This window comes from Euprymna scolopes, chromosome 31 (assembly GCF_053919585.1).
Source record: "Euprymna scolopes isolate OS-2025 chromosome 31, ASM5391958v1, whole genome shotgun sequence".
NCBI classification, from domain to species: domain Eukaryota; kingdom Metazoa; phylum Mollusca; class Cephalopoda; order Sepiida; family Sepiolidae; genus Euprymna; species Euprymna scolopes.
The window spans coordinates 92,579,754-92,640,977 of NC_136512.1; the positions used below are offsets into that span (position 1 = coordinate 92,579,754).

A 61,224-nucleotide genomic window follows, 5' to 3' on the forward strand; every position below is an offset into this window, starting at 1 on the left:
AATCAAAAGTAAGATAGAGTGATAAGTTAATAACAAATTGAATATGACAATAAGCAAGGAAAAAAAGGAGGGGGAATTAGGAGTGGGGGGAAATGAGAGAGAGAGAGAGAGAGGAAAAAGAGAAAGAAAAACAAAAAACTAAAGCCCTATCCCTATGATAAAGTAAAAAACGCTAAGCGTTTATAGACATATATATATACACACACACACACACACAAACATATACGCAGACAGACACATAAACAAACATATGTACATAAATACTTACATACATATATATATTGTAAGTAAATAATTTAAAAATATTAAATTTATAAAATTAAGTTATTAATTAATGAATTATACTTAAATTTACGATTAAAGATCTTTATAGAGTTACTAGACGACCCGTTGGGTCAGTATGTTATATTAGCTATGGAATTAATGTAGGAGCGTGACATCATCATCATCATCATCATCATGACGGGCTCCTTGCCCGGACCAATGTGACTCTTCCTCTCCAGAGTTTCCTGTCTTCCATCAGTTGCCTCAGATCTTCAGGTTCACAGTTGGCATCGTGTGCTATTTGTTGGATGTACATGGATCTAGGTCGTCCTCTGCTTGCGCGTCTGTGTCGTGGAGTCCATAGCAATACATCACTCACCAATTCATGCTTGCTCCTCAGACAATGACCGGCAAATCGTAGGCATCTTTCTCTGATGGTATTAGATATGGCAGGTAGATTGACATAAAGTTGCTGCTTCATGGGATGATTTTGCCAAGATATATTTAATATTGTTCTTAGCATATGGGTGTATGTGCCGTCTAGTTTTCTTCCCAATCTTTTGGTGAGTGTCCAGGTTGTAGCACCGTAAACAAGGACAGACTCTACCACTGCCCTGAAGAACTGCCTTTTCAGTTTGTCAGTCAGTATCAAAGTTCATATGGAATGTAGTCCATCCAATGCAGTCCATACTTTTGAGATGAGAATTCCGATATCTCTATCTGTGGAAACTATGTTGCTGCCCAGATATGTAAACTCAAATCAAACCAGAATTCCATACCGCATTGACCGCCACATGGGTAACCAAGGGTCGCTACTTGGTGTGCCGGCAATGACCACAGCTATCAACAAGTTTACTACAGCACCAAAACTTAAGCTAGCAAAATGTAGACATACCATCAAAATATCCACCTTTAATGTACAGACACTTCAACCCACATCTCAAATATCAGAACTTGTTGCTTCATCCAAAGAATACAATATCGATATTGTGTGTATTCAAGAGCACCGACTCTTCCACAATGACATGGACATAAAGTACCATGAAATTGGTAACAGTTGGACACTAGTATCAGGGTCAGCATGGGAAAATTCCCTCGAGCATTGAAATCATTGAAAAGTGCTGAGAAGATAGCACAAAGGAGTGTGACACTTGTGACGTAAAGAAAGTAGTTTTTTGACATAACAGAAACATTTTTATTAAAGTATATTAAAATGAAAAAGAATATAGATAGATTTTGAAAAAAAAAACTTACAGACATTGAATTATAAGTGGTTTGCCATACTTATAGGTAAATGAACAGATACCATAATATTTAAAGTTAAATTCAAATTTTGATATATCTTTTAATTTAAACGTGAAAAAAACAAAAACAATTGGGATGCTGAAAACGTACACAGCAAAACAATGTTTTATTGTCGCATATATTATTTATTTGTAACACAAATTAAAAAAAAACATTTTCGAGGTTATTTATTTATGTTGGTAGTGTAGAAGAAAATGTATGAATGTTTTTAAGAAAGGTGTATTAAAAAAATGAAGAATAAATTTAAAAAAAAAATGGAAGGCGGTGGGTAAATCGCTGTTGTAAAATGCTCTTCTGGTTGTAAACGGGTTAAAGTAGATTTATTTGTAAGAAAATTGCGTTAAATCACCCTGTAACGGGTGTTGTAACCCAACATTCGGTTTATGACTTCCGGTTGCACATGCGTACATAAACATAAACCCATAAGGTAATACAGAAATGAACGACGTAAAAAAAAAATGCAGAAAGTATTAACAATTGTTTATTTGGATAATTTAAACGCAAAAAAATAAACAATTGGGACGCTGAAAGCATACGCAATAAAACAATACTTTTGATTGCCGCATTGATTATTTATTTGTAAATGTTTTTTTAATTTGCATTACAAATAAATAATCAACGCAACAATAAAACATATTGGTTTACTGTGTACATTTTCAGCGTCGCAATTTTTTTCGCGTTTAAATTATCCAAATAAACAATTGTTAATACTTTCTGCTTTTTTTTTTTTTTTTACATCATTCATTTCCGTATTATGTTATGGGTTTATGTTTATGTACACATGGGCAACCGGAAGTTGTAAACCGGATGTTGGGTTACAACACCCGTTACAAGATCATATGAGTTTTATAATTATATAGATTATGAAAATTTAAAATTTAATTGGGGTACATATAAACACACACGCACATATGCGGATATATAAATGCATACAGGTACACAGTTTATTATTCCTATTATTTTTTAAATTATTAAAGCAATTAACAATATTATCACATTATTATATACGTTATATAAGGTGTTAATTATACTTGTTATTAATTGAGCTAATAGTGATTAAAATTACATTACTTTAGCGGAGTTAGGTAACAAGTGTTTGCTCTCCTAAGGATATTCCAATTTACAATTGGTGATGATCCCTGTTCAATTAATCCATTAAAGTATTTAGATAGTGATGTTCTGTCTGTATAGTTTGGATTTTCAAAGGAACATTTGTGTCCTGTATATTTTTCCTTGAATATGTTACTTGCCATGCCAATATAATATTTTTTGTTATCCGGGTTTTCTTTAGTAGAAATGGTAGCTTTGTAAACTTTCCTTTAAGGGGGAATTCAGATTTTCTCCTACAATTGCATGATTTAGTTACTTTAGGTGTATTTCTATTAATACCATTATTTATTTTATGTCTTTTGATTATTTTTTCTAAATTATCACTATAACTATAGCTTAATTTGATAGAATTTTTATTAAAGATTTTGTGTAGAATGTTTTTGGGAGGGAAATGCCTTTTGATAAGGTTTAAAAATTTATTGCCTAGGTTAGTTTTAAGCATCATGTTAAAAGGTGGTGTAAACAAGATTATTTTCCTTTTTATGTTTATTTTAGGTATACTATTTATGTGTATTAGTTCAATATATTCTAGTCGTGTATTTTTGTAGCCATTGTCTTTAAGGGCTTTATTCTAGAACTTTGTGTCGGAGTTGGTTGGAGGAGTTACAAATCCTTTTGCTAATTGACTTAGGTATGTGCTTGATAATAGATTTAGGGTGGTTAGATAGTGGGCTAAAATAAATGGAATTAGTGTTATCCTTCTTATATGGTTAATAACAACCCTTCTTTAAATCTAAGATTGTATACAAAAAATTAACTATTTTAATATTAGAAACAATATCAACTTTTAGCTTGATTCTCTGAAATTCTTTGAGGATGATTTTATTAATTCTTTCACATTTAGGACTGCTAGTCTTTTATGATCATAAGTCCATTGTCTCTATATAGATCAATGTTTTCAACCTCAATGGTCCTAGTTAGGTTATATAGAATATGCAAACCCACTAGGTCTGACATTTCAGCTGAATCCAAAGAGCCCATTGACACTTCAAATTGGCCTATTTGGTCCTTCTTGGTCCATTGTTCATATCTGCTTAGTAGTGCAGTATTTCTGCACTTTCTGAGGATTTCAATTTCATTTTCAGAAATATCAGAAAAAAGCTTTGCGAATTCAATCACCTCCTCGAAAAGTTCTTTTGTGATAAAGGGGTAGTAGTTTTCAATGTCAAATTGTAAGAAGGAAAAATTTTGTTTATTATTTATGTATGAGAACCACTTAATCCTATCAGTTGTATCAAAAGAACAGTCGGCAGTTCATGTGGAGAGAGGTGTTAAATAATAGTAGTGGGAGAAGGGAATCAAAACAACAGTAGGTAGCTAGGGTGGAGAGAGGTGCTAAAAAAAAAAGAAAACTGTTAGTAGGCAGCCAGGCTCGAACCCTTGACACAAAGGTGGAAAAGAAAGTGAAAGAAAATCTGATGTCTTACCGATGCTCCATGACCAACTGGAAGTTCGGAACATTGAAATTAACTGAAGTCAATCCAACCGATACGATGACTTGCAGAAATGGTGACGCAAAAAAACAAAAAACCAAAAAAAAACCAAAAAAAAACCCGTTCTTGTAGAAAACTGCTTGGTTTAGGGTGAAGGAATTAATGTCTTTGGCCAATTTTTCAATATTTGTTGTCAAAGGATCGAGCTTTAAAATGATACTGATCTCGTCAGGACTCCTCACCTCTGTCAAAAGTTTTTGCGAGACATACAAACATACACACACACTTTGCTCTTTATATATAGAGAAGATGTGTTTGTTTATATATGCGTGTATATATATATATATATATATATATATATATATATATATACATACATACACACACACATATTTTTGTGTGTGTGTGTGTGTGTGTGTGTATATATGCATATTTATGAGTGTGTATATAAAAGAAAAGGTGAGAAAAGTATATTGTTTTCTTTCTTTGAAGGGTGAGAGTGTGACATTCATCTCTTGGGCGATGCTTAATGACCAAACAATCAGGCAATAATCGGGTATTTTTTAGAATTTCAGCATGGCAATGAAACATGATCCAATCAAATAACCCTTTTCCTATTGTATGCATAAGCACATATGTGTAGGCTGGGGCTACATGCGAAAGATTGAAGAAATTAAAAATCAGTTTTAAGTCAACCTTTTACAAGCTTCGACTGCATCAATTTCAACTGACCACTGATAGACATAAAAAATAAAGATGAGAATTTTTATTTCTAATATAACATTCTCTCTGGTGAAGGGAGAAAAGCAATTCACTGTTCTTATTGTCTCAATGAGAAATGAAAGGAATCATTTTATCATAACAGATTAAAACAATGACTCAAAATCTGAAATTATTTTATCCCTAAAAGATATGAGCGGAACACTTCCACACCTTTGTTGGAGTGTACATGTCTCCACATTAGGACAGAATTCAACATAAGATTATCAGTGGAGGATAGCTGATTAAAGTTATTATTCGAGTATCTAGCAGATTAAAGAAAGTTATCGTGTGGTTATGAATTTAAGAATCGAACATCATCTGGATATACAATCTGGTTGCTGAAGAAATAATCTTCTTGTTTTAATCAGAATATCTTTATCAGTTGTTTGAAGAACTTTTTGGACTGTTCATTTCTTTTCAAATTGTAATTTCAACTTTGAATAGCTTTATAAGTGGTGAGCATCTGGCCACATGGTGACTCACATTTCTTTTTGCAGCGAAGAAAAGTTTGCATCTCCACATTGCGTCTTGCAACTAGGAACTTTGAGCGACTCATTTCTCCTCATCATTATTGATTATTTCTTCTTTCTTTTACCTTCTTCAAAAATGTAATATGATGCTGCAAAATCTTTTTCGTAGCCATGAGAACTTTGCACCTCAACATTGTGTCCCATAATCAAGAACTTTGAGTGACTCATTTCTCCTCATCATTATCATTTCTATTATTCATTTTTTTCCTTTCCTTTGTTACTTGGTTTATTTTGATATAAAAATAAAAAAGAATATGTATAAAAATATATTTTTGTCTTTGAATTTGTGTTCTTCTTTCCATTTTCCTTTGCCATTGATATGCATGCTTTTATTAATCTGTCACTAACATTTCCAGTCAATACTCAGGGAATATAAAGGTTCTACAGCCTATATCCAGCTTGGTATCACATGGAGATTTTCCCCAAAATGTTTTCATTTGACGGGAAAGAGGTGTGTGGTGCATTTTCACTGGTGGACTCCCCTACCTATGTCTGTGCAGATTTCTGAGCAAAGATGCAATAACCGAAATATGCAGTTAATGGAAACTGTTAGATCGAACAAAGCATTTTGTTTTGGCAATGAACTGGAGATAAAAGTTATTCGAACAGTTAAATTTCCTGCAATAATAAGGAGATATAAAAGGTGGCAGAGGTTATATTGAGGCTGACATCATCAAAAATTATTTACTCATTATCAAGTAATAAATCAATGAAAAACTGTAGGAATTCTACTAAATTTAAAAAGAAAAATGATAGCTATTGCATTTTGGAGAAATATATTAACTCAGTTAAAACCAAAATGGAGCAAAGAAATTATTTGCAACATATTTTTAACATGGCTATCTTATTTTGGAACTCCTAAGCGACTTTTAAGTGACAGAGGAGAGTTTAATAATTAGGGCTGTTGACAAATGAACAAAAAACTGAATATTGAAAAATGCATGACAGCTGCTGAAATGTCGTTCAGCAATGATACAACAGAATATCACAATCTAATAGCTGCTGAAGCAAGAGAACATTAGATGATGAAAAATGTGATAAATAGCTAGAGCTAGGGCTGCTAATGCCAAAAATACACTTCAGAATCATTTTGGATATAATCCAAATGAGCTTGTATTGGGGTCAAATATAAACACTCCATCAGTTTTAAATCACCATTACCTGTATTGGAAACTGCAACCAGTAATGTGGTTAGAATAAATTGAAATGCCATACATGCAGAGAGAAAAAACTTCATAGAAATCAAATCAACCAAAGGAATTCAGAAAGATTTGAGACACAATGTAAGGACTTGTGTGGGTGAAAAATGTGACAGGTGACCAAATTTATCCCAAACATCTTGTTATGTTGGTTATGCATACATTTACTGATATACTTTCTTCCAACTGCACAAACACATGCATAGCTATTATATCAATAATAAAAAAGCTGTTTTTAATATTTAACTTTTTTTATTCAAAATTAATTTTAAAAATAAAATTTAATTTCCTCAATCAAAAATGTTAAAATTTATAGGTTGCTTAATGTCAACACACAATATGTATTGTAAACAATTTGTTGTATATGACTGAACACAAGGTGTTATTTCACCAGTAGCTGGGGGGGGGGGGGTCAATCTCGTACCTTACCTAATATTAATACATGAATGATAACAGATCTGTGATAATTTGGACTTGCACATACATATATATACATATGTAGTAATTTAGACATACAATTCAAAACTAAATAAAAAAAAAACAGCTGTTTGTACAGATATAAAGAATTCAATATATTTTCTGGTAGAACTTAAATAAAAAAAAAATACAGCTGAATTTATCTCCAAACTTTACCGGTGTTTTATAATTATATGTTCATCAGAAGTGTTATTGACTCTTATTTTATTTTGTAATGAAACTATACACCTTATATTACTAATGGAAATTTTGTATCAGTTTATCACTTCTGTTATCAATGGAAATTTGTGTGAAGTTGAAACTGTTATTATTTGTATTATCTTTCTATGCTTAATTCAGAGAAAGAAAGTATCTTTTCTGCGATCATGAACCATGATCTTTTCTTTTTTGAGTCACATATATTTCCTAGTAATTTATAAATAAATAATCTATTTGAATCGATCTCACTTGAGAATTGGAAAAGCAGGAAATAGTTGTAAGATGATTGTCTATTCCACTCACATGCAGGATTTATTAGTCGGTTCCACCCACATGGAATATTTATTTGTCTATTCTACCTACACCCAGAATTTATTAATCTATTCCATGAACACAGAAGATTTATTTATCTATTCCACACACACACACACACAGAGGATAAGCAAAGAATTACGGTTTTCCTTCTTCCGATAGGTTGTTAGCCAAAACATCTCTCTGTGACCATTCATGCCAGGAACCCTGTAAGAGACAGAATAAATCAAAATTTTATTTAAATATCAGGAAACTTTAATCAACAGTTTATTTTTTAATAATTTTTTTTGTGATCAGTGTATGAATGGTAACACAAATGTGAAGAAATAAATGGATGGAAACGATTCTGCAGAAATCAATAATACGAAATAATTATGAAATGAGGACAAATTATCTCAATAAAAGATTTGTTCTTCAAATTTGAAATTTTTATTTCTCATTGTGATGAAACTTTATTCATATATTCACAATTATATTACAAACATATCTAGATATGTGTGTATTTGTTTATTTATCAGTTGACTTTGTTGGATGGATACTGCTTTGCAATAATAAACATTTCATACATAACATTGTTACAAACCCGAAACATTTATTTATTCATAAAGATAAACATTAGAATTTTTTTTTTATTTAGAAACAAATTTATCCTCAATGTGACTGTAAAGATAGGAAAAGCAATAAAACTAGTTTGTGCCATTTACTTGCAATTTAGAAATAGATCAGAAAGTTGGTTTCCGCCAAAACAAAGGAATATTTGAACACAATTCCAAAATTCATGTAAATTGATAAAATAGTTTATATATATCCTCAGAATGGATGAAAACAGGCTCCCTCGATAAACCCTGTACTTGGAGCTAGCCATAGGAAAAAGATCTATCAGCCACCCTCTACAGCAATACAAGGACCATCTCAAGTCCACCCTAAAAAACACCAGATTTGATCTTCACATCTGGGAAACAACAGCTCAGGATCTGTGCCTATGGCGCCAATCCATGATACATGGTACCAAAGGATACAAAGCAGAAAGAAGAAGATTGGAGATCAAGAGGCAGGCAAGAAAAAATCATGCTGAACAACCCCGCCCCTTGCCAAGCATTGCTAGCCTTCTCTGCCCACGCAAATTCCACGTTCAGATTGGTCTGAGAAGCCATCTGCGATTCAAACACTGACGGAAGAGGAAACTGAAATTCTCGGATACGAGAAATCGGCCACCGCTGATATATATGGGTCGATCAGTAGAACTAGTGACTGTCAACGCGATGGTTTTAGGTTCAATGCTTGGCTTGGGAGAGGCACTAGTCTAGCGGCACTGATGAGTTGTTATACAACGAAACAGGACTGTGTGTCGATGACTACAAATATATATATATATATATATATATATATAAATAATGCAATAAGAATTACACTTAAGTTTACCAAAATGATCCAAGATGGCAAAACTAAAGTATATTATAAATATTAAAGAATTAATATTTATAAAGTAATCTCAACCAGATGTAAAAGCTCGATAAAACCAAATAGGAGATAGAGCTTATAATAAGAACAAGTAGTTAATAAAACATGTTAAAAAACACTTTGAAAAAGAGTTAAAAACATATTTAATTTTAAAAAGGAAACACTAAATAAGTGGATAGTCCTTAATATATATATATATATATATATATATATATATATATATATATATGAGTAGGTAGTGGTTTGCTTGAAGCATTGTTGGTAAAGGAATATATGGAAGTTTTAAAAGCCAAAAATAATGCGAAGAAAGACTGGAATCATGAGAGTAAAGAAAAGAAAAACAAACAACAAGTAGACGGGTATGTTTGAGTAGAGAAATGTCTAACTGTTTATTCGCCTATCATTCCTCACCTCAATGTATAATTATTTTATATAATATATAATATAATTTTGCTGGTATGTCCGGTGTATATAAAGTCCGTTGGTGGTATGGAACTTGGATTAATTTCGGGAGAGAGGGACCTCCCCTTTTCAAAATAGAAAACAAAAGTATATTAAAGACGGCGGAAGAGAAGACAGGACTGCAGAAAAATGTCAGGATCACAGAAAGGTGTGATTAGTTTAGCCGTATGGAGCTGGGGGTAATTTTATTTTACTTATTTATTATTTTTTATATCTGTTATAAGCATTGGTTATATATATACATATATATATATATATAATATTGTATAATTTATTATTATTGTATTATTATTATTATTATTATGCGGACAAGGGTTTTCATTCTTTACAATAATAATATCACAGTGAAAATTCACTTGACCTATTCCGTGGGGGGAGATAACTGTGTTAGACCTTATTTTATCTCTTTTTATTATATTATTATCATATATATGTTTTATACTAGTTTGTTATAAAAATATATTTTTGTTGTTGTTGTTGACGTTTTTAGTTTTTTTTTTTTATGTATTTGTATTCTTGTGTAAGGTGGATAATTCGGGCTTATTTTTATGTATTTTTTTTGTTTTATTTTGTAGCTCTAATATTCTATCTTTGTTTACGTATATAGGCATTTATTTATATTTTCTTTTCTTTTTTTTTTAAATATAGTACCCATTAAACGCCAGGTAAATTATAGTGTAATGGAGATAATTCTGCTTAACTTTATTACTTGTATCTTTTCTTTCTTTCTTTCTTTTCTTTCTAAAGTTTAGTAAATATATATCTACTATATATACCTACTACACATGCACAAACGCATGTACATATAAATACGTATACACACATGAATACATATATACCACACATACATACTATATATATATATATATATATATATATATATATTCAGTAAATTATAGTATAAGGGAGATAATTCTGTCAAACTTAATTTCTTTTACTTTTTTTTTTCTTTAGAAAGTTTTACTGACTTGCTCTAACCATAGCATAAACCATAGCAACAACAAGATACAACATACAAAAAAATTATATAAATTAAAATTATATATAACCCCCCCCCCAAACACAGTTACTTATGCATAGACTACGAGGTATATAGATAACTAAACATCCACATGATACATGATGTAAACTTAGAGAGGAGATCATATAACGAACATACAAATAGATAATGACCAGAGAGCAAGCAATATGAATTAGAAGATAGATAAATAGATATATATATTATAATACACACGAGCAAATTGCATGGAAGCGTGCATGTGTGAGTATACGCGTATATAAATACATATATATGCGTGTGTATGTATACATGTGTGCATATGTATATAAGAAGAGTTTGTATACAGTAGAAATTAGAATACATAACTCTATGCATCAATAATACCAAACGCATTCATATGTAAGGATCAGGTGTTTAGATCACCTCATATCAAAAAAAAATAAAATAAATAAAATAAAAAATATAACAATAATAATAAAAAAAATAACAGCAACAATAGATAAACTAAAACTTAATATAATAAAAAAGGAATAATAAAAAAAAAATAAGTAAATGGGGGGAAAAAAGGTAACGACGACAAACGCAAAGGAATGTAGATTTATTGTGATATATGTGATAGACGAAATAGACGAGATCAAATTAGCACGTAACAAATACAAAATAAATAAATAAATAAAAACACGGAAAATAAAGTAAATACCCATACATAAACTGAGAAGTAATATATACAAACCAGGAAATATATATATATATATATATATATATATATATATATATATATATATATATATATTTAGAACAAGCCAGTAAAACTTTCTAAAGAGAAAAAAAAGTAAAAGAAATTAAGTTTGACAGAGTTATATCCCTTATACTATAATTCACTGAATATAGTATATAAGTTTGACAGAGTTATATCCCTTATACTATAATTCACTGAATATATATATATATATATATACTATATTCAGTGAATTATAGTATAAGGGATATAACTGTCAAACTACCTATCGAGCTTATTATATATCTAAATTACAACGAGCACTTTTTCGTTCCTGTATTTTAATTAGACTAGTAATTTCACTATTACATTAAAATACACTCTGCTCTTTAGACTATTGTTCTAATCTCCTTTAAATTATATATATATATATATATATATATATATGGTATGTATGTGTGGTATATATGTATTTATGTGTGTATATGTATTTATATGTACGTGCGTTTGTGCATGTGTAGTAGGTATATATAGTAGATATATATTTACTAAACTTTAGAAAAGAAAAAAAAAGAAAAGAGACAAGTAATAAAGTTAAGCAGAATTATCTCCCTTACACTATAATTTACCTGGCGTTTACTAGGTATTATATATTTAAAAAAAAAAAAAAAGAAAATATAAATAAATGCCTATATACGTAAACAAAGATAGACTATTATAGCTACAAAATAAAACAAAAAAATACATAAAAAATAAGCCCGAATTATCCACCTTACACAAGAATACAAATACATGAAAAAAAAACAACAAAAAAAAAACAAACTAAAAACAAAAGAACACAAAATAAAAACATCAACAACAAAAAAAAATTTTTTTTATAACAAACTAGTATAAAACATGATATAATAAAAGAGATAAAATAAGGTCTAACACAGTTATCTCCCCCCTCACACACTAGATCACATGAATTTTCACTGCGATACTATTATTGTAAAGAATGAAACCCTTATCCGCATAATAGTAATAATAATAATAATAATACAACAATAATAATAATAAATTATAAAATATTATATATATATATATATATATATATATATATAACCAATGCTTATAACAGAAATAAAAAAAAATAATAAATAAGTAAAATAAAATTACCACCAGCTCTATACGGCTAAACTAATCACACCTTTCTGCGATCCTGACATTTTTCTGCAGTTCTGTCTTCTCTTCCGCCATCTTTAATGTACTTTTGTTTTCTATTTTGAAAAGGGGAGGTCCCTCTCTCCCCAAAATTAATCAAAGTTCCATACCACCAACGGACTTTATATACACCGGACATACCAGCAACTTGGTTATAAAATAATTATACACTGAGGTGAGGAATGATAGACGAATAAACAGTTAGACATTTCTCTACTCAAACATACCCGTCTACTTTTGTTTGTTTTTGTTTTCTTTACTCTCATGATTCCAGTCTTTCTTCGCATTGTTTTTGGCTTTTAAAACTTCCATATATATATATATATATATATATATATATATATATATATATATATATGAAATATCCATGTACTTTATTTAGTTGTGACTTATGAGGCATTAAACATCCCCTTATTGGGGAGGTATGTCTAACATAGATGACCGCACAAAATAAAAATGATGCTGACAAGTAAAAGGCACCAGCAGTTGGGTTAGGATTAGTCACTGCATAAGGAAATTGCTATAATAAAACAAAATTCCGTTTAAATATAAAGAAACTCCAACAGACTATTTATTTTTCAATACTGTTTTAAATCGGGTGTGAATTCTAAGGTACAAATATGAAGAAATAAATCGATTAAAACAATTCTATGAAGATCAATAACATAAATGATTTATTTAACAACTTTACAACTGAAAGAATTACTATTTTAATAATGTGTTTGGCACAAGAGGAGTGTTGAGAAGATGCAAGTATGGATGCTACGAAAATGTCATAGTTTATGAATTTGAGAGTGAAATCAAAGCAGGATAAATAATAGGTGTAGTTCAACAAGTATGCCTAATGATAAGATATATTGTTAGTGTTAAAGTAGAAACAAAAAGGTCTCACCGTGTAGACACTAGTGTTAGTGTTTCCCAGAATCTGTGCTGCAGCAGCAATTCCACAAGCTGTGATTCCCAATTGGCAAGTACCAATTAACGGTTTTGTAAGATCCACACTCGCACTATCAAAAACTAAAAATGAAACAATCAAGAAAACATGGTAGATTAGCGGTTTTCAAATTAGTGATAAATTATTCAGAAAACACATACAGATTTAGAGGACGGATTTGTAGTGTCAAATTCAATTGAATATTCGTCCTTCAATTCCACAAATTCTGTATAGAGAACACATAAGGAGACTGGAAGCCGTCCAGCTACCCTTGCTACTATGCAACTACGATGGACCAGGTATATTGCCAGAATGGGAGACAACCAAAGATGATCTTCAACAGGGATCTGGAAAATGGAACCCGCAAGGTAGGTGGTCAGAAGCTTCACTACAAAGATGCAACAAAGTGGCAACTGAAGGCGATGAATATCAATGTTGAGAGTTGGGAGTAACAATCCAAAGAAAGGAGGTGGAACAGTCTTCACAAAAGAAAGGAAGAAGTAGAAAGAAAGTTTTGAGAAGCCTTAGAGCTGAGACACTATCGACGACACAATCCTGGCACCCACATATGCGGTGCCTGTGATCGGACATTTAACACAAAGAGGAATATGCCAACACCAGTGGATAAAGCACTGAGACCCCGACTAGTCATCTTCAAGACCAATGGACTGCATGATGCTGATGACATAATCTACAGGACAAACATTCTCTATTTATATACATCTATAATAATGGATATTTGCTGTCTGAAGGTGAAATAATATTAGTAATAATTATTATTTTTTAATGCTCAATTCTGAAAAAGGAAGTAGTGTAGGTGGTTTAGTGTACAGAAATGTTCAAAGTTGTATTAGAATTAACAGCAGATATTGTGACAGCTTTAATGTTTAAGTAGTAGTACATAATGGTTCTGCGGCAAGTCCATTGCTTTCCATTTTGCTTTTGAAACATTATCTATGGAGTTTCGTATGTATGTTAATGGCTTAGTGCATGCTTGTAAAAGAATGAAAGGTCTATATGTCGTTTTTGTTTTTACTCATGCTCAACCTTAAGAAGGCATATCGCCACTTGGACATAAGGGGCTACTATTTGGGACCATGCCTAGGATAGTTTAACAATATGTTGGTTTACATTACATTTAAACCTCTGCATATCAGTAGTCAGGGTAGCAGGTAGCAGGAAGGGAATTCTGAAGTGTCTGTTCGAGGTAAGAAACTATTAGAATAGAAAGCTTTCTGGCATTTAGGGACCTCAACAGTGAAGAGGTGAGATTTTGTTGCTAAGTGGGTTTGTCGGGTAAATGTACATCAAGGGGGCACTTTATGGAAAGTAAAGGTCTGAGAGTGAATTATTACTAAGGATAAAGTGATAATCAGTCGTTGTAGTGTATGAAAATATTTCCTGACTCAAGTTTTGGAAAGGAGTTCAGGTGCAACTCAATTTGTTAAAGGAGGAGAGTAAAGAAAATGTAAAAATAAAACAAAAATTAATGCAGCCAATTTGTTTTTTCACATAATATTTTCATCAAAATTATCATTAATATGCAAATAAATAAAATTCTTACGTTCTTTAAGTTCATTTTTTGATTTAAAAGTTCCGTCTTCTCTGAACAATTGAGAATATGGAATATTTTTTGATTTGGGAATGTGACCTGCAAGAAAATGTAAAAGGAAATAAAACAATTATCAGAATTATTAAATTAACAATGTTATCTGCTTGGAACTGACTTTTCGGATGATGACTTATGCTCCTCATCATTGTCTTTAATGTCGGTTTTGCATAATGCCATGTGTTGGACAGCTTTTAGAAACTGGCTTCAAAATTAACCTATCTTCCTGCTAACAGATCTTGCTACCTCAACTGTTCTACATCTACTAACCCAATCAATCTCATCCATTTTTTTATCATCTTATTTAGTTTAACATCTGTTTTATATGATGGCATGTGTTAGACAGCTTTCAGAAATTGACTTCCAATTTATCTACTGTATCTCTGACCAGGTTTTTATTCGTCTCTCTTTTTCTCAAATCCATTCTTATCACTACAGAAATTTTATTACTCTTAAGTAGTTTACAATTCTAAAGTTTTTGCTTTTTTTGTATAATTTGAACTTGTTTTCTTGATTTTCAAAATTCTAATTGAAAAATATAAATTTACCTTTGATAAACTCTTTTTTTCTAATAAATAAAATTGATATATTCCTTACTATTTGTCATGGATTTGTTATTAAACTTGGTTTGCCCATCAACCACTAGCTTTTGCCCCTGAGAAAAACAATTTCTAACATATTGTTTTTCTAACTCTAGCCTTTGTTGCATCACCATAATATTGTTTTTATGTTTGTATAGTATAAAATATTTGTTTGAGCCTAGTTATGGTCACAAATTGTCATGTGACATGGACAACTCACTCCAAATACAAAGTTTCTTGGTTTGATTTATGGAAAATCACTGACCCCATTTTAGGGAGCGAGTTAATTTTGATACATGATTTGTGTTTAATCAACCAATATGATAATGATGATGACTCCTCAGCAGCAGCAGAGGTCATATTGGTTAAGTAATTAACAACATGGACTGACAACTTGGGTGTGGCAAGTTTAAATCCAGCTCGTTCCACAGAAACACTTTCACTTAGAGATGTTTTCAACCTTCACGTGATCCGTCCCATAAGTACCCGGTGTCTGTCAGAAAGAATTCTACCTAGAAAGATATTCTCCAAACTACCAATTTTGTTTTCCCAGCCAATAACCAACAACAACAATAAGCAAGGGAGATCACTTTAGAAACTTATCGCATCTTATACGATACAATACAAGGGAGATAACCTTGTGAAAACTCAGTCTATAAAATACAAAACAAAAGTAAAACAAGTCATCATTGCAACAACTCTCAGGATTTCAGAAGAGACTCGCATATTCATCAAAATATCTTCAACCTGTTCTCAGCCTCTGATCTCCTCCTTCATCATCATCATTTCCTGCTTTCTGGTCACATCAACTTTCAGATGCTGGTCACTCACAAGTTTTGAAAACATTTAAGTCTCTACCAGTGATGCACTGTTTGTTTTAAAATATGTTTTAGTGTGTAAATTTCGAGGTATGTTTCATTGTTGTTTTTTGGGCAATAATAGCAGCTTATTAAAGCCATCTTGTGACGATTTACTACTTAAGTTATTTAGAGAGTTAAGTCCCTTACATGCATTGCCTGCATTACATCATCCCATTCAAACTAATGCGTGACTTTTGTGCTACCCTGTATTTAGAAACCTATTCTTAACATGGAGAGGTAAGGATGTTTTGTAACGATTCTGTTCTTTCACCTAACAATTTAATAAAAAAAAAAAAGGATATCATAAAACTTGAATTTAACTTGAAAATAGTATTACAAAAATAAAACTGTAATTTTGTTTTGTTAAAAAAATGTTTTTGTTTAATTTTAATTCAAATGGTTTCACTCGGCACCAACCTGATAATTGTCACAGCAACTTAAAGTCATTAAAATGAAACTTAATTTTGTTAATCAGTTTAATGTACCTGAAAACATTATAATTGTTATCTGTAAAATATTTCCTTTCATTTGATATACTTAAAACCATATTTTGTTAATAATTTCTTTGAATCATGCCGGTGACCATCTTGGATTTCCCAATTGCCATCTTGGATTTTTCATGATATGATAATGACAAATGATAATGTCCATCAAAATAATTCTTCATATGATGATAAAGCCTTACTTACCATTTTTCTTAGCTGTTTTTATGATGTTTCTACTTAAAGCCATTAAAATGAAACTTTAGTATGTTAATTAGTGCATAAGTTACCAAGTCAGATGGTCATAAATACAACCATTTGAACCTTTATCATGGTGTTATGATAATATGTTAAAACAATTTCATCATAATATCTTAAGAAGATCTCAATCTACAGCTTTTTAAAGATGGGTTAGTTAGTAAATTATGCAAATTTACTACCATCTTCAATTACAAGCTTATATGCATTTGAATAGGACTTATTTAAGACAAAATGTCCAGTGAACTGTACATTTTTTGATACTTAGAATAATGGACCAATTTTACAAAACTAAAGATATTTCTTTGTTTTTTATGCTCTTTTAAATAATACTTGATTTGAGTTTATTCAACGTAAATAAACAAAAAAAGATGTGGTATTGCTATGTATATAATTATTTCACAGACAGTAATTACATTCACATAGATACCTATTTATCTATAATAAAAAAAAATCATACGCTTCAGTTAAGGCTTTGTAGCACACTAGTAACATTTCAAACTACAAACAATGTGATTGTGTTTCGATTTTTGCCATAGGCAGATGTGGATAATTGAAAAATAAATATATATATTTTGAAACTTGATTTAAATGCTATTTTAAATCTTTGAATATATACATATACTAGCAGGCTGCCTGAGATTGCCCAGTTGTAAAATATGCTTAAATATGATATTTTCATTGATGCAGATTTCTTATTTATTATTATACTAGCGGGGGTACCCGGCGTTGCCCGAGTGTTTGTTTCCGGGACGGGGGGGGGGGGAGTTTTAAAAAATGTTATGGTAGGTAAGTAGGAAGGATCAAACCCGGAGTCATGAGTAAAAGTAGGAAAATAAAGTGTGAAAAAAAACAAAAACAAAAAAACATCTGCAACGTTAACAGTTCGGCCACCAAAAAAAGTCCATTCCAGTTGTTTAGGAAAAAAAAAAAAAAAAACGACTACGGTAGGTCGGCGCGAACGTGAAAATATAATGTGAATTGTCCAGCACGCTAACCACTACGCCACAGAGCACTGCAGCTTAGTTTAGTGATTTTAAATAACTTCACATGAAAGAACTACGAAGCCAAACCGGTGTTCTCTTCTCAACTGTTCCTTGTGAACGATCCCCAAACGGTGTTAAGTGGTGGCAGGGGGAGGAGGAATTTATTAGAGAGAAAATATTTTTTCACTTCCATTGATCTTAACCGATTTTGGCCGTGACTTCTCAGCAGAAAAAGTATAGAAATCTAAGATTATCGAGGAATTTGAGAAATAATAAGCCTATAACACACTTCAGATATTGTTCTGCCGTTTGTGCATATTATATTTGCATGAAATATCTTGATTTTTAATCCTATTAATGTCAAAATCAGACGGGAAAAAATGAGTTCATTTTATTTATATAGAGAAGATAATATTGGACTCAATATGTAGTAACGATTTAAAAATTTTTTTAAAAATTACTCGTTTGTTACCACCAAGAATCAAAACTAAAACGTTTAGCTTACAATTTACTTTTTCCTTTGATGTTAATGCCTGAGCTATAAAGACATGTTTGCTGCAAAGCTAAAAATTAAAACATAAACCAATAGCTATTATGTTACGCAGGTATATTTGTAATGCCGTCGTTTGGCATTCACCTGGCCAATTCCATTTTTTTTTTTTTTTAATTTTCACTGATTTTCTCTAGTTAAAACCGAAATATAAAGTTTTGCATATATCAAGTTTCATGTGTGTAAACCAAAAACTGACATAAGTTTGGTAGGCAAAATTTTAAAAACAAACATATATATATATATATGCATACATAAATATATATAAAAAGAGGTTTGTGTTTATTATAATCTTTTTCCACAAATATTACGCAAGTATAAATCATGTAGAGTATCTGCATGCAATGTAGAATATCTTGAGCAATCAGTTTTGGTTAATGTAGGGGAAACCCTTCATACCAATTGTCACTATCCAGTTCCCTCTCAGGGGAACTGGTCCCCCTCCTCTCACTCTCTACATTAAAAAACGGCCTTGTGCCTAATTTGCTCAGTGGGGAAGCAAATAAATGACTAAATAAATAGAAAAGGGGTTTTAATATGAATATCCATACACAAAAAACCCAAATTTATAGGAGTATAGATAGATTAAATGAATATGGTAACTTCACAGGCAGCTCTTTTATTAAACCATTAAGGAAAATAACACAGATCATCTGTAGCAAGGCATTAAATAAAAAGTACAAACCAAACTATTTTACCTTCAGCAAAGTATTCCTCTGGACGAGCATCTACCACCTGTTCTTCGTTGCTTTTAATATTCTTCTGCAAAGCAACATAATCCCTTGACAAAGCAGGATGAGGGACGCATTTATATTTGCATTTCTATGGAAAGCAAAGAATAAAAATAAACAGATAAGTCATGTATTGAACAAAGAAAATATTTTAAAACTGAAGTTAACATTATTTTATAGGGATATTTATTTAGGAATGAGTTAGTGTTTCTTACCAGTATTTCTCATCCTTTAAGGATAACTAAAAGAGTTGATATAAATTATGATGCTAGCAATAATGATAGTTCGTATTACAATGATGAGAATTGTGTTTGTTACAAAAGTTGGCCGATAGAATTTCAGCGAAGTTCAGAATTTGTTTATGAATGCACTTTGAGATTTCAGGTGTCATTTTGACAAATCCTGGATAAAAGTTTATGGGCAAATGCTTTTCAAACTGACATAAAACATTACTCAGTTACACACTGGTTATCTACCCTTATCGTGAATTCCAATTTGGCAGACCAGTGGCGTTCTACTTCCTGTTTTGTTCCCTACCTCTCTCTCTCTTTCATTTGAATCGTGGATGCGAAGGCACACACATTACGCACACGCCTCAACAGAGCATTTTCCTTTTCAAGGTAAGAAAGAATACCTGTGTATACCTTAAACTCTCGCATATGCCCACACATGCATACACAATGAACATTCAACGTATACCTTAATGAACCCTTGTGATCACACACACAACACCAGACACATGTATGCACAAAGAACATATATATGCAACAAACACTTTCAACTTCATACATGCTTGTTCGTAGACACATACGCGTATACACAAAACATCCTCTTAATGTTCTATAGTTAAATAAAACATCTTATTTGTATATGTAACTTGATATTAACGTTCTTCTTTTTGATGTCTCTCATTTAAATGTGTTTCTCTTAATGTTGTTGTTCTCTTTTATTCAGAGTCGTACGAACGTGTATCTGGCATATACAAGATCAGTGTCATGTCTCTCTCTTCTCAACATGCTTACTGAACAACCACAAACTGGCAAACGTCCTACGTTACAAGTTGAATTGAAAAAGTTACCATTTGTCTGTTGTGTTTGGAGAAGGAATACTGTTGCATATTAGTACACTCAGGATATTGCCGAATTATCTGAGCAAGAAGATTATTATTGTTATTGGGTAGATTGAATTAGATTTGTTTTAAAGAGAAAAATGCAATTCAAGGAAAAATATGGTTAAATGTTGTTTTAGGAATTTAACGTGACTAAATTCTATAAGCAATAACAAGAAATTTTAGATAAATAAAAACAAATATATCTTCAGAAAAAGGAATGTGTTAACAATAATAACCTAGATACGTGATAAAGATGCCGTTTAATAGAATTCTTTGTAGACATGCAAATGATGTAATTAGTTCAATATATACACAGACGTTAGTTGGTAGTTGAAAGTCAGTCAAAGAAGTAAGATGAAAAGCCGGTGTGAAGAGACCGTGGAAGTCGATGCAATCAAGATCCAAAATGCGAAGTCAAAATGTTGTAATTTTCGGTGTGTTAATTAATGTAATATGAAATATGAATTTGTGTGATAACATATTTCGAAGAAACAATGATGTGAATTCATCCTGGTTGTTACTGTCATGTTAAATGTTTCTCTCACTCTTAAATGTTTAAAGACTTTGTCTATTATATAGACTGTTGTTATTATATATACTCCTCCTCCTCTTCTTCTTCACCAAAGAACATTTGTCTAACTCGATCCCAATGGAACATTGTCTCCCTTTGTCATTTGAAACCCCTTCATGTACAAGTATTTGTTATCCCCTCAAAATAACATGTTCATATGTCCACGTCATCATTTCAGTCCAGCTCAAGCATAACATTATACAGCGATAATTTGATACCCATCTAACCAACAATACGCACGCAAATAAAGAATTTTGAAAAGTAGCGATCAAAATATTTCCAACTGAAGATTGTCACCGAGTCATAAGGACATCTTGTGTGTTCAAAAATGACTTAAAAAAAAAATTCAGTCCCATTTTAGACTATGTAATTTAAATATTAAGAATGATGTCTTTATTTTGTGTGTGTTTCCTTCAGCCTAATAGGATTAGTACTTAGTGTCTAAAACTGAAAGTTGATTTTTATTTTACCAAAAAATTTTAATGTGGCCATATAAATCCACAAGACATAAACGATGATATCAAATTGATTTTTATAGCACAATTAGTCATTAGTTACAACCATTCAAAGTTTGTTGGAAATTTACCGCTTGTTTAATCTTGGTCTAAAAACCAAAGTCTATAACTTAAAATGCTTTGAACAAATGAAGAGGATTAGTAAAAAAAAAACAATCAATATTTCTGACCATATATGTTGTTGGCTTGCTTGTGACATCAAATCCACTGGAGATCCATTTACCTATACCTCCATCCAATAGTGAGACGTTTGAATGACCAAAATACTAGAGAGAAAAATTATATAAAAAAAAAAAAATAAATAAATCTTTGAATTTCTGGGTTATTTAAAACGTTTTAGAAATTGCAATGATAAGATTAAAAACTGACATAAATTTGTCACAAAAAGGATTAGATTTGCGTAATTTATATAAAAAAGTGACAGTCATTTACCTAAACATGCATAAAAATACAAAGAAATGATAAGTACTGTCAATCATATTTATACTTTAATATATTTTTCATGCTTGTGTAGATTTAATTACTTTTTTTTACTCATCTTAACCCCTAAGGCGGCATATTACCACTTGGACATAAGGGGATACTATTTTGTACTATTTCTAGGAAAGATTAACAAGATGTTGATTTACATTACATTTAAACTTCTGCATATCAGTACAGCTAAGGGAGCAGATAGTAGGAAGGGAATTCCAAAGTCTAGTTATTCGAAGGAAGAAACTATTAGAATAGAAAGCTTTCTGGCATTTAGGGACCTCAACAGTAAAAGGGCAAGATTTTATTGCTAAGCGATTTTGTCAGAAATATGCACATCAAGGGGTACAAGTGCAACGAGTTCATCAGAGCACATTCCATTAAAATATTTGTAAAGCAGGCATAGAGATGCAACATTGCGACAATGGGATAGGTTGGTTGTTTTTGTTCTACGGCATATCAACCCTTTTCGGGTTATTTAATGCCGAGTCCAGTTATTTTGAAGAAAAATTTTTTAATAGAATATATATTTTTTTTCAAGTCGGTTTCTATTTAACCCATAGTTGGAACCCTAACAGGTACTACCACTCCGGGTCAGAGTGGACCTGGGAGCAATGGCAATTAAAGGGTGGCTCCACACTCCCCAAAGCCCACAAGCTGGGGCCTCACCACTGGATATAGTTTAAGGTCATATCCAGGACCAATGGGATAGGAGTTGGAGCTTAGTTGAGAAAGTGGAACCTATTAGATTGACAACTCTTTTTTGGACCCTATCTAAGAGGGAAAGGCTAGTGCTAGATGCACCAGCCCAGATGTGGCAACAATACTCCATGAATGGGTGAACAGTGGCTTTGTAGAGGTACAGGATATTTTCAGGTGTGAGTAGTCTTCTAGCTTGATAGAGAGAGCCCACCTTCTTTGCAGCAGCTTTCACAATGTCCTCAATGTATTTGTTCCAGTTCATATTGCCCGTAAATGTTGTACTTATAGCAGCTATCATCCCAGCTGGATGAAACCAGCTTCTTACTGAGCACGAATTGCATCTTGAACCATCCCAGTTCATTTTTGTCAATTTTAGGAAAAGTCACAGGATATGGCTAACCACTCCTGATTCCATTGACAGAGACCAACTACTTGTGGGCTCCATAATATCACCAGGTCATCCTTATTTGTTGTCGTCCAGATCTTCAGCTGCCCACCGACATGTTTGTGCCAACCAGGCAGAGAGTAGATAAAGTTGACAAGCTGCATGTCCAAACCATCAGAGACATTGTTGAAGAAGGATGGACATAAGTTTAGTCTTCAGCAGAGAGTAAAAACCAGAACAAGATCTCCACAGCGGCAACGCAGAATGCTGCGAAGACAGTCATTATTGAAGTCTTTCAGTTTGTGCAAATCCACTGCTCTCAAAGGCCATGTCTCACAGCCATAGAGAACTATTGCCTGATAGATGTCCCTTTGTGTCCAAGTGCATTGCTTGTCAGAACCACAGACTGCTTGATACAGAAAAATGCAGACCCTGCTGCTCCTATTTGCTGTTCAATCTCAGCTGCTGCCTACCTAGTCGGTGTCATAAAAGAGCCAAGATAAACAAAAGAATCCACATTATCTAGGTGAATTCCATCCAGCATGAGTGGTTGTTAGGTATCCTGGTCAATCTGTGAGGACATGACCTTTGTTTCAGAGGCATTGCTGTGCATCTCTAATCTGCAAGGGATAGTCTGCACTTAGTTCAGCACAGCTCATACTTCCTCACCAGTCGATCCAAGCAGAATGATACCTGTATAAGCAGGGTTAGACACGGTCATCTTTTGCCCAACCAACACCCTTGTGACCTTGAAAGGCATCATTGGGGATATAATCGATTGCATAGTTGAAAAAAGTGAGACAGAGTACACAGCCCTGTTAAATGCTTAACCTCACCTCAAACATCTCTTCACTGTGGGCCCATACATGGACACTTGTAGATTCATAGTGGCTTACAATAATCCTCAAAGGTTTTGTTGACATACCATTTCCCTGTATGATTTGCCAGAATGAGCCTCAATCAATGGCATTGAATGGAGTTGTAAAGTCAACGAAACAGAGGATTGGTTGCTGAAATGCCCAACAATTTTCAAGGGTGCACCAAAGGTTGAAGATCTGATCAGTACAACCTTTGCCTGGTGAGAAGGGCTGGAATTGATGCAGCAGAAAAAACACAATGTTGCAACAACATAAATGAGGCTTATTTCCTGGCAATTTGAGCACATTTTCCTGTCACTCTTTTTGAAGAATGAGAGAAGCAGTGTTTCACCCCAATCAAAGGGGAACATTTCAGTGCGCTCAAAGATTTGTAAAACAAACAGGGCAAGCACCTCAGGCACAGCATTGTAGATTTCTGCTAGTATTCCATCCTCATCAAATGTCTAAAGGTCATGATAAAAAGTGTCCTTTTCCTCTTTAGTCACGTTGTGTTGGCACATATATAGAGATGATACTAATATTCACAACAGCATCCCTAAGATAAATCTTAGCTAACCTATATTACATGTTTGCTCAGAAATCTGCACAAGTGTGGGTAGGAAAGTCTATCAGCAAAGATGTGCTACTGAGCTCTATCCCATCAAATGATAGCTTATGGGAAAAAAATCTGTGCGTGATATAGAGTTATCATTATCTTATATTCTTTCAGTAATAACTGGAAGGGTTAACAGATTAATACAAAGCATGCATATTAACTGTGGAGGTGAATGAAAGAAGAACACAGATTTAAAGACAAAAATATAGTTTATATATTCTTATTCTTTTTCCTAGTTTTTATTTTTTTCTATATAAAAATCAACCAAGTAACGAAGAGAAAAAAGAGAAGTGAATAATAGAAGCAATAATAATGATGAGAAATGAAAGTCACTCAAAGTTCTTTTGATTGCTGGATGCAACGTTGAAAATGAAAGTTCTTATGGCTGCAAAAAGAAATATAAGTCATCACATGTACCGATTTTAAATTCACTCAAAGTTCAAATTACAGTTTTGGAAAGAAATAGTTTTTCACATCACTGATCAAAATACCATAATCAAACAAAGAATAAAGATAATTTCTGTACCAACGTTTTTCCTGATTGAATATCAAGATGGATAAAGTTCTCAGATGTTAAATTCTAAAATACACAATGATATGATGCCTTCTTTGAATGTGTCAAATCAATGATACCCAAATAATATGCTGAAATCATGATGCTTGAATAATAATACCAATATGTCTTCTTTGAATATATCAAATCCACGATGCTCAAATAATAATGGCTTTATGCCTTCTCTGAATCTGTTGAATACACGATGTTTGAATATGTCGACTCTACTATCCTCAGGGGATAATCTTGTGTTGTATTTGTGGAGAGACATGCACATTAGGGCAGGTCGATTTTGGAACCCCGGTGAGGCAATGGTGATGATAGTTGGGGTTTGACATAGAAAGCAACTACACAAAATATTTTTCTCAAAATCGTTATCTTTGCTCGAGGAAATGACTTTAAAAGTTGAAAAATTGAAGCGATTAAAAGTTTTTCGGTGAATTGTCAAGAACGCCCAATCGTCAAAACAATCCGTACTGTTAAGAAAATAGAATCATTATTTAGAATAATTTTTAAACTACATTTTTAAATAAAATGAGTGAGGATAATGAATTAATAAAATAAATATTAAGTGTAAAAGCAAAATTATGTTTTTAAATAATAACGACCAAAGTTCGCTTTTTCATTTCAGGAACTTTTTTTGGGTGGAAACATTTTAGATTTCACCGTCGCAAAACACGCTCGTTATTGATATTGAAAATTAACGTTTGTTTATTATTTAATTTGAAAACATTACGATTTAGGCTTAATTATTTCGAAAGGAAAAACGAAAAAGACTTGTTTAAAATATATATTATTATATTTCAAGTGTCTGCAGTGAATTTAAACATATTTGTTTTATCTTTTTTAATTTGTTTTTCTATTAGGTTGACACAAAAACAATGTCATTTTTTGACGTTCAAATGAACATCAAAAGCATTATTTTTGCACCAACCTAATATTTCACATCAAATTCTATTTGAAATTTTTATTAAAATATGGTAATACTCCAGTTTTTTATTAAAACAACAACAAAAATATAGTTCATACAATTTTATTCTACACACTTTTTAGGAAACATAACCACGTAAATTTTCAAGTTTTTCTACTTAATAAAAATACTTTGCAGAAAATTAGTGTCAAATTTTAATTTCTTTTATTTTTAGGGAGTAATTGTTTGTAAGCAGTGTTTTGCTTCTAAAATTATAGTTTTAAAATCAGATAATCCACAAAGATTAATACAAGTAAATAAGGAAACTCCTTTAAAGGTTTTTCGTTATTTGTGCATCTATGTTATTGTGCTAAAATAGCTTTGTTATTTAGAAAGCCATTCTTAATATGGGAAGGAGGTTGTATTTGTAACTATTCTGTGCTTTCACCTAAAAATTTAATAAACAAAAATTTCATAAAAATTAAATTTAACTTGAAAATACTATTAAAAATAGCATAGTAACATAGATGCACAAGTACTGGTTTTTTAAACTCTAAACACTAAACACTCGTTTAAAATGGCACAACTACAGCAAGAATGAATCTCTTTATGGATAAATTCATGTTATCGAAGGCGGAGCTAAAATCTGCTAAAAATGTCTAAACTAAACACTATTATGCCTCTAATTTTGGTTGATCCTCTCTCTTCAATACATCTAATTCAACTTTACAAAGTTTTTCATTATTTCTTATAACTAGCACTTATTTTTTTACGCATGAAACTGGAAGATAGCCTAATACAGTTTCCTTCAGTTACAATCCATTTATTTATTTTACTTTTCTGATTAGAATGTCAGTAAAAGCACAACGTTCAGTTTTAACCCGTGGTCCACAAAATTTGCTGGTCCACCTTGTCATTTGGATGAAACAGCACTCCCAACTTCACGACAAGTCACTCAGTTTAGTTATTTCCTCGAAAACAGTTATCCCCACTTAAAAAATAGTGAGATTTCTAAGTTAATTGCCAAGGAAATAATTAGTATTCGGCAAGCAGTCAATCCACAATTGCCCTTGTTAAGGTAACATTATATAGGAGAGATGGTCAATATATTTTGCTATAAGAGGGCCAAACATATTGACAGGAAATCTCTTGCAGCAATCAAAGTGAAAAGAATGAAGGAATAGCTAGACAGACTGTTTGATATATCTTCTTGTAGCTGTAAACTTTCTGTCTTGAAATGTGATGACTTTGCAGTAAAGTGCAAGACAGAAAATTGTCAAACAAGGAACATAATCTGAACTTGTCCTCCTAACAAGGGGGTAAAATTAATTCTATGGATTAACCTGCAATTATGTTTCTTTTTTGTGGAAAATAAAATAATATATTGGTATTTATTATGTAATCTGGCTCTATTATTAAACATGCAAATTTTCCAATTTTCAAGTTCCACTAGAAGAACTGCCATTTACAGCAATTTTTAAATTAATTGATGAAACAACAAAAAGCCTAACAACATTTACTGGTCCTTTGGGGAAACTTTGTATCAATAATTATCAAGATTTGTCTCAAGTAGAATTCTAAAAAATTAGTGTCCCTCTAGATCATCATTATCTGACAGCAGAAAAAACAAATAATTTAAGTGTGAAGACCAGAGGCTACTTTTTGAGTATGCTGTTGGCATTTCTTGTGGAGAAGTTAACTTAGAAAATTGGGCCCTTGAATCAAGGAAGATGGCTAACATAAGCCACAAGATTAATGTGTTTATGGACTAGAGTCTATCCTCAAACACTATGATAAATTAAACATTTTGGTCAAATTTATCATCCAAGTGTATGCATTTAGTTAGTTTGAGATCAAAACCGACAATATTTTTTTTTAGCCAACAACAGTATATTTTGATATGATTCAGAGAACAAAACAGTTAACTGAAGTCCAAATTACTGTTTTAAACAGTTCAAAATATAGTGCTTTTGCACTACTTCTGGAAAATATAATATCGATGATAAACTCAGATGAACTAGATGTGAGAGAAGCAGGCATTCAAACGATTTTGTCCATTAGGTAAATAAATATTTATCCATTAAATTTTATTAGTTTTCTTAATTTACCCAAACAATAGTTAGTTTTATTCATATTACATCGCAAAAATATAAAAAAAATAAGTGTTTTCAAATAATTTTTGTTTTTGTGTTGTTTTTTCCAGAAATAGTGAACAATTCAAAAAAAAAAAAAAAAAAAAATGAAAAGATTACTGCTATCAATTTTTCAGCCACACACTGGTCAAATTTGATTGATTTTTCTCAAAAGTTGTATATGGGCAGGAAGCAAGACATAGACACATTATTACAAAGTCATCGTGCCAGCAAATTAGACCTTCATTTTCCTTGAAAGGAAAGTATACAAAAAAATTTAGTTCTATTATAACAGTTTATATTGTTGCATTTAATAAAAAATTAAAATACATGGTTCTGCAACTTGTATCAAGTTGTTATATTGTGTAATAAATCTCCACATATCTTTTTGAATTGTGAAATTTAAAAGACTTAGTTGCTAATTAGTTTTTTTTTTACAATTTTTGTTTAATCAATGCAGTAAAAGTTGAGATATTTTGCTAGTTGTGATTCATAATTAAAATTATAATTCATGTATATACTTTTCTTTCAATGTATTTCATATAAATATATCAATTTTAATTGAATATTTTATAAAAATAGTGAAATTTCAAAGTCAGTGTTGTGAAAAATGCCATGAAAATTAAGGATTTTTCAGCATTTTTCTACACGATTTTTAAAATTAAATGCTCAATTTTCTGTTCAAGATAGGAATCTAATTTTTGGTATCTCTTCTTATCACATCAAATCCCAACTATCATCACCAGTGCCATGTTGATTTTCTGAAAAAAGTTGCAAATCGATCTGCCCTAATGCACATTGTGACAAATGTGCACCCACTTTCCATCATATCTTTCAGAGATAAGATAGTTTCCAATTTTAATTTGGTTTTTAAACTCTTATGATGAAATAATTCATTTCATGCCTGGAAAACTGGTTGCTTTTCTTTCTCTTCTGTTTTGAAGTTGTTTTGAGGGAAATAAAACCCTCATTTTTATTTCTTTTTCCTCTTGATGACAGTCAGCCGGAGTTGATGCAATCTTTCCCTGTCAAAGGTCAATTCCAGATTGACTTTTAATTTTAATCTCTCATTCATACGTGCCATCTGCTCTTGCACATACCCCTATGCATCTCAAAGCAAAAGGGTAAATTTAATTGAACGGTGATCCGTTGCCAGGCTGAAATTCTAAAAATACTTCAGTCTCGCATGCTGCAAGTCTAGCCGCTGATAATAACGCCTGATCGTTGTATGATTTGGTGACGTTCCGGATAGGAACATCATACATATGTGAGATCAGCTCCCATTCTAGAAAAGCTGCATATGCATGTAGATCTTTTAAATCAATGCATTTCAGATAAAAAAAATTATAAAGTACTTACAAGTTTTGTTGACATTAGTATAGGAGAGGCTTTCTGAAAATAATTCCTATTATTTTTTTTAATCTGCCCAAATGGATTAGAAGGGACTGCAAAAGTCTGTTAAAAAAATAGGAGGCATTACTTTTGGAATAACTCTCGTTTGGGTCAAGATCAAAGTGAAGTATCTGTTTTGATTCTACACTTCATTTTTTTTGTTCTCAGTTAATGTAGAAATCCTTCATGACTGAGAATTCATATTTTTATTCCTTCCCCAACATTAAAAACCGACCTTGGTGTCTAACTCTGCCCTCGTGGGGAGGAAAGTAAAACGGAATTCTTGTATTACAAAGCTGTAATAGTCGACACTCGGTACAATCACAGGCAGAAGCTACTTCTCACGACTTCGAGATTTGAAATCCATTTTCTCCCTGGCTTGTCCAATCAAAAGCCAGCTCTCTATCACGTGACAGAGTATATAAAAGGTGAAATCTGAAACTGTCAGCCCTTTTTTCATCCTGACCCTGCCTGGGAACAGACTTCGCCTGGGGCCAAAGCCCCAGGCAGAACGTAATTACAACTAGCTAGCTATGGCTCTCTTCAAACTCACATTTGTTTCCACATGCGGTACCCTAACGAACATTCTTTATCATGCTAAAGAACATACACTGACACACACACACACACACCTAGCCTTTCTTACCACAAGACACTATCCTTTGCCCTGTCTTTACTATCGGACACACGATCCTACATACATAAACACACTGAAGTCTTTGCCCTTTCTTTCTCCTTTAATCGGCTTCCTTCGTACCAATGGCTACTAGCTATAAACACGTGCAAACGGAACTGAACTATTCTCTTCTTCAACCAGCCGGCATGATATTAAATCTATCTTTACACAAGAACACTTCAACCTACTAACCCATTTTTCTCTTGTACACTCTACTAACAAAGATAACAAATAAAGTTTGTTTAGTAATATAGAATGGAACTCCATTGCGTTGTCTCATTTCTATAAAGCACACTCCAGATGCTCATGCGTGCAGAGTCTGAGTTCATTGCTGACAAAAGTTCATTGAGAATGGTGGTGACAATGTAGAAAAATAAATTCTAGAGCATAAAAGGTCACTCGTTTTAATGGTACCACTCCCATTTTCATAGTTCTTCAACTTTTTGAGTTAATAAAAACAGGTTTTACTTTTTTAACAATTTTCATAAATTCAAAAAAATGATCCAGTAAAAAATAATTACAAGTAAAGATAAAATTCATTGAATTATTGAGTTTTATTCTATGTTTTAATGTGAGAGATAATCCTTTACTTAAATTGACTGAAATTAAGCGTGTGCCATTTTTAAATGCATTGTTAAAGAATGTAATTGTGAATGACCTTTTTTGTTAAAAATACATTTCGGACATTTACCAGATCATTGTTTTGGAAATTTTGGGATTTCTACAAAGTTCAACAAGACACATAAGTACGTTATATTTTAAAAGATCATTAATCTACACAAACATCATTTTTTTTATATCCCATTTTTTAAAACAATAAGATTTTTCAAAAATTTTAGAAGATTGATATTTGTCTTATTTGGATTATACAGACTACTATTTTCATCTTTTGTTTTATTTGCATGTTTCAGCCAATGTAACATCTGGCTTTCTTTACATGGACCTTTTTAAACTTGGGTATGTTTATGCTGAATTCAGAAATATAATTTTGAACTGAGTTTTTTATTTAAACTAAAGAGGTAGATTGTTTTTGTTCTGTCAGCCATTATTTTATTCTCGGTATTGCCTGTAGTGAGGATTGATCTTTCAACCTCCAGAAGACTGTCTCTTAGAACTTATTGACTCAACACCTTTATCCATTGCACCACAGATTACTTTACACCTTAATTTTATAATGGCTGATAGAATAAGAACAACTTACCCTCATAGTGTTATATATTGAGACCCTATGCCAGTAAGTAGAGATTATATTAACTAGTATGAATTCCGGCAAGGATTACATTAAGTACATGTCAGAATAACCTGTTAGAAAACGGAAATATGAGGTGCCTTAATTTCCAGACTTTTTCATATGGCCACTTTCATTGATAGTACACACATGAAACTCTAGTCCCCTTAAAGTAATCCCCTCCAGCTGCAAAGCACTTGTATCATTGCAACAACTTCTGGAAGGCCCCATTGAAGTTCTCTCATGTGACCCTCATCACAGCCTCTTTTATCTCCTCAATTGTCTCATAATAACAGCCTCTAAGGTTTTCATTGAGCTTAGGGAATAACCAAAAATCACAGGGAGTAAGGTCTGGACTATAAGGAGGGGAGGTACTGTCTTGATGCCCATCTTGGTCATGAGAGTGTCTTTCTGATCTTCTCTGAACACCCTTGGGATAAACTTTGCACAAATCTTCCATATCTTCAGTTCCTTGCAAATAATTGTGTGTACAGTCCCCACACTGACATCAAACTGCACTTATTGTCTCTATAGACACACGACGGTTCTTACCTATGAAATTCTTTATTTAACTCATCAACTCTGATGTTCTGACTTCCTTACTCCTCCCACACCTCTCATCATCCCTAACAGACTCCCTGCATTCCTAGAATCTCTTATGCCATTCAAAAACTGATGCTCGATTTATGCAAGATGGTCCAAAAGCAGTCTGAAACATTCCATACATTTTTGCGGAATCTTTTTCCAAGTTTAAAATAGAATTTTATTGCATATCGTTCTTCCTAAGTGTCCTCACATCCAGACTGCAGGAATTTCATTCTAGGTAGTCTTTTTGCCTCTTGTGAACAAACTTTCTCTCCCCAATAAAACCTCTGCAAATCTTCAGTGTTTCCATATTTAAGTAGATTCATCTTAAGATAAAACAGAAGCTCAACACTATTAGGCACCTCCAAAAGTTACCACAGAATTACCCCCCCCCATATGTAAAACGATATAACTTTATTATAAATTAATATTATCAATATGACTTTTGTACCTTTTAAAAGAAGGGCAAAATAAACCAGTAATAATTGTACGAAAATAATGAAATTGCGAGACAAAAATCGTGTTTACATAACTGGCACTTTAAAATAATGTTCCCATGTAGTAAACATTCCGAACATACAAAAATCAACTAATGGTTAGATTTTTGTGAAATTTTTTATGCTTATCCATTTTAGAATGAAATTACATATAAAATGCAGTTTCCGTAAAATATATGAGGGGAACTACATTTTTTTAGTGCGTGCCCCCCCCCATTTATTTTGTCGAAGTTTGAACAAAATATGTTTAAATCTATAGAAATTTCTATTTATTATGAAACACAAGAGTTCAAATAAGTAAAGCATATTTATTTTTTAAAAATTTAAATACACGTATTGAACAAAAACTTATCTTGAAGTTGCAATTAAAAAAATAATATAAATTTAATATTGTTTTTTTTTAATACCGTTTTTTTCTGATTAATATATACTATAATCAGTTGAATTGCCAAGAAAAAGAAACTTGCTAAAAATTAATTTTGAAAAGATTAAAACGATTAAAATTCCATTATTTCAAAATGTTCCGTTACAACATAGATTTTTAATTGATTGTGTTTAAATTTTTTTTTAAATATTAACATTTAATATAAACATGGCTCTTGTCAGCTATTTTTATCGCCAGATTAAAACCGACTTGAAAATATTATTGCACAAATATTAAGTATTTTGTAGGCCCCCATCATATTTTGTTTGTCTCTTTTTACTGAACAAAAGTATGGAAGCCTGTAGTTAACCAAATGCACATTCAGTAAAACTGTATTTCATATTTAATATACAAATTTTTATAATATTATTAATCATTAAAATGTGTAAATCTTAAAACCTAACAAAATTATAACAAAGATTAATTATTAATTGTAGTTTGAAGAAGATAAACAAAGGTTTTAAAAAATCAAATAGGTCGCTTCCGCTTTTCCATAGTTCATATAGTTAACACAAATCTGACGTCATGGAACCATGCTTTCTTTTTTTTACATTCGTTTGGCAGTGCCTACAGCCCATACATGGAAAAGCAAAAACAAAAAGAATAAAAGACTAGCGACTATGCAAAAAAAAAAAGAAAAAGAAGAATAACAGACTAGCGTCCACAAAAAATAAATAAATAAAAGACTAGTGGGCACGCAAAAAAAAAGAAGAAAAGACTAGCGACCACACGAAAAAAAAAAAAAAATTTGAAATAAAAGACTAGTGACCATGCAAAAAAAAAAATAAAAATAAAAAGATTAGCGACCGTGCAAAAAAAAAAAAAATAAAATAAAATAATAAAAGACTAGCGACCACGGAAAAGAATAAAGACTAGCGACCGTGCAAAAAATAAAATAAAATAAAAGAATAAAAGACTAGCAATTACACAAAAATAAATAAATAAATAAAAGACTAGTGACCACACAAAAAAATAAATAAAAGACCAGCGACCACGCAAAAAAATAAAAAAGAATTAAATAAAAAAAAAGAATAGCGACCACGAAAAAAAAATAAATAAAAGATTAGAGACCGCGCAAAAAAATCTAAAAAAATAAAAAGACAAACGACAAACGACAGGGCAAAATAAGATAAAATAAAAAGACTAGCGACGCAAAGAAAAAAAAAGAATAAAAGACTAGTGACCATGCAAAAGAAAACATAAAAAGAATAAGACAAGAGTCCACAAAAATAAAAGAATAAAAGACTAGCGACCACACACACTAAAAAAAAATAAAAAAGATTAGCAACCATAAAAAAAAAGAATAAAATACTAGTAGCCACGCAAAAAAATAAAGAATAAAAGACTAGCGACTATGCAAAAAAAAAAAAAAAATAGAATAAACGACTAGCGATTATGCAAAAAAAAATAAATAAATAAAGAATAAACGACTAGCGATTATGCAAAAAAAAAAAAAATAAAGAATAAACGACTAGCGATTATGCAAAAAAAAAAAAGAATAAAAGACTAGCGATTATGCAAAAAAAATAAATAAAGAATAAAAGACTAGCGATTATGCAAAAGAAAAATAAAGAATAAAATACTAGCGATTATGCAAAAAAAAAAAAAAAAAAGAATAAAACACTAGCGATTATGCATGTATGTAAAAAAAAATTTGTTTTATGGTTTCTTGATTACTCATGAGCAAAAACACAGAAATACACATTTGCAAACAGTTTGAGTTTGTATAAAGCTTGAAAATGCTACAATGGGTTAAATAATAGTTCAGTTTAAAATTGATATCCAAGTTTGTAAAGATGCATCTGAAGTAGGTTGGAGATTACATTAATTGAAACATTGTTGAAAATAATAACCAAGATGAGAGTAGTAGTCTGCATAATCCAATAAAATATATATTATTTTTTATATAAGACTAACCGTGACCCGTTGGGTCAGTATGTTATATTAGCTATGGAATTAATGTATGAGCATGACACTTGTGACGCAAACAAAATAGTTTTTTGTGACATAACAGAAACATTTCTATGAAAGTATATTAAAATGAAAAAAGAATATAGATAGATTTCTATGAGTCATTCTGTTTATTTTTGAAAAAAAAAAAACGTACAGCCATTGAATTATAAGTGGTTTGCCATACTTATTATGGTATCTGTTCAGTGCACATGTACCATAATACTTAAAATTAAATTCAAATTTTGATATATCTGTTAATTTAAACGCGAAAAGAAAAACAATTGGGATGCTGAAAACATACACAGTAAAACAATATGTTTTATTATTGCATTGATTATTTATTTGCAATGCAAATTAAAAAAACATTTTCGGGGTTATTTATTTATGTTGGTAGTGTAGAAAAAAAATGTATGAATGTTTTTTAAGAAAGGCGTATTAGAAAATGGAGAATAAATTAAAAAAAAGGAAGGTGGTGGGTAAACCGGTGTTGTAAAATACTCTTATGGCTATCAACGGGTTTAAGTAGATTTATTTGTAAGAAAATTGCGTTAAAATAACTTAAACATAATACAGAAATGAACAATGTAAAAAATAAATGCAGAAAGTATTAACAATTGTTTATTTGGATAATTTAAATGTGAAAAACAAACAATTGGGATGCTGAAAACGTACACAGTAAAACAATACATTTTATTGTCGCATTGATTATTTGTTTGTAACGCAAATTAAAAAAAACATTTTTGGGGTTATTTATTTATGTTGGTAATGTAGAAGAAAATGTGTGAATGTTTTTAAGAAAGGTGTATTAAAAAATGGAAAATAAACTTTTAAAAAAGAAGACGATGGGCAAATTGCCGTTGTAAATTGTTCTTATGGTTGTCAACGGGTCAAAGTTGATTTATTTGTAAGAAAATTGGGACAGTATAGTTGTAATACAGAATAGTTGCAAAACATTCCCACCCTTCCCATGTTAAATAATAATTTCTAAATAATAACGTTAATATTTCAGTGCACAGGTCAAATTTTGCAAAAGTAGCGATTTGTGTTTATTTGTTTATGCTGTTATGGGTTTAGGTTTATGTTTATGTATGCACAACCGGAAGTCGTAAACCAGATGTGTGGTTACAACACCTGTTACAAGATCATTTAGAGGTGGTATACTAAGGATATTGAGCAGCCTCCAGAAAAAAAAAATCTTTTGTTTCAATCAAAATAGCAGCAAGTACCCGTGCAAGCGAAAAAAAAAAAAATAATAATAATTAGACGCAGTAATAGTAGTAGATGATGAAGACTTTTAAAAATGAGGATGCTACAAATTTAAATCCTTTCTCTTATTTTTGTAGATTATCCAAGAGCATACTTTCTCACACACATATATACATTACGTATATATACTAGTGTTACATATATTGTTTTTGGTCTAGGGTAGAAACACAGTAATCATGTATATTCAAAATAGAAAGAAAGTAAAAGAAAAAGAGAGTAAAAGGAAAATTTATTAAACAAAAACAGAAAAGAAATACAAAAACTATTTCAAAGGTCCCAAATGGTCATGGGAAATAATTCAGTATTAGACTCTAGTCTAGCTTTGTGTCTAATTTATAGTTGATAATATTTAAAGATATAATGTCTTTGGTCAAATTAAGATTCAGAAAATCTATATTTACCATAAAATGTCTGTTTTCTTGGTAAGGATAATTTCTATTCAGTTTGTTGTTCAGAATTCTACTTTTAATGGCCGGGAGTTATTTCTTTTGATTTTACTGTCAGAGTTACCAAATTGCCACAATTGTGTCCCTCTAACAGTCTTTCCTGCATATAACTAACTAGCAGAAGCAGTTGACAGCTATTCATAGCTGTCGCTGCAGAATGTTCTAGAAACCAAGAAAATTGAATACTTTTTCTGTTCTATTTTTAGAAGTCTCCAAAAACGCAAAAAAAAGAGAAATTTTCATATTCAAAATTTAAAGTAATATTTCTTGTATTCTATTATATGATATGTTATTATTATTTTAATTTTTTTGATTATTAATAAATATTTATTATATATTATATATAATATTTAAGTATTATTATATTCTTATAATATTAAATTATATTAATAAATATTTTTATTATATTTTATGTTTATTATTTAGGTAAATGTTACTTTATGCCACAACAGAACACCGACCACTCTAATTTGTATTTTTAGGGGTATTTGAGGTCGCTGACAACGAATCCCCAATGTAAACAGAATTTTTATGAAATGGTAAATATCGGTGCATTACTTATGGAAAAACGGTTAATTAAACTGCAGAAGCACCTGTTAAACTACACAAGTCCTATAATTGAATACTCCCACCCCCAATAAAGAACGAAAAACATAAAAATATGTTTGGTGCTTATGTTTTTGTAAACCTCTTGTGAAAACTTATTTTTTTAGATCAACTAAAAAGCATTAAAACTACCTAAGACAAAAAAAAATAATAAATAAACCACATTTTTTTTGTTTTTAACTTTATTTGAAATGACTGCTTAAAGATTCCGGCATACCAAGATTCCTATGTGATGTGATAAGACACCCAAATTACACCCATTCACACGCAAACATATCATGTAAGAAAAACACTACCGAAGGCAGTGAAATGTCACAAAATAGTCCAGAGGTCTAGGGGTTCATACCATGCAAACAGTAAATTTGCAGCGGGTTTGATTATCAGATTCGTTGTCAGCGACCTCAAATACCCCTAAAAAAACAAATTAGAGGGTCGGTGTTCTGTTGTAGCGTAAGGTAACATTTACCATTATTTATTATATTTGGATAAACATATTATTTGTGTAAGAAATCACAATTTCTTCATATTTTAAGAGGAATATGTCCTCATATGACACTAGCAGGCCACCCAGCATTGCCTGGTCATAAAATATGCTTAATTATGATATTTGAATTTATGCAGATTTTGTATTTATTATTATAGGGTCAATTCGCTATCGATTATTATACTGTACCCAGTATATAGTAGTGATTTCAAAAGTAAAAAAACTATGACTTGGATGCTATCAGTCAGAATCGAAATCAAAGCATATAGCTTTCCAGCCATATCTTTTACCATCTGATCTAAATTTATATGCATACAAAAACTGCAAAAAATAACATTGTTTAACCTATAAATGTATATTTGCGCATGCATACAAGAGTATGTTAAGTTGACTTACCATTACCAATTTTTTCAGTTTTTTGACCCATTGGCAGCTATTCTACTGGCTAAAATCCAAATTGAATTTGTTACACAGACTCAAATCCAGAGAGAGATAGTATGTGTGCTTGTGTGTGGTGAAAAAGATAGTGGATAGAGAGGGTTAAGAGAAAGCGATTTTGTTCTGTGCTAGAAACAAAAGATTCTTTCTTCCTCACCCTGAAAAGCCACCAAGCTCGGAGAGCTGACCGGTTATCCTGCTGGTCATATGTGATCACATGGGTCTCTTTGTCAATTCCCAAATTTCCAATGTATTCACTCAGACATTTTGGGTCTTGCAGGGTGAAGGGTACAAGCTTTGTTGGAGTCGAGCATTGGTTCAAGTCAAAGTACACTGACCCAGGTATATGTTGCCTGCAAAAGATAAATAGATTAGTACATTCACTATATAAGATATGTGGTTTTTTCTCTCTGTGTCTTTTTAGAGCCACCTTCACAATTTGAGGGTTGACATGTCTCTCCAAGCAATTCTGTAGCTTTTCAAGAAAGTAGGCTGAAAATAGTCATTGCTTACCAAAACTGGAAAAATGGTGGGATCATGTTATCACTCCAGTAGATATCTCACTGCTGATGCAATTCTCTACCTATATAAGAGCCAGGTACATCCAAAGATGGAGTACTGTTGCCACATCTGGGCAGGAGCTGCTAGAAAGACCTCAGCCTGCCTTGATAGAGTTCAAAATAGACTTTGTAGCCTCGTGGGGGATGCCCTTTTCTCTTCTCTTTCCCACAGCAGAGATGTGGCAAGCCTGTTTCTGCTTTATGGTTATATTCATGGCAAGTGCTTGTCTGAGTTCCAATCTATAGTCCCATCCCGCCAAACTTTCACAAAAAACACTTCTCTGGCTGAAACACTATCAATAATTTCCAGAACTCTTTATCTGTGCGTAAATCTAAACATCGATTGCATGAACAAAGCTTCTTTCTTAGAACTGCATGCCTGTGGGACTCTTTTGTTTTCCTGCTGACTACAATTTGGTTGTCTTCAAGTCCAACATAAACAAATTCTTGATGAGCCGTCCCCTTAAGTAATCCAATTTACCAAATTTCCAATACTAATGATTAATACGATATTGTCCTATTGACTACTGTACACTAATTAACCCTTATCTTTGAGTGGCCTCTGGACCTTGATAAGTGGTGACTCCTTTATAAAACAAAAAAACTTTCCTCAAGCCCCTAGTGTTAACATTCACAGACAACATGAATTGAAAACTACATTGAGATAATTGCCAAGGCTACTGCGAGGAAGGTGAGCTCTCTCTACTGTGCTAAAAGGCTATTTACTCCTGAATAGCCAGTATCTCTACAAGGCCACTGTTTGCCCACGCATGGAGTATTGTTGCTACATCTGGGCTGGTGAATTGCCTACTAGTCTCTCGCTCCTAGACAGGGTTCAGAAAAGAGTCACCAATCTGACAGCTTCTGCACTATCAACTAAACTCCAACCTCTGTCCCATCACTGAAACATGGCATCCTTGTACCTGTTTAACAAGTATTGCAAGTGCACTGACGAACTCAAAGCACTAGTACCCTCACTCGACGACAATACCCTCAACAAACCCGACAAGCAGAAAAATCCCACCCTTACGCTGTAAAGATCTCTAGATGTCATAAACCTTCCTACTCAAATAGCTTTTTTTCTTCAACTGCTACACTTTGGAATTCCCTTCAAGGCTCTCACTTCCCTGACTGTACCGATATGCAGAAATTCAAGTGTAATGTAAACAGACATCTCACTGCCAAGCTCCCTAAATAGTATCCCTGCAAATCTGGTCCTAAATAGCAGCCCCTCAGCAATAAGTGGTTCTGTCTTGTTTGGGATGTTGGAGATATGCCATGAAAATATATACCAGGTAAAGAATGTTCATGATGATGTATATTAGAATAAACTACAAATGATATCGATAATGAAAATGAATAGATTAGAGAAAAGCACTAAAGAATGTTCTTCATTATTGTTCTTCTTAAATTGAAAGCCAACAATCATGCCAGTTAATAACAGAAAGAGCCATTCAGTACAAAATATCAAAAACTATCAAAAGTAATAAAAACAACAGCAATGAAATTCAATATGGAGAAATAACTAATTCAGGATGAAACAAAATCTAATGGCTAAATTGCAGCTGCTGTTTAGCATTGCAAAGCTTTTCAAAGTTGGGCATAATTGAAGTGGCTAGTAGTTTCATATCATTTTCTGCATTCAGCCTATTTCTACATTTAGTTTTAGCAGCCGCATACAAGAAGAATGTTTTCTCCCAAAGATAAGTTGTTGGGAAGTGTAGTAACAGATGCACCAGCCCAAATGTGACAACAGTACTCCATACATGGGCGAATGGTGACCTTATAGAGGTACAGGATACTTTCAGGCATAAGTAGCTTTCTAGCACAGTAGAAAGAGATCACCTTCTTTGCAGCAGCCTTGGCAATGCTCTCAATGTATATATTCCAGTTCATGTTTCTTGTAATCATTAGGCCGAAGAGTTTAAAGGAAGTACTTTCGGGTAATGTGTTCTTGGCCATTGCTATTGGTGGTAATGAAGATTTCTTGTAATTATTGAAGGAAACAAGTTTAGTCTTGGCAGCATTGAATGTGACCATTCATTTTTGTTCCCGTTCCACTACAGATTGGAGGTCATCCTCTTGTGTTTCTGCCATTTCCTTAGATATATGTTCATTTGTTTTCCCTTTGTGCCTATTATAGAGCGTGGTGTCATCAGCAAATATACCCATCTCAGAAACAATTTTATCAGGGAGGTCATTTATGAATATCAGGAATAATAAAGGTCTGAGGATAGATCCCTGAGGTACTCCCCCATTTATATCATATTATTTAGATGTACGACCGTCAAGTACAACCTGTATTTTTCTCTTACTTAAGAAGGATTTAATTACATTATGTATTCTTCCAGTGATACCATATGATCTAAATTTCCTTAGAAGACCATCATACCATACCTTGTCAAAAACCTTAGATATATCAAGGGCTACCACTTTACCCTCCCCTGTTTTGTCCAGTGAATGGTTCTCTTTGTAGTACAAAGCTAAATAAAGAGAGGAACTGTTCAAACGCTATTTAATAGCAAATATCTTAATTTCTTTTGTCCTAAAATTTGAAAAGAGTTGGATAAAAACTTTTTATGCGTGCATCAATAGAAATAGTGACATACGCATATAATATGAGAATTTATGTCATGTCGTGAACAAAAATCTCCTGTATACAAAGCATTCGTCAACTGATTTATGAACATAAAGTATTCAATTTTTTTATTTTTGTTATTATTTAGAAAAGATTCTTTGTTTTAAGAGTTCTTGACTGGTAACTATTCTGAACTTTATCCCATATTTTTAGTAGATAGTTAAATTCAAATTTTACAATATCTTTTTTTATTATTATTAAATTGTTAGGTGAAAATACAGAATTATTACAAAACACCCTTCCCTTCCATTTTATGAACAGATTTCTAAATAATAACATTATTTCAGCATGGTAACATATGTGCAAAAGTACCGAAAGTTTGTTTGTATAAAAATAAATGAAAAACATGTTTAAACAGGATAGGAATGCTTAATACAACAAATAAGAAGTCCAAAAATGTTATAATATAAATATGTACAAAAATTATATTCTGTTACTGTTAATTAATAAATACTTAAAATTTCATTAAAATTGGTTGTTTTCCTGCATTTTAATAAATTTTAAAGTAGAGGAGGAGATCTAAAACACAGTCCCCCCAAACTTCTGAAACCCTTTATTTTTTAGGATGGGGATACAGTGTTTTGTAAGTATTCTGTACTTTCACCTAACAATTTAATAAAAAATTATAATTGTATTGTACTAATATTATCATTTAGAAACCTATTCTTAACATGGGGATGGGGGTATTTTGTAACTATTCTGTACTTTCACCTAACAATGTAATAAAAAAAGAATATCGTAAAACTTGAAAATAATATTACAAAAATAGTGCTGTAATTTTGTTTTATTTCGTTAAAAATTGTTTTTGTTTAATTTTAATTCAAATCGCTTCACTCAACCCCATTTCTGACATAGTTATATGGAATAAGGCAGAGAGTTGCAACCTTGGTTGAAGTGAGTGTTCCTAATGTTGAAGTTCTGAACAGAACTGAAAGGGAGAAACAGACCAAATATCAAGGTCTCATATATGATATGAAAAGAAACTGGAATCTTAGTGAGACATCAATCATGCCAGCTATTATAGTTGCCACAGGGCTTATAAAGAAGAACCTGAAGTCCTACCTAACTAATATTCCTGGTGAACCAAGTGCAAAAGAGATCCAGACAACTGCACTTAAGGGAACAATGAGAATACTAAAAAGAGCTCTCGGTTGGTTTCAATAAAAAGCAGGCCAATGTTGGCAGCTGGTTTGGCTGCCCCATACCCAGCATTACAATCTTCTAAGGAAGAAAATTTAAAAAAAAAACTTTTTTAAATAAAATACATTTTTAAATGAGTTAAAACACACAAACCACTTATCCAGTTAAGTAAAAGAATAACTTATCTTGCCTATGATAACATTTATTGGGTTTGCTTTACAATCCACAGATGTATGAAAAAGTGATCAAAAACAAATATATAACAAATAAAGGTTACCAAAGGCAAGATAAGTTACTCTTCTATCGTGATAAATTTTTGGTGTTGTAAATGTTTATTCTGTTCAAAAATCGAGGAGTGTTGAGCATTATATGAGAACAAGAAAAAATGTTTCTTGAAATCTTTAAAGTTTCAACAATAACTTAAAAATAAAAAATTATACAAAATAGTAATAGAAAACCACCCAATAATTGTCACAGCAACTTGAAGCCATTAAAATGAAACTTAATTATGCAAATTAGTTTAATGTAGTTGAAAACATTATAATTTTACTTTGTACAAAATTTTCTTTCATTTGATATGCTACATGCAATATTTTGTTAATAATTTCTTTGAATCATGCCATGGTGGCCATCTTGGATTTCCCAGTCGCCATCTTGGATTTTTCATGATGTGATAATGACAAACGATAATGTCCATCGGAATAATACTTCATATGATGATGAAGCCTTACTTAAAGCCATTAAAATGAAACTGAAATATGCTAATTGGTCCGTAAGTTATCAAGTGAGATGGTCGTAAATACAGCCAACTGAACCTTCCTGGTATTATGATAATATGTTTAAAATTTCATCATAATACTTTAAAAAGATCTGAAGATACAGCTATTTAAAGATGAGTTGGTCCGTAAATTGTGCAAATTTTCTACCATTTTCAGTCACAAACTTATATGCATTTGAATAGGACTGACTTAAGGCAAAATTCCCAGTGAACCATGCATTTTTTGATACTTTGAATGGTCATAACTCCAGTTCTAAAGGGCCGATTTAAAAAAAAACTAAAGATAATATTTCTTTGTTTTTATGCTCTTTTCAATACTGCTTGATTTGAGTTTATTCGATGTAAAGAAAAAAATGATGTGGTATTGCTAACTAAAAAATAATCGACTATTTACTTTCCAGTGTTTTCTGATAGACTAACAATATAATAGCTGGACTATATAAATTTTTAAATAAATTATAGCTACCTACATGATTACAATGCCAATAGCACAGTACAACAATAACAAATGAAAATGGGTTAACCAGAAGCAAGGTTCGATTTGTCAGCTTAAATGCTATTTGGGTTTGATTTTTAAAAATTAGACAGCATTGGTTTATATAAATGTCATTCACAGACAGCTGCACTGCCACATTGCAACTCTTCAGTGTAGCTAAACAAGCAAATGCTTTAAACTAATATTTGAAACCCAACTTTGTCAGTAGCTGAAACACAATATTTCTATGTTTAACTTTTGAGATAACTCTTTTTGAACCTTAAAATTATCTGCTTTGTCAAGAGGCATTAAATGAACTTTTTTTTCTTTTTAGCTTGATACATTGAAGCAGAGTTAGCTGCCCTTGCTATATAACATGATATAATGGGATGGAAATTCAAGATAAGTGTTACCAATCAGTTTAGTCACACATATTAAATCCATTACCATCATAGTTTAATCCTCCCTTGTATATTTGTTAGAATTTCAACTTGACACAGCTTATTTTATCATTTTTAACAGTAACAAAAATGAACTCTCACATCCCCAACATTGCATGAATTATTCAAACATTTGAAAAGAATTTCTTACTTGAGGTAATATTTGTGATATCCAACTCCAGGCTTTAGTCGTACCCAGGAAACATCCAATACTCGGACTTTATGGCTAATTTGATGCATGGCATCCCTAAGCCAATTACTGCAAACGACTGTATTTATGGCACTGATTGTCATGGTAACTACAAAAAGAATTAAGCAAAGACTGATAAGTGAAGAATAAATATATAATCAAAAACAAATATTATATAAGAATTATCGTAAAAGAATTTTTTTAAAATTAAATTATTGTTCAAGAAGGTAATTATTTAATTATTACTTACTTAATGTTTATTATTATGTTCAATTTACATTTGTTGGAAGTGTGGCAGAGAAGGAAATCAAAATCGGGTATTTCCTCGTATGTTATTATGTATCCGAGAATATCATTTGTAATTGTTCGTTTGTTTGTTTTTGTATTTAATGAAAATCATTTAATAAAAAATTTCTGTATTTAATAAATCATTTAATAAAAAATATTCTGATTTCTAATATTATTTTAATTAAATTTTATTGCGTCAATTTCAATATTGTTTCATCTTAATTTTAAAATTCTTTTACAATAATTATGTCAATTTCAATAGCCAATCAAATGATATTCTTACAGGCAGTGTACCCCTATTATGCCCCTGTATTTTCCTTATATTTTGTTTTATCTAAACTGCAAAAGGGCTGTTTTTTCGGGAGGGGGGGGGTCCTAACAGGACTATAGTTTCACATAACAATTTCACAGACAAAAGATACTGTAAAAGTTGAATTTCATGGTCCTTTCTTTGCATAATTACCAAAACAAAACAATAAAATGAAAAATAAAACAAAAACAATGAAATGAAATAACTATAAAAAATAACAAAAACTTGACTGCTGATAACAGAAATAAACTAAGAAATTATTTTTTATGCAGAGAAAGGAAGATGAAATTCAATTTTTATGGAATCTTTTGTTTAGTAATATTATGTGAAACTACAGTCTAGTTGAAACAAACAAAAAAACATTTCTTAGTTATTAGTTGTTGTTATCAGCCATCAAGTTGTTTTTTTATTTTCTTGCTAGGCTGTACAGTTGATTCGCTAAAATTTGTGTTCCCTTCCACTTTTTCCATCCATTCGCTTCCGTCATCTTGCGGACTAATAAAAGTAAACATTGCAGAACATGTTCTATTAGAAATCTCCTACTTAAATCGTCTTGCTCCAAAATTTTACTATTGTATAAAAATTCTTATATTTACAAAGTTTATATTGACTAGTTTTACAGAACGTCAACATTGGAAATGTGCTAGTATATGTACTAATGAAAATTATTTTTATTCTATAGATAATATTAAATGTATTTTTATGCCAATATGTAAAGAATATTATCATCTTCATATATAATATATTCAATAATTACAAGACACCTCCTCTACCACCAATAGCAATGGCCAAAGACTCTTTACCTGAAAGTATTTCTTTTAAACTCCTCAGCCTAACCTTCACAGGAAACATGAGTTGGAACAATTACATTGAGAGCATTGCCAGGACCGCTGCGAAGAAGGTAGGCTCTCTTTACCATGCTAGAAAGCTACTAATGCCCGAAAGTATACTGTACCTCTATAAAGCTACCATTCACCCATATATGGAGTACTGTTGTCATATTTGGGCTGGTACATCTGCTACTAGTCTCCCACTCCTAGACAACGTTCGAAAGAGAGTCGCCAACCTAATAGGTCCTGAACTGTCATCTAAGCTTCAGCCTCTGTCCCACCGATGAAATGTTGCATCCCTCTGCCTGTTTTACAAGAATTTTAATTTAAGTATTTAACGATGAACTGCAAGCACTTGTACTCCCTCGACGTAAATACCTCCAACAAACCCGACAAGCAGCTAAATTCCACCCCTACACAATAGAAATCCCTAGATGCAAGAGAGCTTTCTATTCAAGTAGTTTCTTCCCAAGAACTGCTAGGCTTTGGAATTCCCTTCCAGGTTCCTACTTCCCCAACTGTACTGACATGCAGAAGTTCAAGTGTAACATGAACAGACATCTTGCTGTCCAACTCCCTACATAGTACCCCTGTAGCTCAGGTCCCTGATAGTAGCCCCTACATCAAAGTGGCAATGTCCTTATTTGGGGTGAAGATGTAATAAAAAAAATAAAAATAAAAAATAAAATAATATAAATCTCACCTGTGTGTTTAAATGTATGTATGAATGTATGTATATATGTATGTCTCGCAAAAACTTTCACCAGAGATGACAGATTTTCACAAGATCAGTATCATTTTGAAGCTCGACCCTTCAGATGACAAATATTGAAAAATTGGCCAAAAACATTAATTCCTTCACCCTTACCTGAGCACTTTTCTACAGGGAGGGTCGGTTTTTCTGTTGACATTTTTTGGAAGTCATTCAACCCTCGCACCCACGACGTCACATAAAAGGCATTATTTCAACCGCCTGTGACCTCACAACCATGGTAGGCAAATCAGTAGGACAGTTGTTTTTTTTTTTACCTCTTTTTCCTCTGGCACGTTATGGATTTGAACTTGCTTACCACTCCTAATTTTTTTTTATTTAATTTTCTTTCTTTTTGCTCAACCAACACCCTTACACACATCTCCACTTTCTTTTCCGCCTTTGCGTCACAGGTTCGAGTCTGCCTGACTACTACAACATTGTTTTTTGCTCAACACACACCTCCAAACACCCGGGCAACGGTAGGTACCCAGACTAGTCTATAATATAAAAGGCAAAATGGGTGCGCGCGTTTGTGTATGTCCGTGAAAGGCTTTTTTTCGTGGGGGTTCTTGACAAGGATTTTGGAGAACTTTCCTAATACTCCCTAGATTATAATATCTCTGATTTGCAAACGGGCGTCATTTATCTGTTATTAGATCAAGTTTTTAAAAAATCCCTGTTTTCCGGTGTTTGTTTGTCTTTTTCATATAAATAAAACGAAACTGATCAAAGCAAAGTCAACCGCCTAGCCTTCCGGTCCAGGATGTATTGAAGGCAATTAGCCTTGATCAATGTGGGGGAAACCCTTCATATTAGACAATTACTATTCATTAAGATAGTGCCAGAGTTCCCCCTTTTTGGGGGGGAGCTGGTTTTCCCCAGCATCGTGAGGAAACAAACATGGCAGAAAGCTGAAAGCTTGACTGGCTGTAAGCCAGTCATTTTGCTATCCACTATGGCATAATGGTTGATATCGCTAAATTTCAACGCTTACACTTCCGCTCGCATCATGGTGTAGTGGTAAACTAACTCTCAGCTTTTCTTTCACTTTCTTTTCCACCTTCACGTCGCGGGTTCGAGCCTGCCTGCCTACTACCACTTTTTGCTTTTCACCCCCAAACAAACACCCGGGTAATGCCGGCCACCCTCACTAGTCTTCTATATATATAAAAGCGAAAATGTGTGTGTATGCACTTTTTATGTATGTCCGGCATATTATGTATGCTTTGGGAGGCACGCTCGGTCAGGTCACTCCTTCTTAAAACTTTTTATATACTGTCTAAATCATAATATCTACAAGTTACAAATGGGGGTCGCATCTATCTTTAATTTGCCCAACTTTTACGCGCTATTTTCGAGATTTTCTTAGTCACCGCGTTTTCGTTTCGTTTTTCAGTAGAAAAAAAGCAAAACTGTGAAAACGAATTTGTGTTCTCGTCCTTAGACGTCCAGAAAGCAAATAAGGGTTATCAATGCTGGGGAAAAAAACCCTGTCATATTAGACAATTTCTATTCATTTGGCGGGGGAGACAAACAAATACACAGAAACTGGCTTGTAGCACCAAACTTTAGTCACGTGATGTTTGACCTTATTAAATTCTCGCACCTGTCAATTTCACTTTATAAACGTTAAATTAAGACAGTTTTCACTTCCTCTCCCCCTTGTGGCCGAGTGGGTTAGGTGTCAGGGTTTTTCCCCTTTCTTTTCCACCTGCATGTCAAGGCTTCGAGTTTAAGCCTACCTTCCTACCAAAACTTTTTTTTTCTTTTACACCTCCAAACACCCAGCCAACGTTTTTTTTATAACAGAGTTGTTTTGATCTCATCCCCCCCAACACACACACACCTTCAAACACTAGGCAATGCTGGGTACTCCCACTAGTCTATTATATAAAGGGCAAAATGGGTGTGAGCGTTTGTGTATGTCCACGAAAGATTTTTGGCTGAAGGTTCTTGCACCAGTTAGACTCACTTAGAAGTTTTTGCATACTTCCCAGATTGTAAGATCTCAGATTCACAAATGGACAACGTCTCTAGCTTTTTTTTTTTTGATTGAGTTGACAAAATTCCCATCGTGTGGTCGTCTCTGCTGTTTGTTTGTCTTTTGTATGTAAATAAAACGAAAGTATTCGAATGCAACTTTTCTGGCTTTCTGGCCAGGTAGTATCTGTTCTGTAATTGTTTTTTGGTCAATGTAGGGGAAACACTACATACTGAGACAATTACTATTTATTTGGATACTGCCAGAGTGCCCTCTTTTTTGGGGGAGGAGCTGCTTTTTCCCAGCATTAAAAACAAACTTTGTGGGAGGTTTAAAAGTAACGCCATTTCTGCAAGTCATCTTTTTGATTGACTACGTTAAGTTTGAACGTGTTACACTTCCGGTCACGTCATGGAGTAGATGTAAGACATCAGATTTTCTTTCGCTTTCTTTTCTGCCTTTGCATCACGGGTTCAGGCCTGCCTGCCTGCCTACTACCACTTTTTTTTTTTTTTTCTCAACATACACCTACAAACACCCGGGCAATGCTGGGCACTCAGGCTAGTTTGAAAAAAAAAAAACAAAAAAAAAAAACACTTTTTTTCAAGTACTGCCATACTGCATATTGTCTTTCCGGTAACATCACAACTCATCAATTTTAATACATAACACATGAGATCCCCCTCCCACACTCACTAACTTCGAAGTCAATTTTGTGAAGGCAGGAAAGAGTGCTCCGAGTCACCACCCCGTTTGCAGATGTGCAGTATATGATATTGTTTAACGTATCTGACTCTTACATAGTAGAGGATATTTAAAAAAAAAAAAAATAATAATAATCAAGTCTCATGTTATATTGACTAGTTTTACAGAGCGTCCATATTGGAAATATGCAAGTGTGTATGTATGCGTGTATGCGGGTAGGGGGTCTCCCGTATTATAATTTAAATTAGTAGGTCAAAACAATTTGTTACCGGGTAAATTATGCAAAGGGGCGTGGCATATTTTAGATCGAAGTTATCACAAGATTAGACAAAAAATGGAGGGTTAAGCATTGACCTTTCAAAAACTTTTCTTTTTTTTTTTTTTTTTTTTTGCTAAAACTAATTTTTCTTATTTTTACGTTTAATTTACTTATTTTGCAAATATTTTGAATTAATTAAAGATCAGTATTTTTTAAACAAATAAAAACACCACTAACCCAAAATCCAGGTGACAGACCCTTTCTTTCTCAGTTCGTTCAGAGCGTAAAAGAAATAAATAATAAAATCAAACAATGTTTATTACAAATTAAACATCATATTACTGAGAGGTATTGTTCTAGTTTTTAAACAAGACAAAGACTAAACCATTTTCTCTTAATTATTTAACCTAGTGTTATTTCCTTTCGCTAACCATTTCTTTTTGTCTATTTTTCCACCCTCTTTTTTGTTGAAAATTCTTGACAATCGCCAATTTACGATTTAATAATTTTGTCAATCAACTTTTCCTCTGCTTTTCTTGCCTTCTAATTAGATAAGCGCTTCGGCATCTTCTGATTATTAACGTAAACAGTCGGGAAAAGCCGAACAAATAGTCCATTTTGTTTCGTTCAAAAGCTGTACAAGTACAATATAAAATATTGTCTCTCTCTCTCTTTCTCTCTCTATATATAGTACTAGTGCACTAGTGCAGAGAGTGATCCGGACATAAATAATAACGTTATTATTTAAAAAGCCATTCTTAACATGGGGAGGGGAGTGTGTTTTGTACCTATTCTATACTTCAACCTTACAATTGAATAAAAAAATATATCATAAACTTTAATTAAACTTTGAAATACGATTTAAAAAATAGCGCGGATCACTCTCTGCACTAGCACCATATATATATATATATATATATATATATATATATATATATATATATATATATATATGGGGGGGTGTACTCTTTACAGAACGAAAATAACATGTTCACAAAATTACGTAAATCGATCAAGTAGTTTTATTTCAAACTAAGAAAATCAAAAATTACTATTTTTAGCGATTTTACTACTAAACTGCATTGAACGTAAGGCCGATTTTTTCACATCGACACTACGATTTCAGTTGTTTTCCTCTTTTTATTTCATCGGAACTAATCATGGCCAACGAAAACACTACGACTCGCTTATAAAATAGTAAATCGGAAAATCATATTTTCTTGAAATAAAAAATTAAAAAAAAAAAACCTACTTGTTCAAATTACTTGATTTTTGGAATATTTATCTTCGTTCAGTGACTGGTACGTACTGTGGAAAAAAAACTATTTAGAGGGTAAAGTAGATTACCCGGTGATAGCGTAAGCTCCGAGGGGTTGCAAAGGATGCCCTATGTGACCCCCCCTACTGGGTCGAGTAACAAGTTTTGTAGTACGGCGAGCAGCGAGTAACTAATTTGTGCCAACCGTTCACCAGTAAGTCGTTAACAGGAATGGTGCTAGTCAGAGACACAATTCTTTTATAACAGAAGAATAGTGCCTCCCCCTACTCCTCCAAGTCTATAAGAGACTCGTTCTATTTTTATTTTCTCACAGTACATAATACAGACTTTTCTGTACTTATTTACTTTTAATTGCCGCCAATAAGTGCCAACCTGAAAAGCACGCACGATGAACTAAAACACGAGTATTCCATACAAAACAGAACAAAATAAATTAAAAGAAATCCGCAAAAAATCAAACGTTTAAATTGATAAATGGAATTAATTTGCAAAGTCAGACAAAATTAATAAATTTTGTCAAACATCTTTTTATAGCAACAACAAAAGACATCATGTCTAATGAAAAAAAACAAAAAACTCGTGTGAAAAAAGTTGTTCACACCAGGGTCGTTTTTTAACGTGGAGAAAAGGAAGAAAAATAAAAATTGTCTCATACCAATTAATCTCGAGAAAGTATTAGAATAATAATGAATGAAAAAAAAAAAAAAAAAAAAACAACTTACGAGAAACAAGAGTCAACAAGTTTGGAAACAAAACACTACAAAGCGGTGTCAATGGAAATAAATTCTACTCAATAAATTAAGTCCGGTTTTTTCTTTCCTATTTTCTAGGTACGGGCAAAAATGTACAAATAAAGATAGGGGGACCTAGTTTTGAAAGCCGATTTATCATAATTTTTTTGCAGGTTTCCGGCTACTTTTTTTTTTTTTTTTTTTTTTTTTTTACTGTATTTGAAAGATTAAAGACTAAACTTAATTTCCAAAAGGAAAAAAATATTTGTACACGTGAAAAAAAAAAGGCGCGAACTTCCTGCATCATTTTAATTTAATGGTAGACACACATGCGCTAGGTGTGTCAGAAAGTTCGTGAAAATAATGAATAATTCCACCCCATCTTTCCAAGCTTATAACTCCTCGAAAAATGTAATTCAAGCCCTAATATTTTTTTTTTTCAATTAAAGGAGCAAGGACCAAGGTTTCATTAAAACAAAAAAAGAAAACGTTTTTTTTTTTTAAAGGTTTTAAACTTCGGACTTTATTGGTAAATTTCTAAAAAACACTACTTTTTTTTGTTTTAAATTTGAATATATTATTTATTGACCTTTTCTCTTCAATTTGTGATATATAAGACTTTGGTACATAAATTAATTATTTACTTTTTAATGGACATTTCAAAATGGGAGGCGTGAATTATTCGACCCCCTGTCTTTCCAAGCTTATAACTCCTCGAAAAATGTAATTCAAGCCCTAATTTTTTTTCAATTAAAGGAGCAAGGACCAAGGTTCCATTAAAAAAAAAAAAAAGACACAAATAACGTGGTTTAAAAAAAAGGTTTTAAACTTCAAACTTTACAGGTAAAATTCTAAAAAACACTACGTTTTTTTGTTTTTGTTTTAAATTTAAATATATTATTTATTGACCTTTTCTCTTCAATTTGTGAGTAAATTAATTATTTACTTTTCGGTGAGTAAATTATTTACTTTTTAATAGACACTTGAAAATGGCGGGGGGGGGGCGTGAATTTAAAAAAAAAACGTTTGTCTAAAATATTATATTCGGTTTATTGGAAAGAACATAAAATTTCACATTGACCCTGAAAATATCGTAAAAATAGAATCAATAGACAAATTTTGATAGATGTTTAAAGTTTAAAAATTTAAAAATATTGAGTTCGGAAAATTCATTAGTTTTTTTTTTTTTTTTTTTTAAATATTTCTATTACTTTTAAAACAACTTTAATAGTTTATTTTTGGAAGTATAATCCATAAAGAAAATAAACAACCCACTTTTAACAGAGAAATTACGAGATTTTTATATTTTATTCGCAGTTTCGTGTTAGGGTTAGGGTTAGGGTTAGGGTCCTACAAAAATTCTGATACACCTAGACATGCGCAGACGCCGGCTGATAAATGCTAGTGCGGAACTTTCCGTCCCTGGCATAATGCCAAATGTCCCATCTATCAGCCCGGTATTTTACATTGTTGCTTCAAATGATCCTTACGAGTTGCTACACTCCTACCCGGAATTAACAAACCTAAATTTTGTGGTGAGCAAACCTACACACACCACAAAATACCACATCGAGACCACAGGTGCTCCTGTGTTCTCACGCCCTCGTCGCCTCCCTGCTGATAAACTTAAAGCAGCGAAGGCTGAATTCAATCATATACTACAATTGAGAATAATACGCCCCTCGTCCAGTCCATTGGCTTCCCCTTTGTATATGGTCCCAAAACGTGACGGAGATTGACGTCTGACTGGGGACTACCGATGACTCAATGCCATGACGGTACCTGATCGTTACCCAATCCCACATATACAGGATTTTGCTTCCTCGTTGCATGGTTGTAAGACCTTTTCCAAACTAGATTTGGTCAAGGCTTACCATCAAATCCCAGTAAATCCGACCGACATACCAAAGACGACAGTAACAACTCCATTCGGAGCGTTTGAATTTTTAACTATGCTTTTCGGGTTACGTAATGCCGCTAGTACTTTTCAGCGCTTCATGGACGAAGTAGTGCGTGATTTGGACTTTGTCTATAACTATATAGACGACATTCTTGTGGCAAGTGCTTCACCTGAGGAACATATCACTCACCTCCGCCTACTGTTCGAACGGTTTCAGCAATACCAGGTGAGGATTAACCCTGGTAAATGCGTTTTCGGTGCTTTGTCACTAGTTTTCCTGGGCCACATTATCAGCGCAGATGGTATATCTCTGTTACCGGAAAAGGTGAAGGCTCTGCAAGACCTTTAACCACCTACTTCACTTCGCCAGCTAAGGTACTTCCTCGGTCTGTTGAACTACTACAGACGCTTTATCCCACACTGTGTGCATTTTCTAGCTCCTCTTTCTGACCTGTTACGTAACAGGAAGAAGAAAAATGAGCAAATCTCACTTAATAAAGTCCAGCTCAAAGATTTCAATGAAGTGAAAACAAAACTAGCGACAACATCTCTACTTGCACATCCTGTACTCGATACCCAGTTTTCACTCAATAACTTGAGTTTTATTTCTTCCGCCCGTCACACCATTTCCTGGGTAAGGTTAACACTTTTGTCCAAACTTCTAACTTCTGTACACGTAACGCACCTTCTCTCAACTCCCAACGTACTTCTGCTAATTCAACTTATTGCTTTGAAATCCAACTTCAAAATGAACCACCCTCTCAAAAATCAACCCTCTTTTATCTCCAACCAGGAGCATCTCATTTGCATATCGGGTGGTCACATTGCAGGCATATAAAGAGATAAGGCAGCCATTTTTGTTTCTTTCTTCTTCATTCATTTCATTCCACGACCAACCCATTGAATTATGCACACGTGCTAATTAGGTAAGTCGCACATTTCCCTACACCCCCCCCCTGATCTCATGATCACACACAGGGTAGGGGGGCAGTCGTCTTTGTTGAGTACTTCTTCGAAGAATCAGGGGAAGCACTACCTCATTGCCATCTTCCTCATTACCACCGTTATTGCCACCAGTCTGTTCCATTATCCCCTCTTGTGGTTCCCTATGCGGTGTTTCACAATCAGGACAAGGGGGCAGTATCCGTCTTTGTTGGGTACTCCTTCGAATAATCTGAGGTATCACTTCCTCGGTTCCATCTTCCCCAGTATGTTTCATCATTCCCTCTCGTGGTGCTATAGGCGGTGTTTCACAATCATGGCGGGTGGGCAGTATTCGTCTTTCTCGGGTACTTTGATGAGGAACTGGTGGTATTACTTCCTCATGTCCATCGTCCTCATCACTATTGCCACTAGTATGTTCCATCATTCCCTCATCTGGTTCTGTAGGTAATGTTTCTATGTTCACCTGTAGGGGCAGTAGGCGATCAGGATCATCTCTGAACTGTATGTGATCTTCTCATTATCCTCAGAATCAGAAGAGGTATAAGAGGGGTGGATATCTTTTACATAACGTGGTACACCATTAATCAACATGGTCTGAGGACCTATGATTTTGTCTGTTTTTCCTCTGCAAAATTTTACAGTGCACCCAGCATTTGGGGGTTTTATCCAAACACGGTCTCCCACTTGATATGGTGCATTGACAACGCTAACCACTGATGGTGTGACATCAATTCCTTTTATACACTGTTCATAGCAGTAAATCCTATTAGCTGGTGCAGTTTCTGGTGTTGCATCGTCCTTTGGTGTCACATTATACCAGTACACAGCTTCTGGAATAGAACACTGTGTCCTGGCCGCAATTCTTTTAATGATGCGGTGACACCGCTCCGCTATACCGTTACCTTCTGGAAAATATGCACATCGGTAACGCATTCTAATCCCCCATTCCTGTGTAAATTTCTTAAATTCTTGACATCGAAATGTAGTGGCGTTATCAGTCAGAATTTCCAGCGGGGCACTACGTTCAAAAAAGACAGCTCTCAACTGTCGTATAATGCTAGATGCATCCTGTTGTGTCAACAGGCGCCATATCGTGAAACGTGTCGGACCACAATCTGTCAAGGTCAAAAAATGCCTGCCCTCATAATGCGTTACATCCATTCCTACTCGATACCAGTTGTCCTCCACCTCAAGCTTCCCTTTTTGCCATTGGGATGGTGCCGGATCAATTCGCTGACACTCTTCACACGAGCGTATAGCTGCCTTGATTGATGCTCTTGTAGTTGAAGGACACACTCTTCGGACAAAATATGTTGTCCTCCGAATTCCGGGATGTCCACTCTGCTGATGTATTGTACGGATCTGGTAAGGTGTTAATTGATCTGTTATGGCCGCGCATGTCTGTTGTGGAGGATCAGATCCCTGCCTCATTACATCAATCCACCTCTTTGGTACTCTAGTCAAGCTATTAGCCAAATTCTGCATCGACGAAACTAAGGTAATGTCCACCTGCAAGCTGTATTCATCAACTATACACTTTATTATTGCCAGTCTCCTTTGTACTAACATCTCACTTGCAGCTCTAGTCTTAACTCGAGCCTTTCCAGTCAAGGTGTCGGTCAACCAGTGGTAAACACACAACGAGTCAGTATGGAGATGCACAACCTTAGCCTGCCATTGCAATGCAAGATTAAGCCCTTTTAATGTGGCATCGAGTTCTGCCAAATTTATATGCTGGGCATCATTTTTCGGACGAAGCCAGCATGCATCTTCCACAATGGCACCCAACTGTTCCAACACGACACCTGTAGCCAGTGAACTTGCGTCAACCCATGCATTCAGTTCGTTTCCAGATACTTGCCACTCACCCTGGGCAGGGTCGTTTCTATGTACTCTGGACAACATTTCAGCCATCATTTGCTGGAGAGAATCATCATCCACCATGTCGTCCCATCCTTTGGTTACTGCAGTTACTCGTCTTTTTAACACTTCTGTTGCCGATCAGAGCCATCCACAGACAGGTAGATGTCCTACTAATTTACCGCAAATAGAAAACACAATGCGTCTTGTCAATACACTGGGTAACTCTGGAATTGTGCTCCCTCACTTCCATCGCAAAGTATTGCCCTTCTCATAGACCTCTAGGCCTAACACGGGCACCCCGTCCTTTAGGCGCTTAGGGTCTTTGCTTATTAACCCAAACAATTCCAGTTTTGCTCGAACCACATCTGCAGACATTATATCCTCATTAACGTAGATGTCGTCAATGTAAGCTGAAGCAGCTTTTGCTCTGGTCTCATCCTGCATCAAAACAGTTTTAATAATAGTTGTCATTATTAAGGGTGCTACGTTTAGGCCAAAACCTAAACATGTCAAACAATATCGTTTTCCCTTGATTATCACTGTCTGAAATGGCCATAATGACTCATGGACACGTATCTGCAGGTAGGCTCTCTTTAAATCCAGCAGTACTACATTACTCCCTTTCTGGCGCCACTCTCTTAATTTAGCAGCGCACACGTCTATGTTTCCAGTGAAAGCATCAACATATTGATTCAATTCTCTGTAATCCATTACGGGCCGAATTTTGTCTTTAGTAGGTTGTTCAACAGCCATGAGCGGAATTAATCCTTTGGGTGGTCCCAGACGTTCCTGTGGGTATGGTATTAACCATCCATTATCAATCCACATCTGAAGTTCTTCTTCATATGCAGCCCTATTCTTTGTGGAAACTGAATACTCTGGAATGGTGTTACACAGCCGATCTGGTGCCTGGCTCATAGTCCATTTCCACTTTGCAGTCCACGCCTTTTCCTTGTTATCAAAAGTAGCACAGAAGTCCTTTTCTTCAATAGACATGGCTGCACAGACTTCTTTTCCTTCTCCAAGCATTACACCTCCAGTCGCTGTGATTATGACACCTCCTAGTGCTTGTATTGCATCAATTCCAATCAACATGTCATAGCCAAGGGGGTTTTCTTGCATCACCAGAACATCAACTTTGGCTGTGTCACCCTTCTCAGTACAGATCGTAATTGTCCCTTCACCACAACATGCTCGGGATAAACCATTGATCGTCATAATACCGACTGGTTGCTCCCACCACATCTGACAGTAATGTGCACTAACTATAGACTGGGAACACCCCGTGTCTATGAGTGCTGAACACTGCACATCGTCAATTTTAATGCCAATGACTGGTAATCCTGTGTTTATTGGCTGGCAAGGGGCAAGGGTGGCGATAGTAACATGCCCCGAACGTCGTTTCCCGAACAGTTGCGAGATATGTGCCCATACTTATTGCAGCGATAGCATTGTACTGTTCTCTGTGCTCATGGATATACACACCTCCTATCACTCCGGCAATCCTTAGCAAAATGATTGGCCTTCCCACATTTATAGCACACTGGGCCTACATGCTTATTACTACCTGGGAGAGAATCTACATTGCTTCCATGCGGTTCGACTGTTGCATGTTGAATGCTAGTTGCTACTGCAATTGGCTCCTGTTCCTTACAGATGTTTCAAGCTCGGGCTAATAACTTGTCTGTTGTCAATTCATCAATTCGTGACGATGCCCGCAACGGTTTGCTGACCTCCTCAGGTAAGCCTACTAAAAAGGCACATCTTAATATCTTATCATTAACCCCACCAAATGGTACCGACAACTTTCGTAGGTCGGCTAGGTACACATCAACGGTTTCCTTGGGGTGAAGTCACCGGCTCGTGAACTGTTGCCATGCAACAAACGGATCTGTACCAAATTCTGTATACAGGATGTGTTTGATTGTATCCCAGTCTGGTTCATCTCCAAGTTGCTGGTAGACTGCATAGGCCCCTCCGGTTAACCTCAAAGGAATGACTGTGGCTGGTTCTTTAATTCTGCACAGTGTACAGATCTTTTCAGCCTTTTCCACCCATTCGACAACAGACGGTCCAATGGTAGATCCATCAAACTCAGGTATCAAGCGAAAGTCGAATCTGCCCATTTTCTGCCTTTCGAGTCACCGCACACCGAGAACCGGAATAGCTTATAACTCAATAACTTGTGTTTTATTTCTTCCGCCCGTCACACCAATAATTTCCTGGGTAAGGTTAACACTTTTGTCCAAACTTCCAACTTCTATACACGTAACGCACCTTCTCTCAACTCCCAACGTACTTCTGCTAATTCAACTTATTGCTTTGAAATCCAACTTCAAAATGAACCACCTTCTCAAAAATCAACCCTCTTTTATCTCCAACCAGGAGCATCTCATTTGCATATCGGGTGGTCACATTACAGGCATATAAAGAGATAAGGCAGCCATTTTTGTTTCTTTCTTCTTCATTCATTTCATTCCACGACCAACCCATTGAATTATGCACATGTGCTAATTAGGTAAGTCGCACGTTTCCCTACAGTTCATGCATCAGGCACAGCTGTAGGTGCAGTGTTGCAACAGCAGCACCAACAACAGTTACAACCTCTCACATGTTTTTGCGACAACTGAAACCAGCAGAACAACATGACAGCACATTTGGCCGTGAACTGCTGGCAATGTACCTCGCAGTGAAACACTTCCAACATTCACTCGAGGGTCGTCAATTTGTGATCTACACTGATCACCGTCTGCTTACATACGCACTTCGTTCTAAGCTGGACAAATATTCTTCCCGTGAAACACGCCACTTGGATTTTGTTTTGCAATTTACCAGCGATATCTGACATATCTCGGGTGAGCAGAACGCAGCGGCAGACGCCTTGTCTCGCCTTCCCATTAATTCTCTGTCCTCACCATTGGATATCGATTTACAGCAGATGGCCTTACAGCCTAGTCTGGACACGTTGGATCCATCATCACCTGAATTTGCAACTTGCAAATTTGCATACCTGCCTGTACCTACCTCAGACACGCAAATCATCTGTGACACCTCAACAGATTCACCTCGATCATTTTTTCCAAAGACTCATCGTAGAGTTGTTTTTGACACTTTACACAACCTGACACACCCTGGATGCAAAGCCACAGTGAAGCTGATTACAGCTAGATTTTTCTGGCCAAATATAAGGCATGATATCACTACCTGGACACGTTCCTGTGTATTCTGCCAAAAGTCAAAGGTACACAAACATATCCGTGCAACCCTTGGAACATTCAGCACCCAAGACGCTCGGTTTAGCCATGTTCACATAGAATTGGTTGGACCATGGCCGGTCAGTCAGGGATTTACTTATCTCCTGACCTACATAGACCGTTTCACATGGTGGCCTGAAGCTATTCCCCTAAATGATATTTCGGCTGAATCTGTAGTGCGAGCCCTTATATCAAGCTGGATATAGCGTTACGGAGTTCCCACCACCATCACCACTGATCGTAGTGTACAATTCGAATCCAACCTATTCCGGGAACTGTCCAGGATCCTAGCGATCACATACATTTAGGCAACAAGCTATGACCCAGCTTCTAATGGGATGATTGAACGCTTCCATTGCCAATTGAAAGCAGCATTACATGCTTACTCTGACCAACAGCGATGGAGCGGGTACTTGCCGGTCGTCCTTCTTGGCTGTCGTGCCTCAATCAAAGAGGACTTGGGATATTCTCCAGCTGAACTAGTCTATGGAGCACCTCTATCATTGCCAGGTCAGATGCTGACCCCGATAGAGGATACAACAACTGACTCAGCTCTGTATGTCAGCAGACTACGAGCCTATCTCAGTAAGCTACCACCGATGCACCCTAGGGAACAGACCATAAAATCTTTTGTCCCGAAGGACATATCAACATGGACTCACGTGTTCCTTAGAAAGGACGCAGTAAAAGCTCCCCTAACTCCACCCTATACTGGCCGTTATCGCATGCTTTCATGCACTGATAAAACTTTTATCCTTGACATTAGTGGTAAAAAAGAGACAGTTTCCATAGATAGGGTAAAAAGAGCCTTTCTGGACACATTAATACATAAGCCACACATTCCTCCAACATACACACAGCATCATTATACACCTGAGATAAATGCTCCACGTGAGAACAGTTATGTGACCACTACACGTAGTGACTGACGGGTACATTGGCCAAAGAAACTATGTAAAACTGTATATTTCTGTTAAAAAAGAAACTTTTCTTTCTCTCCTTTTTACAAAAAAGAACGTTTTATTTTAAAAAAAACAAAAAAAAACGCAAATATTCCCCAACTTTTTACAGAAAATTAAGAACATTTTTTTTTCGTAAAAACAAAAAAATAACTTAAATACATGGCATTTTTATTTAATTTAATTTTTTATTTTGCTATATGTTCTGCTATCTGTTTCTCTGTCGGCTTTCAGCCTAAGCAGGGGGTTATGTAGCAGAAACAAATAGAACTCTTTTTCTTGTGGGTCAGTGCCTCTCTTGACTGTGCGATATGGCACATACTGACCAATCAGAGGCATAGTGCAGGGACCTTCCTTCCCCCTAAGGAACTCTAACTGCTTCCATTCCGGACGAGAAAAACTCCTTCTTTTCCAGCCAGACGCCAAAGAGAGCGGACCTGTTTCCTCACTCTCCCCCTCTGCCTACACCGGTATCGACGATTCCCACTTGGGAATAACTACCAGGCAAAGGCAGACAAGTTTTATCCGAGTTATATCTTTTTGGCATCATACCCTGATTCGCTCCAATAAAATTTAGCATTTAGTCATTGATAGGTTAGAAGGGGCGGGGTTTAGTATTCTAAAATGACTACCTCTCCCACTACCACAATGTTACTTGAAAAAAGAAAGATTATTAGAGACAAAATCTTAACTGTGTTTGAG

The 61,224-nt window shown here is 33.7% G+C and overlaps 1 protein-coding gene across 2 annotated transcripts; it reads right to left on the bottom strand.

Annotated features, from left to right (window-relative positions):
* Positions 1-6,835: 6,835 nt before the first annotated feature.
* LOC145255860 (thiosulfate sulfurtransferase-like) lies at positions 6,836-51,779 on the bottom strand. 2 transcript variants are annotated; one of them, XM_080114627.1, is made up of 9 exons: positions 51,708-51,779; positions 51,593-51,659; positions 44,426-44,573; positions 38,401-38,596; positions 21,793-21,888; positions 19,393-19,516; positions 14,933-15,019; positions 13,327-13,451; positions 6,836-7,797 (listed from the first exon to the last, which is right to left on the bottom strand). In XM_080114627.1, the coding sequence occupies exons 3-9, from the start codon at positions 44,566-44,568 to the stop codon at positions 7,729-7,731; spliced, it is 840 nt and encodes a 279-aa protein (XP_079970753.1). In that variant the 5' UTR covers positions 44,569-44,573; positions 51,593-51,659; positions 51,708-51,779; the 3' UTR covers positions 6,836-7,728. The 2 variants fall into 2 exon arrangements, with proteins under 2 accessions (XP_079970753.1, XP_079970754.1); XM_080114628.1 differs by lacking the exon at positions 14,933-15,019.
* Positions 51,780-61,224: the final 9,445 nt, after the last annotated feature.

Coding starts and splice junctions, on each gene's coding strand:
- LOC145255860 (XM_080114627.1), bottom strand. CDS start 44,568: ATGACAATCAGTGCCATAAATACAGTCGTTTGCAGTAATTGGCTTAGG. Junction 19,517..21,792: donor GCAAGCCAACAACATATATG/GTCAGAAATATT, acceptor TGCTTTCCATAG/AAATGCAAATATAAATGCGT. Junction 7,798..13,326: donor CTAACACTAGTGTCTACACG/GTGAGACCTTTT, acceptor TGTCTCTTACAG/GGTTCCTGGCATGAATGGTC.